The 72089-nt window shown below is 36.5% G+C and overlaps 2 protein-coding genes across 3 annotated transcripts in view; one reads left to right on the top strand and one right to left on the bottom strand.

The window, feature by feature from the left end:
- Positions 1-36722: 36722 nt before the first annotated feature.
- LOC149803643 (uncharacterized) lies at positions 36723-53639 on the bottom strand. 2 transcript variants are annotated; one of them, XM_089953388.1, is made up of 2 exons: positions 53419-53639; positions 36723-43343 (listed from the first exon to the last, which is right to left on the bottom strand). In XM_089953388.1, exons 1-2 carry the CDS (start codon positions 53422-53424, stop codon positions 41925-41927), a joined length of 1425 nt encoding a protein of 474 aa, XP_089809514.1. In that variant the 5' UTR covers positions 53425-53639; the 3' UTR covers positions 36723-41924. The 2 variants fall into 2 exon arrangements, with proteins under 2 accessions (XP_089809514.1, XP_089809515.1); XM_089953389.1 differs by lacking the exon at positions 53419-53639 and adding an exon at positions 50457-50697.
- An 18239-nt stretch (positions 53640-71878) lies between these two features.
- The window catches only part of LOC149803642 (general transcription factor II-I repeat domain-containing protein 2-like), a 954-nt gene continuing 743 nt past the window's right edge, over positions 71879-72089 (top strand). The window contains exon 1 of the mRNA XM_089953970.1: positions 71879-72089. This exon is cut by the window's right edge and continues 743 nt beyond it. Within this exon, the coding sequence (XP_089810096.1) occupies positions 71879-72089 (211 nt within the window).

Raw genomic sequence — 72089 nt, 5'->3', positions numbered from 1 at the left:
ATGTCGATCATTCGCAACCTCAAAGTGTTGAACAATGTCTGACCACTGAAACAATTTCTTACGAATCAGTTCTCTTTTAACATTCAGGTACCAGTGGTTCAAACATCGATGACGTAACGGATGCAATTGTTCTTTATGTTTCACTTGAATTTTGACCAGTTCTCGGTAAATGCGTTCTCTCAACTCCACAGGTAAGCCACCAATGTTCTCTTGTAAGGTATCCATGAATAGGTCATATTAAAAAAAAGAAACTTTCTTTTTGTCGGAGACAATAAGTGTACTGTCTGGTCAAAGATGGTTTTACTCCTGTAGCAAATCTAAATCGTTCAGTCACTAACTTACACTTTTTAGTTCGTTTAGAAGTTTCCTCTTTCACTAAGGTGACATTCTGTAAAAGATATTTGTATTCCTTTAACTCTTCTTCCTCTGAAATGTGATGTAGTAAGTCTACCTGGTAGCAAATAGAATCATCGGTAACAAAACAATCCTTTGAACGACGGGATAGTTGATGAAGGTCTACCCAATGAAACACTTTCAACTGAATCAGTCCTCTTATAGCCTTCAGGTAGCAGTGGTTTAAAAATCGGTGACGTATTTACGTTTCACTTGTATTTTGACCAGTTTTCGGGAAATGCGTTCTCTCAACTCCACAGGTAAGCCATGAATGTTCTCTTGTAAAGTGTCCATTCAGGGATTACTGATATTGTCCTACTAAAGGTAAATAGTGATAACTGGGAGACCATCGAGCATGTTCCAGGTAGGCTGAATCTTGTGGTTCCCAATGGTGAAGTGACACACCACAACTGAAGCACTTGGCTTTATCCCCTTAGCCCAAGTAGAAAAATCCGGCTCTGGCTAATTATTCGGGGGTTGGTCCTCCCAGATACTTAGGTCATTTTCCTTTGAACGATTGAAAACGATTTTCAAAGTTACAGTATTCAGGCAAACGCACAGGGAACGAATATTCGTCTTTCACAGGATCTCGATGAGGATAAGGTGACATCGACAGGAGTTTGCTAAGGCTGTATGACATTCGTAGGGTGGTAGACGTGAAGGTTGACATCCACGTTGACCATGAAACCCAGTAAAGTGTCCACGATGACCAGTGACATCTCTTTCGCATCCCTCAGGTTTGACACGCACATCATCACTTTCCATGATAGGGTAGTGATACTAAAGTTCCCATGATGCTTTACTGCATCACTGAGGTCACAGCGTACAGCATCGCACAAATCGCAAGGCTCAGCATCGCATTCCCCTTTAGAGGCTCCAAACTTGAATTGTACCTGTCTGAACTTGTTTTGTGTTTCTCTCAAAGGATTCATCTTGTTCGCTTGGTCTTGGTAGTCACAATGAACAATCGATCTTGCCCATGGGCCTTTTTTATACTAGTAGTAATGAAGTCTCAAGCTTGTACATCGTTCCTTTTATGGGTAAGTGGCTATCCTCTTACAGCAAATGTTTTATACTGACATGTCCATACGGCAAAGTAAAGTGATTGGAAAGTCGCACTCACTTCTGGTACACGATTTGATAGACTTTTTCCAAGGGCCGACTGACGATGTGGTGAGTGGGTAAACGTACAATCTTGTTTGGCTGATAGGTGGTCACTTTAAAGTTTTCATCTTCTCCAGACTGCAAGGTTTCTTTCAATACGCCAAAGTTCACCACTCGACTGGTACGATAATTCAGAGTCAGTCCTTTCACTTTACACTCCGTGTGCACTTCTCCTTGTTTGTCCCGGTATTCGTAGCCCTAATTTTCAGGACCGCCACTCGCGAAACTTAGAATCTTGTCGTCGGGGTGCTCGTCTGTCCAGGCTCCTAAACGGTCTCCTTCGATGTCAGGGTGATGTTGACCCGGGCACTCAATGTTGATGCAACTGTCCGTGTCAAAGTACAGGACGCGTTCGTGTAACAGTTCTAAAGCTTCGTATAATTTTAAGCGAGCATGAGCTGTCACGTAAGCCGCAATGATGACATTTCCAAATTCGTCGGCTTCTACAAAGTCCAGACCTTCTTCGTAATTGACTAAGATCAAATCCTCGCGAACGACGTCCATGTGTTTCATGTATTTAGTTTTGTCGTGAATCATCTGGAAGTAGCGAGAAGGTTCTGTCAAATATTCCGTCTTGGGTAAACACGGTCGTTGTGCCATTTGGCCCCACAAGCAATTTAACATCACTTTGGCAAACGATCGCCTGCCTTCGTTTTTCTCGACATGGTCTAAAGTGATGCCTTCTTGTTCCCAGTATTTCTCTTTGAATGTCTTTTGGTCTTCGGGAGTGTGACACCAGGAAAGATAGCCACTGGCTTCTTGCTTCAGTTTCAAAAAGGCATCCACGTAGTCTGCGAAAATGCCTTTCTGCGTGGGGTCACCCTTGTGGTATTCTTGTGTCTTGGGAAAGTGGCAAATTTCGTACACTTCTAACAGTTGATATCCCATGTCCAGAGCTTTGAACAATTCCACGCTAACCCACGTCCCTGTCAAGGCACGTTTTTCCTGGGTGTGCAAACAAGGCTGATCTTGGTTACACGTTTCGGCACAAGTACAGCACAAGGGAAACATCAGCTCGCCTTGACAATGGTGAAGTAACACGGGATGGTACAAGTCCGTGGGAGGCAAGACTTTACATTTAATCAAACCTTCGTATTGTCGAATGTTGTCCAGGTCTATGTGTTCCGTCAGCAATTGCGGGTGCCCTGCAGGAAAGCGACAATATTTGCACACGTAGGGATACAGGGAGCACACGTCCAAGTATTTGATTTTTTCTCCTTTCTCTTCGTTAGCGTGATACAGCAAACAGGTAGCATTGGTCCTTCCTCCGTACAAACTATCCCTCGGGTTCAGGGGGTCCATCAGCTTGTAACTTTCCACGATGCGTTTAAACTCGGGATCGGTTTTCAAACGGTGATCGTACTCGTGTTCCCACATTTCCACCACTTGGTATCCTTCCTGTTCTAACTTCAAACGTCGCTGCCAAGTGGCCTGGTACAAGTCTTCCATGGTTCGTTGTAAGAACGGATTTTTAGTGTTACGATCAGGGTAACAGACGGGACATCCATGAAATAAGCAACCGTTAAACTCGTACACGATCTTGGGGCTTTCTAAGTCCCAGCCATCTACTGAATGCGTTCCGATTGTCTTTTCGCCCCCTCCGTTGCGGGCATGCTGGATCCATTTGTTTTCCTTGTCGCACAAGTAATGTAGCCAGCGTATGGCTTTGACAGAGTATTGACGTTTGACATAGTTGGTCGTTTGAGGGCTGATGACCGCCAGGGTGTTTTCAGGCATGAATCGTTGGCCGTACACTAAGGAACACGCTTTGGAAATGGTGCAAGCTTCTTTCAAAGGATCGACCCCTCCGTGTTCCATGAACAGTTCTCGAAATTTTCCACAGCAACGCCGTAAAATGTCCACGTCGGAACGACAATACTTTAACATTTCTTCCTGAAAGTCGAAAGGGTCTAGACATGGGTCTGGTACCAAGCGTAGAAAGCTTCTCGTTGTTCGGTACGCATGTTGTCGGGGTCGTAGTCTTGAGCCTCAGGCAAATGGGGTATAACGGCATGTTGATTGGCTTCGGTATTGAAAAAGTGTGGAAAGTAGCCTTTGGCCATTTCTGTCATTCCAAACGTTTTAGGCATTCGTCTCAAAGGCATGGCCAAGTAGCTCATCGAATATTTAAACTGTACTTGTCCCTCTTGCATGGAAATGATTTTGGCTCCGTTCAAAGTCACTTTAGGATGTTCGGTGCCTTGTTCCGTATAGTATCTGAGAAGAAACTGTCCATCCTATCCTGAGAAATTGTGGGCCATCACCGTGGCATGGCGATGACAATCTCCGAAACTTTTGATGTCCTCTTGACTCCATGTCTCGTCGATGGGGTCTAAGGCCCATTGGGCGATTTCGGCTAACGTGTTCGGTCACCGAAAGATTTTTTCACGTCTCCCAGGAATCTTACTGCATTGAGGGCAATGACTGAAGATAGGTTCTTGAATGCACTTTTCGCACGCTCGATGAGCACGCATAAATTAGGAATGTGAATGCCGGACTCTTGCATACATTCAAAATCGAAAAAGATAAAATTCCCTTTCTTCTTGTGGTCATCATTTCCCTCTTGTTGGGGTTGGTATTTTTGCATGTAGCATTGATGTTCCAAGTCCACGATTTGGTGACAAATGTGACATCGTTTCTTCCCTGAACATACGTGTGCCTTGGTATTATTGTTACGTATGCCTTGTCCACACGTAGGACACAATCTCAGGAGTTGACAAGCAAATTTCTGCTGTGAACCTTGCGTTGTTAGATGTTGTTGGTAACAGGCAGGGCTGACAAACGTGCGCTGACAAGTAGGACAATGTACTCGTTCTTGTCCTTCGTCCAGACAGGGTTGAGAGGCCAAAGATTCTGAGCATTTCGATCCACAATGCTTGTGTTGCTCTCGATTATTATAGCCATAGTCACATTTCTCACAGTAATAACTGTATCTGAGGAATCCAGGGGCACTGATAATGGTATCGAAATGCTCATCGTGATGATAGACGTGAATGTATTTTCCATCCTTCAAGTCTTGCCCTCGAAACAACAGAGGTCCGCGCACTTCTTGAGGGTGCACTTTCAAGGTGTAGCGTGGAGCTAGGACATCTTGCAATTTTTGCATTTCAGGAATGCCACAGGGTGTGTCTTTGGACAGGCCGGCTTCTTGTAACAGGAGTTCTGCTTCACTTCGTTGTTTGCCTCGGTCCGGATTTTGAATAGTTTTCCAGGCTCTTTTCCATTCTGCCGTGTCGTTCTTGTTGGCATAGGTTCGTCCCACCACGATAGCCCTGGCTAAACACATCTGGTCTTGAGGGTTGTTAATTCGGACTAGGCTGCGCTTAATGCTGCGAAGGTCATTCACCAATAACACCATTTTGCTTTGTCCGGTCCCTTTGGGAGGAGAGACGTGGGTCACAAGCAGTGTCGCTTTTCCATCGGTGATGTGAAACTGGTCATTAGATTCTTGTACGTGTTGAATCTTGTCCATGACTTTGGAAGGTGTCAATTCTGCAGGGCTACTAAACTCGATCCAAACAGGGGATTTGAAGCCGTCGTGTTGTATGTAGTCTCAAGCGATCGTCTTCTTTGGCTTGACATTGGTGTTTCAGTGTGGTGAGCGAAGAATCCCACACCTCGGTAATGAAGCCCTCTGCTTTCTCTAACGGTACGTCGGAAATCTTTAAACTTCACTCTGTACGTGTAAGGCGTGGTTCTAAATTTTCTAGAGGAGCGCTTTTCTGTCTCTCGAATGTGATAGTACTTTTCAGGGTTGACTAAGGGTGGTGAACTTTGTTTAGATGAAGACTCTCTGGGCTTGGATTCTGGTTCACTCATGTCCTCTTCAAAATCACTGGCATGAATTTGGGCCAAGACTTCAGCAATGGTACGAGGCGATAGATTACGTTTCTGCCTCTTACTTTCTTCTTTATTCTCGATAGGATTCGATCGTTTCATCTTGACTACAAAAGGTCAAATGACTACATGTGAAACATCATGGGTTACTTTATATCCATGACAGAGCAGTGTATATATAAAGGGTGTGTGACTTGCCTTCCACTATTCATTTCACTCTCAAACTGAGCAGAACAATGGAAGAGACTACACAGATCGAACTTTTCATCAGAGCTTTGCGAGGGGTCATCAGAAAATTTTCTTTAGACAAGCCGACGGACTACTCACCATTCTTTCGAGATAAAAGTCAAGATACTTGCTATATCTGTTAGAATAAAGGACATTGGTCTTCAGAGTGTCCAGACCGTCAAAAAAGCAAAACAGGGGTTAGAAGAGACAAAAGTCAAGATACCTGTTATCACTGTCAAAAAAAAGACATTGGTCTCCAGATTGCCCTAAGAAACAACAGGAGCAAGAAGAAGATGAAGGGGGGAGTTATGGAGAGGAAGAAGAGGAAGAAAGCAGATAGGTGAAGAAAAAGAAACAGGAGAAAAAAAGAAGAAGGGAAGAAGGTGAGGATGAAGAGGAGGAAAAAGCTGTGAAAGTGAAGAAATTTAAAAAAGAGACTGAAGACAGAAAAAGAAGAAGCCTATGAACTTTTTAAAGTGCTTTGTTGTGTTGTGAATTGGATTGTAAAATTTGTACCAGAATAGACAGTCTATAAAAAGTAAGTGTCTCTTGGTTCTGATTTTTAGAGTAAGAATCTACACTCTATCTCACACACACACACACACACACACACAACCATTCACACGTGCTATAAGGGTAAAAAGGGGTTTTTGAGTTTTAATTGATGTTGGCAATTGAAAATACTATCTCTTTTCGAGAGAAATGGGTAGCCCTGAAAAGGGTCTTTGGGTATTTGTTGGTTTTAAACAACAAACTTAGGAAGCAATCAACTTTAACTGCCTTAAGCCTTTGCCACGGCTAAGGCCTACTTCTGGACTGCGTACTGTCGATGATGATGATTTGGTAGAAATCACTAAGGATGGTATGGCAGATGTTGTCACAGGGTTGGATTGTTTAGCTCGGGAAGGTCTTTTTCTCTTCGGTCATAATAAAGAAGTCTGATACATTTGTTTCAGACTTCTTAACTCCGCTAAAATGTCTAACAGTATCGTGACCGTTTGACTTTCACCCTCTTGTTTCTTTGCTGCTTCTTCTTCTTGTTTCTTTGTTACCTCTTCTTCTTGCTGTTGTAGGAGAAAAGCTTGTTCAGCTTCCTTTTGCTGTTGTATACATTTCTCCGGTTCTTCTTTCTGTCTCTGTTTAAAATTCTCCACGTGTGGCAAAGAAGGAGAAGGTGGCGAAGGTACTGATACCGGAACAATTCTTGCGAAAGAAAATCCACAAAATCCCAATTTACCTGTTCTGAAAGTAAGTCCGGGTTCACTTGGGTAGTCTCCACGGTCGGTGCACCCCAATTCATCGTCTTCTGAGTTTGCGTCATGTTTATGCTAACTGTGTCGCATGGATTGACTGCGCACAAACGCTAGTGCCTCTATATAGGGAATGTGACGTCACGGACTGCTCTCTTCCGATTGGACGAATGGTGACTGAATTTTGTAATGCGTGATTGGATTGGTCAACCAACTCAATCCGTTTCGATCCTCCCTTTCCCTATAAATAACCGCATTCCTTCACCTGTTCTCGTCACCAACATGTGGACCGACGTGGAATCCTCTACTCTCGTCTCTTCAGTGCTGTTTAGAACGGACTTACCGATGTATGTCCGATCCTCGTGGACTATTGTCAAGATGACAGATACATGTGTGTGGAAAAGAAGAATCTACGTAGAAAGGCAGGGTTGTTTAAAGAGGGTTTTCATTTACGGCCCAGAAGTGAGACAGTTTGAGGAAAAGAAGAAGACCGATGCCATTCCCTCTATGTTAACATGGAATAATGTTAACATAAACCAAAGGCCCTTTTCAGGGCCAATCATATTCCTCGAAAATACATTAACTTTCATGTCTAATTTCTTTTTTATTATAAAATGTCTGTTGTCTGTTGTCTGTGTTATCTCCATCTCCCATGTTCAATTCCCATTGTCTCTATACAGACCCATCCATATAAATTTCCCCATGTTAAATTCCCCTTGTCGCCAAAGGGCCGTGCCTGTGTTCCCCATGTTAAATTCCCCTTGTCGCCAAAGGGCCGGGCCTGTGCTCCCCATGTTAAATTCCCATTGTCGCCAAAGGGCCGGGACCCTATTTTAACATTAAAGTCCCATTGTCGCCCTATCACCCCACTATACTACTGAGCAGCCACTTTTAAAAGGGTTCTATCAGCATTGGTAGAAATCCCCGAGGCGAACCAGCATTTGTTTTTCTTTTAGTTTCTTTTCTTTCTTTTGACTGGTGAGTATTTTCTATTTTACCAGATAGCGAGGAAGGAGACTCTTTCTTTTCTTTTTTTTTTTTTTTTTTTTTTTGGGGGGGAAGATGGTTGTGTCTTGGGAGGACATCGAAAAAGGTGGTGTGCAGGTTTTTTATGTGACATCTGTGACATATTTTGTTTCAATACCAAATTTGTTGAAGTGAATCATATCACACACTTCGTTTTAATACCGGAATTCCTTATCAACTGACTGTCGTATCAACTCATCATCTACACCGCTCAAATATGAAGTGTTTTAAAAGACTAAATCGTGACAATTCATGTTTGGATAATTCCAATAAACTTTATAACACTCCTGTTTTATCTTGGACTTCGCTCTTGAGTGAGACCACATTTGTAGCTTCTGCAGCTAAAGTAGAAGAAGATGCTGTCTCTACCGCTGGAGAAGTTTATATATAAAAAAATTCGTTTCTATTTTATTCATTAAATTAGGACATATGGATGTCCATTCAGGTTTGGCAGTCATTCTGGTGAATGACGAAGTAAAAACGGTTGGAGAAGGCAACACCGTTACCGAGCAGCGTGGTTTTCTGGACTACGTCGAGTAATAGCAACAGCACCTTTCTCTTTCTAGCAGTCATTTTTCCTGACTTTGCTTTTTCTTTGGGCTTTTCCTTATCTTGTGTGAACTTGCACTGGCACCACTCTTCTTCTTTGGACGTCTTTTGGTGAAGTGGAAGTCTGCCAGTGTACAAGTCCAAAACGATCTATCATGTTCACTCTTGAGTATTATGATGACATCTAAGCTGCAAATTACCCAACAAGTAGGAATGAAAAGACTTTCGTAACAATACTCTTGCATAAAATTTAAAAACATGAATTAATACAATATTTAGATTTGTAGAGGTGCCTACAACACTGCATTGACTTATACTTTAGCTCAGTGCCATTGCCACAGCGTTTAGAGTGAACACCCAATTTTAGAAAGCGAAACTATATTAGTCAGAGATGAAGTTCGGAATGTTTTACTGGTCAGATATTCTTCAAATGTTATGCCGAAAAGGACAAATTATGGAAAATTCCTTTTTACTCGAGTGCAGGTATAGGAAATTTTGCTTGTAAAATACTGACATGATACATAGAACGAATTTCTGCTACTTTTTGTATGTTTACACGCTAGATTTAAACCGATGCAGTGAATGATAAAATACGATACAATCAACAGCTACACTGATAGAGAATTTTATTTTGGATCCTATCAGATTAAACAATATTTCGACATTTACCTGATATTACAGTAAATGTTAAACCTTGAGCAGATGACATATGTGCCAGACAGTGAAATGTTGTCAAAACTTTACAGCACAACCGACACATCGTTGTATCCTTGTTTCGGAACTTTAGCAACTTTTCAAAAAGCAAAACACGCAGGCATATTTTCTCAGGCACGTTATCTTTCAAAGAAGTCTGTGTATGTACTTTGTGTGGGCGTATTTTACCCAACGTTAAAGCAACATCAAATTTTTGGAAAACAGCAATCTGGTGGAAAAGAAATATACACATCAACGGTGATATTGGTCAGGTGTCTGCTACAAAAAGTGGAGTTATGGAAATAAATGCAACCCAGAAATGCAAAACATAACAGGTTTTGTTTCCTCCTTTCCAGTGCCAGTAGACAGTTAGAAAAAGTCTTGGACCTTTACAATATCTCGAACATCGAAGAGGAGACAAGAATCGATGGTTGATTCACTCTTCAACGCTATCTTGAGATTAAGGGTCACAAATCTTGGGCACTTGCTAGCCATAGTTACAGCTGATCTGATTGCCTAATTAATATACAGAGTCCTTTCGTCGATACCTGGTCGTGAGAACATTTCCTTTGAATAAGTCAACATATAACAGTTTAAATCTACATAAACACACGATTGATTTCCTTTACAGTCTGCATATTTCTCATATTTATTTATATCTTTCACTCTTAATGATCTCTATCAAAATCAATGGAACATAACTTGTCACATCAGAGAATGGATATATCGGTCTATCTGATACAAAGTCAGATTCACAGCTGATATCAGATAGGTATCCACACACATTATTGTCTCTATATTTCAATACATAGTTACATTATTATCTCTATCGTACATACAATTTCCAAAGGATGAAAGGAGTAAATGTCAAAATCTTTCCAATAATAGTCATCCCGAACCTTTTAAACTTTCCTGGGATCAATCTATTTCAGCCAAAGCCAGTGACACGATAGTGTCTTTGATTATAGCGTCAAATTCGCATCGACTGTAATTAGTGTGAGTAACATTCATAGTTCTTATATGCATAGGGAAAGTGAAACGAATTTTGATGAAAACTCCGAGGAGTTATATTAGTCATATCTATAATTTTATTTTCACTTCGCATCCATTTTAATCATTTGTACGTCTTTGATAAGCTTTATTATGAGTACATGAAGTGGAACGATATTTGAAATAAAGTCCGAACATATGAATCAACAGTAGGTCTTGCTGAATACTTACCACTACCATTACAGTGTGTGTGTGTGTGTGTGTGTGTGTGTGTAGAGATGCTTATTTGGTATACGGTATTACATTTAAAATAGGAATGTATATTCAAAACTGATAGACATATACTCACATATATACTGGTAATGGTTCAATTAATGCTAATATTATTATATATGTATAAATTATTCTGATCGCTAATCACATAGTTTAGCGACGTTCGTACGATATTCATACAAGGAAAACCTAGGGTCGTCGATTTATATTATTATACATCTACTTTCAATATAGCTAACGATGATACTTGATGAAATTTGTTAAGGTAACAGGGGATTGGTTCGAAAATTGGCTCCTATCAAATTTTGTATTTAGGTATATCGTGTGATTTTTTCAGGTAGTATTTTTACTATTGAATGATACTGATATATTTGTGGATTAGGTGCTTTGGAGTTTGTTTTGGTCATGATACAAATATAAAGCATGCATACACGATTCTTAGTTATCTAAAATTATTTAGATACATTAATTACTAAGCGTCAGCGAGGATGTAAAGCTAAAGACTTGTATCAGCAGACACATTTGGTCCAAGGCATGCACAATATGTCAAAACAGACCTGGATGACAATTAGTTTAAAATGCATCGATGTATTTAGGAAACAATGAATTTAAAAATTATAAAATTAAGATGGCCTAGTCATAATAAGCAGATTGAAAAAAGGGAAAGTAACTTAACACAAAGAAAATATATCACCAAATCGGTAAATATCATTTTCAAAGGAGTGTTACGATTGACAAAATCTACTTTATATGTGTTTCCTATTAAACGAAGTTTATGAATATATATTTGTTTTAAATTATCATTGGAATGAAAAGCCTTTTAAGGTTAATATTTTTTTAATTCTAAAATGTGCACAGTCTCGTTCACTTTATGAATAATTGTGAATTTTAGTAGCCACAAACAAATTTGATAATGTTTCAAAAAAATATAGACTAACAGTATCAGCAGTCTTCTAGTGTCAGGATACCTTGTTTTCTTGAAATTCCGTTTGTTTATTTCTTGTTGACCATATGGTCTTGCATTATGTTTTCAATCGTCACAAATCACATTGACTGTGCCAAAGTTCATTTTCCCACTACCTATGCAGCTTGAATCTGACATTCTAAGATATTCTAAACACAAACTGCCTGTAGAGTATAAAGTAATAAAATATGGTGGAAGAAGGCAGGTAAATCAACCACAAGTGCCAGAGTTAAGTTGTGTCACATCTCACATGTTCTATTAGTGAACTATTTATATCTTTGAAGTTTCAATCAGCGTGTTTTAATTGATTTTTTTTTGATAATCAGATACTTAAGTTTCACAGTACACTTTTTTTTCCATTAATATAATTGAATGATGAGTAATTTAATTTCATGTCTATCTACACTGGCTGTAACATTTATAACAATGGATTTGATCCTTTTTACAGAAATTTAAGTTATAATGACCTATATATAATTTAGAGTTACACATGGCCGACTTAAATTCAGTAGCGATGCTGCTAAAAAGCATGCAGAATCATAGCGTTTCAAACGAGAATAGATTCAACTTGGGTACGTGTACAAACTGACATTGATCAAAACTTCAGTAGGGTATGAAATATTTCTTAAACCTTTCAGAGGGAAGCGAATAAAACGTATAGATTATTGTTCATTTTGTTTCTTGTGAGATCCTAACATGTCTCACTCGATAAGTTAACAAGTTTTCCATATTTGCTATAATAAAATGTAGAGTCACGTTTATTTCAAAATAATGCTAATGAATATTTACTCTATGTTCTTGACCATTGTCCGTGATTGAGAGTAGAGGAAATATGGCGTAGCTGACTTTTACCATTTCTTGAAAAGTTGTTTACTGATATTAAAGTTTAAGGTCAAGCATTATTTACAACTTATAATGTTCTCGAAGTGAACGTTTGACCCACATCTTTGCCATTTTATTGGGTTATTTTGTATAAAGGTTGGGGGAACCAAATCATTTTAATTCCTGTCTTAAGTTCAGTCAATGAAATTATTTGTTGTTGTGTCCAGGTATAATTTTTGATAGGAATGATTTATATAAAGTATTTATTGGAATTACAAACTTCTTGTTGACTTTTTGGTCAGAATCACTATTTTTGGATTCTTCTGAAGTCATTCAGTATATTCCGGATAATATAAGCGTGACATATCAATACAGCTGGCATATCAACATATTAAAAACGAATACGTTTATGACTCCATCATCACATTCACGAGATTATTGGAAGTCATTTGGATATTCTTTACATTTAGACTTATGATAGAACTTTTAGGATTATTTGTCATTTTATTCACAATATTGTATGTTACCTCAAAATTTCGCATTGTAACTTTAGAGAAATAATGTTTGTGTTGATTTTCATAAACTTGCTCCTTTCACTTGTTTCCTTTACTTAATTTAAGATATATCAGTCGTAACAGAAATTGAGGGTCGTTCCGGGATCCGAATTTCTTTAAAACATTTAAAATTTAAATTGACTTTGCTTCTGAATTTTAATTGTCCACGGAAATGATTTTAATTTCACATATTTGATATTTTTTAATGAAATCTCAAATTTTCACAATGTCATATAAAGTGGAGAACTTTATATTAAATCTTACGTAATAAGTTTAGAGTCTTTGCCTGAGCTTGCTAGATATCATGATCTTCTGAAGCGAAAGCATCTTTAATAAACAGGAGAAAAATATTTTGGTTAAGTATTTGGTAGGAAATGAAATTTTGGATTATCGTGCTTTGGGTATGTTTAGTAAAATCTGTGTTTGGTTTTGATTGGAAATTAGAGGAATTACAATAAACAAAACAACAGATAGAATGGGAATAATCAAGCTTCACCTGCACAAACAACGATGGTATTGCAAATCCACTAAAAAGATAAAGAGAATTACATAATTTTCAGAGATAGAGAGTAAGAGAAAAAGAAGAGAGATATACACATGCAAAGAGAGAGAGACAGAGAGAAACAAATGAAGATGCGACGGGAGGAGAGAGAAATACAAATTCGGAGTTAAAAAGAATTGAAGCAGTTACAAAGAGAGGAAAGAGAAATGCAGAGAGAGAGAGAGAGAGAGAGAGAGAGAGAGAGAGAGAGAAGAGAAGAGAGAGAGAGAGAGAGAGAATGCAATGTAAATTAAGATAATTAGAACTGGCAGGCGGAAACCACCACACCCTTTGTTCACAAGTTACCAGAAATATTAGAATAAAAGTAGACACATTTTTCTGACTTCGAGAAAGTTGCTGAAATCTTGAAATGGCCAAGAGAGGATTGGCCTTTGTTATTACAAAGTGAACTCTAATCTTCACTGCCGCTACAAGAACGTGTTATGTATATTTATGTTATTTTGCGTGCTTGACCTTTCAGTGACTGACAATTGAGTGGTTTTTAAGTACCTGACTTTTATCATTTTCTGTAAAGTTGTTTACTGATATTTGAGTTCAATTTCTAGCCTGATTTACAAACTTAGGATGTCTTGGAAGCGAACATTTGACCACATATTGGTCACTATATTGTGTCTTTTTATATTAGGTTAAGATAAACCAAATTATTTCATTCGCGTTTCGGTTCATTCTATGGAATTATTTACTGTTGTGTTCATAATGCATTCGATAGCAATCGTTTATTTAAATTACTATTTGAAATTATAAAGTTCTTTTTGACATTGTGGACAAAATCACCATTTAGGGATTATTGTGAATTCATTCAAGACATAATTGATTATATCATTCTGATACATTAACAACCCATTCAAGACTATTCGTCCTTCAGTGCATTCCAGATTATTGGAATTCATTCGGAACAGTCTTTACTTTTGGACTTGTCATGTAACTTTTAGGATTATTTTCGAAATATTTCCCAATGTTTCAAGCCTATTTTAAGTTGTTTAGTTGAAAAGACCACATAGTTTGCATTATTAGCGGTCTTCTAGTGTGATGTTGCGGTTTTCTTGAAATTCACTTTCTCTTTTTCTTGTTAAGCTCGTGAATGACACAGCCCATTGGCATGCATTAATAGCACAGTGCGACGATATGGCAAGAAGGGAAATTAATATTAATATTAATATTAAACTTAAATTTTGAAAGTATGTTCCTATAATCCTGTGGCAACAAGTGGAATTTAACATTTTACCATTGCTTGAAGCGATTTCTCTTGCTGCTATAAGCTGTCCTTATAAAAATGATGCTTAGGCGACAAGGGGAATATAGCATTGTCTTTTGCTATATGTTACTCAATCCATCTTCACGTATGCGAACTCATCATGGGCTATCACTAAGATCACATGCAATATTGTATGGAAGAGAAGAGTATACATTGGAAGACAAGGATGTCTCAAGAGAGTACCAGTGTCACCAGTGTTACCAATCTTTTGTTAATAAATGAAACACTTTTCATGGTGACCCAGATCTCTCACCAACCAAGATTCTATCCAAAATATTGTATGTGTTTGTTTTTCGGTATGACTTTTGTCTTTTCTTTTTCACATTTAAAATATTAACGTAATTCCACTCTTCTGTCTTGTGTGTGATAGTACATCATTATGTGCGTGTGTATGTGCTAATGTGTGAGCAGTCGTACCCTTTTCTCTTCTTACTCTTGACTTCGACTATGCAGGGCTGTTGAGGTAATAGGGGCATATTCTTAACGTTGTTTATAAAGTTTTGCAAGCAAAGTGTTGTGGAATATGAGTGGTAATCATTTAGTTTGGTTTATAATAAGTTTAGTTTCTATTTCTTCGAGTGAGTTGGTGTTCAGAGGGCTTGGGTGCTGGTCAGTAAATATGCGTGCTGGTCAGTCTCTCTGTGTGTTGGTCAGCAGGTATATGTTAATGAATGTAGTTAATTGAAAGAATAAAAGCACATGTATATGAATTAATTTTGAAGAAAAAACATTTCGTTTAAAGATTGTCAAAAGTATAAAGCGACAAAACAAAAACATTACGTGGAAACAAGCCAGACGTTAATGAAAAACAGGAAAGTTTATAAACTTGTATGCATGAAGAATGCCACTGGCATTGTGGGGAAAATACAAACAAATATACTAAAACATGTAACAAAAGCATTAAATAGCATAGCAGTAAAGAAATCCCTGATTATTGTTCAGGAGATTCGGAAGTCTTCTCACTTTGTCTGTGATAAAATCTTCACGATATTGTAAAATGTTGGCAAAAAAATCATGCTTTCTCTGTGTTATAAATCTGTTATGTATGGATGGATCTCATTGTATAGGTTAATATTTGTGATAGAGCCAGTTAAAGCTAATCAAATAAGTGCAACTGATTCAAATGGATGCGAATTTGGGAATACAACTACTGACATGTCTGTATGACTTTTGAGATGAACCACATTGGCCCGATCACAAATTTTAAACTTCACAATGAGATCCATCCATACATAAAATAATTAATAATAATAATAATAATAATAATAATAATAATATATTAATTTATAGTAATGTTATTTAATCTATGTAAATAAAGTGAAACTACCTTGGAAGTGGAGTCCGTACAGGTAAATTAAGATAAAATCAAACTAAATACATCCAACCACCGTTACAATCTGGAGAGAAGGCGAAAGACAGAGAAGGTTATTTGACATTCAGTATTAAATCTTAAATAGGACAGTAGTTCTGCAAACTAATGGAGTAACAAAGCTGGTTGGCACGATACTCTTTCGCGGAAGAACCAGTTTAGGTCGACCGTTTAGATGAGGTCGGTCGTTTAGTTTTATTGATTCCTTCACTTTCGATATTGTTAAAATATTGTGGATTTCGCTATGGTTCGCAAATTGGCTCCTTTCTAAATTCTTAATTTATGGCTATTTCAAAAGGTACTTGTTCATGTGCTCTCTAGTTTGAATCTGATATATTAACACATTCTAAACGTACACTGCCTATACATTTTATCGTAATGAAATATAGTAGAAGTGGGATATGACTCAACGTTGTCAGGGTTAAGTTGTATGACCTCTCACCGATTCTACTAATAAACTATTCAAACTTTTTATGTTTCATCAAAAACCTTTTAATATAAATATTTGATTTGGTTATTCAGTTTCTTAATATGTAAAGTATTATATTTCATCCTTTCATGAGATAGCGATGACTAATTTAATTTTATATCTATACATTTTGATTACACAGGTTGCAATTTTTAAATACATTGACTTCATCATTTGTGCAGAAACTTGGGTTATAATGGGATATATATATATATATATATATATATATATATATATATATATATATATATATATATATATATATATATATATATATATATATATATATATACAGAGACAGAGAGATGGGGAGGGAGACAGACACAGAGAGACAAAGAGAGAAAGCAACAATTTCATGTCATTTCAGGTAAGAATATGGTCAAAGTTGGCAGGTGTAGTGCTTGGCATGGATCCAAATCTTCATCAGAATGGATCATAAATACATAAATATGACAGAGGGGAAGCGAAAGAAAACCGTCCTATCTGCTTTTTTGCGCCATCCTAATATATCTATCTCAAAAGGTCAACATCTTTTCCATATTTGTACCAATAAAATGGGTACATTCCTAATCATTTGTAAAAAAAATACTGGCGTTGGAATATCACACATTTGAAAAGCCACAAACAAATGTAATATTTTTAAAAATAAATGAAAGCTGACATTATCAGCAGTCTTCTAATGTAGGGCTGTCTTTATGAAGTTCACTTTATCATTTTCTTGCAGACCTCAAGGACATGGATAATAAACCTACCACAATGGTTTTCAGTCCTTATATAAACGTAACTTAATTAATGTATAATAAAAAGTAAAATCTCGAATTTTTTTCACCTGCCAACATGCTATACTGTTCAGATTTAGTTTCAAATCTGCCTTTTACTTTGGTACAACTAGTAATTGCATATTTTGATCAAAATTTAACAGGGTATTAAAAATGCTAAAAGCTGAATAAAAGGTGGGTAGCGAAATACTGAACGAACCGTTAAGTTTTCCCTACCTTTTGCACAAATTTGAAGCAATATTATATTTCATGCCCAAGAAGATTTCTGTCTACCCTAATTTTCTTCAGCGACCACGGTCACGGGTTGTCCTTTACTGCCCGGACCGTCTTCTTCTTCAACATGCTCAGCGCTTATCAGGATACCTTGCGAGAGAAACAGTTCAAAACTTCAATTAAGGAGACAATCTCGAGCGGAAGAAGGCCCTCCACTCTGAAGATTTACGAGGGAAAAGGGGCGTTTTATTATCCCAACAAGACCGTTCGTCTGGGTGCCTCAATAGCTCAACTGGCCCACTTTTTTCTCTTCCTCTTTGAGGAGAAACATTTGGCCCCAATTGATATCAAAGGTTACCGCCCCAAGATAGTGGACACATTCTGGCATCTGGTAGATGTGAATTTGGGTAAGATATAGAATTATCGGATCCTTTAAATCTTTTTGTTCTCAATCGTCCAAAATCCATCACTCTGTTTCCAAATGAAACAAATACATGGTTTCAATATGGCTCGAATCGATCCAGTTAGAACCTCCTGCTCAGACTTCGCTAAAGCCACTATCATACAAGTCATGTTTCCTGATATCTTTGGCTTCTTCATACATGGTAAGCGAGCTGCATGCCCTTCATGTCGACCGTAATTCTATTCAGTTCAGATAGGAGGATTTAGTGGTTCTCTTGACACAACCAGGGTTTGTAGCCCAAAATAGGTTACCGTCTATAGATTACCAAAGAGTCATAACTCACTCGTTCTCCTCCATACAGAGGTCGAGAACAACAGCCATGCAAAATCCTGTTCGCGCTCTGAAGCACTACTTTAAACGCACACATCGTGGCTCGCGCCGTTGACACATTACACCAACTAGATTTGACAGATAAAGACGGCTTGAGTTTTAGGCACACGTTCTCAGCACCACATGTCGCATGCACTGCTTTTTTAGTTCTTGAAGAGAGGAACTCTGAGAACGAAACATAGCTACTGTGATTAACGGCATGAGGGTTGCTCTTCCATTTATAATCGACGACTTGCAAAGCGACAATCCAGGAATCAAAACTAGATGTATATCCTTTCCAACGCACTTCACTTCTTCGAATCGTCGTTTGCCTATTTTATTATTTTTCGATAGTGAATGCTTTCCATATCGTACACGTCGTATTCTCTTTTCTTGGTCACTCGTTGTAACTCGGGTAAATAAAAGTTTCCTCTTAACACTTCGCCGCTGATGTCTACCAATTTATAGACAGGAGAATCGAGTCAACGTGCTCGTCCAGTAACACAAATCAATGCAGATGCCCATTTAGATAAATAACCTTTGTCAAAGATGCGTTTATTAATTCCAATAGAAACCAAATGTCTCTTCTTTAACATTTCTTTTTTCTTGCTTTTCTCTATTAGTAGGTAGAGCTCCAAACAATCGATCAGACTCTTCGTTTTCGCGGGTCACTGCTTCGGGTGCAGATGTAATGCTACGATGGTACCATCGATAACTTTGACGAGACATGGTAACACGGCAATGTATTTGAGAGTGAACTCTTGTGTGAAATATGTCCACGTACGTCATCATCAAATTCTTTTTAAGCGTTCCACGACACTGGCTTTTGTATCGGAATTCTCGGTGGTGAAAATTTAGATGTCTTTTTTAATCCTTTTTTAAAAGTTTGTTTGAGTAATTCTGTGCATTTGTCTGTTTATGATCTTAGTGGATTACGACCGTTCTTACTAACTCTGAACATGCTTTAGAAGTCAAGGGAACTACTCGGTGACACAAAACAAATATTTGTAACCACGATTTACGATGCCAAATGAGAGACATCTGCTATATTGTCTTACCACTGATGGTCGAGGCCAGTAACTTTGGCTTGTCTTCTGGGAACTTTTCGTTGAATGAGCTTGTGTAACATGTACGTCAATTATTCTTTTAATCATCGTCTCGCCTCTGGTAAATATATACCTTCAAGTTTGGTTTGGCTAGCATGATACTGTTATGGAAATTCTTCATAACCCACAGCAAGGGTAGGATTGTAGTCAATGCAATCTAAAGGGTCTCGTTATTGCACCGCATTATGTTCCCCACTGTTCACCGATACTACTTTTAGATTCGTGTGCTTTGGAGGAGGTGTGGCGTGTCTGACGAGCCACATGAGTAGGAATAGGATGCTATAACGTGGTCTCTTTTTCTTGATGTGTTTTCACTTCTGTTTCCCTTATTCTTTTTTTTCTTCTGCTGGAGAAGGTGCTTACATCCCTTTTTTGACCCAAAAATTTATTTCGTTTCGTCTGGAAGTGGGGAAGGTGTCGAAAAGGAAGATGCATTCTGGCTGGGTATTGAGCAGACCGAATTTGAAACAGTTTTCTTGTGTCTTCTTTCATCGTTGTGGCTGCGTCTGTCTTTGTGATTTGGGGTTCACGTTTGATGTTCATCTTTCAGAGTAGGTTTATCTGTCTAGTCTAAAGACTTCTGGTGAAAAAACTGAAGACGTTGCAATACGTGAATCAAATCACACATTTCTTTTTAATACTGGAGTTCGTCTCTGATGATTGTATGCGCGTGGTATCAACTTCATGATAGACACCACGGACTAAACGGTGACAGTTCTTGTTTGGATAAATTCGCTATACTTTGTAACACTCGTGTTCTGTCTTGGACTTTGGTCTTTGGTGAGCCCCCATTTTTGCTGCAGCAGCAGCTAAACAACAAGAAGAAGAAAACACTGTCCCTACCGACGAGTCACTTTAGAAATTGGTTTCCAATTTTTATTAATTTAGGGAACGCAAGTGTCAAATCGGGTTTGGCAGTCAATTTGGTGTACTGGTTCCATAGGTTAACACTGTCACAGTGCTACGTGGTTTTCTGGAGTAGGTACGCGTCGTAACACCAGTACTTCAACTCATTCTGACAGGAGATGTTTGTCAGAGGCTATACTTCTTATTGGGGCTTTTCCTTATTTTATGTGAACTTGCAAGGGCACCACTCATCTTTTTGGAAGTATGACTGGAAGATTTTAGTTTTTTCTTTCATTTAGCTTCGGCATGATGATCGCATTTTAAAGAGGAAAGAAAAAATCACACCGCCTAGAGAACCACTACCACGAGTTTTATAAAAGATTTGTGTTTTCGTTTGAATATCAATTCTTGTATCTGCCAGCTGTGACAAGGCCACATCATGTGTTTCAGAAAAGCGTAGGATTGATCAGGAATTCTCTGATACCTTAAAGTATTTGATGTGCTGTAAAATTAAAACATCTAAATACATCTTTGAGACTGGCTTCTTATAAATGGGCACGGATTTGTGCATCTTGTTTGCGACAGAAGCCATAGAGTGCAGGAAACGATTTGACTGGATATAGTTTTTTAAGAAGCCGTGCAGAACACTTTTTGAAATAAAAAGTTGTACTGTATTTTTAATAGGTTTTGTGGGGTTCTTTAAATAGAGGTCAAAGTGTAAATTACAAGATAGACTTCTTCACACATGTGGTTCTCGCACCATTGTTATTTTTTTCTAACACTTTCTGGCACTAGTTCTGTGTGAACTTTTTGTTTTGATAAACTACACAGATCTTTGAATTATTAGCCAGTACTTGGATCCAAGTATTAAACCTGAAGTTTTTCCAGTCATGTTAATATTTCCAGTCGTGAATTGCTCGTGTAACCAAATAGCTATACATACTTGCTATAGATACGACGTCGTAAATATTGAGCATGAATAATGCTAGACAAATGTCTACTACAAACAGGGTACACAGCTTATTTTCAACGCTATTCGAACACGTTTAACACAATTTGTCTTTTATGCACAGAAGCAGTATGATTAGTCATTATGCCTTTGCAATAACTCGTCATGCATAGTCAATAATGATTCGGCTGGGGAACGAAAAATAGTCACTAACTCGCATATCGATTGGCAACGCAGCAAGTGAAAACAATGGTTGTAAAAGGTTTCTGTAATCATCTATGTTCTGGACAATGTCATCAACTTCCTTTCACGGAATTTGTTGTAACACTAAAAGCACAGGTCGTGGCATGGTGGTGAGCCTTTATATCCGTGTCCTTTATAATAGATTTTCTAAAACAATTAGTCTTATTACACTCTAGAAATAACAATAGTTCAAAATGTACAAATTATTTTGAGTTTGCAATACACTTGTATGTTGATAAACTCTTTGCAAATACGTTCCCACAGCTCCAAATTCAGATTTCGAATGTGCTCTTCTAAACTAGTCATTAGCAGAAATGTCTTTCTTTTGGAAGACATAGTCATACGTTTGCAAAACGGTGTCTGGTGGTAACTTAAATTGAACAAGATCAGTCCCCATTACACATTCCACACATCTTAAAGTAGTTTGTAATCCTCTGGTGTGTCCTTTAGAATTATGTGTACCACTGCCACAGTGTAAGTACAATTTGTAGCATCCAAAGCCTTCTGCTACTTGGGTAGTTGATCAATGTCTGACTATTTGAGTATTTTCAAAAGATTCAAAACTCTTATAGCATTCATGTACCACTGGTTATAACGTCTGTGCCTTAAAGGATATAATTGCTTTTTGCGCTTTCATTGCAACTGTCCAGTTCATGATGTGACACAGCACAACTAAATCACAGTACTATATTCCTTTCTAAAACGTAGACAAATCCAATCAAACTCTTGCTAAATAATTTGGAGTAGGTCCTTCCACTTCCAGATATTTAGATTATTTAGACTCCCTTTTTGAAGTCTGGAATCGACTTTCAAACGTTCAATATACAGGCGAAGTCAAAGGAAACGTGAAATCCTCTTTGATTAAAACATCTCGACGAGCCACTGGAGGTGCTATCCAGAGTGGTTAGCAAGCCTACGGATGCGATCCGTAGGTAGGTACACGTACAATAACACTTTTATCAGCAAAGCCGAAAAGTTGATCGGCATCGCATTCGCTAGCAGATCAGTAAGATAAACAATAGGCATCAATTTCGACAATTGTAGAAGACCGGTAAGGTCGTGCTACGTTGCTAAAGTCGCAGGGTACGGCAACTCTCTGATCGTAAGTCATAACATCGTAATCTTGTTCATGATCGAACACGAAGTTTGTGGTGAGCCACTTTCTCGCTTGCTGTGTCAAGTTCGTCGATATAGGTGATAATGTTAGGACTCAAAATTGCCCATGGAGCTCATAATTGGTCCCTCACATGGTTATTGCTGTGTTGAATTATTCATCATCTTTCTTGGTCGGCGTTTGTATTCGCAATGAGGTGTTGGTCCTGGACTTTTCCCTTTTATACTGAAGATGAACGTGTCCGTCCAGTAACATGTTGTGATCCAGAAAACCTACTCGTTGCTACTACACAATTTTATAAACTTTTTCTAAAAGACAACGGATATTTCGTGTTTTTATAAACTTAAGACTGTTCTGTTTTCTCACGCGAAAGTCTTAGTCTTGTCCGGACTGTAGAGCTTCTTTCAATACGTCAAAGTTCACTGGACTCCATCGATACTTCAGTGTCAGTCACTTGACTTTGAATTTGGTACGAATTGCTCTCTGTCAATCTTATTATTGGTGTCCTTATGTACAACTGTCGGTGTCAAAGTAAAGACATCGATCTCTTAAAAGTTCTACGGCTTTGTATAATTCTGAACGAACACTGGCTGTCACGTACGCTGCAATGATGACACATTCAAACGCATCTGGAGGTGCAAGCTCTGTCGCTTCTTCTCAATTTAACATGATCAAATTTTCACATGATTTCCACATGTTTCACGAGGGTCTCTTTGTCGTCTACCATTTCAAATTAGCGACTTGGATCTGCCAAATATTCCGTCTTGGGTAATATCGGACGTTGTGCCGATTTTCCCGATATAACATTTAACATGGCTGGCAAACGACCGTCTTCATTCGTTCATTTTCACTTATCCAAAATGATGCATTTAGGGAACGGTACTGTTCTTTGAAGTTTTCTCTGTATTAAGGAGTCTGACAAGACGAGATATAGTTAATAGCTTCTTGTTGCTGTTTTAGAAATTTGGTGACGCACCCTGAGAAATCCCCTTGTTTTGAGTCTTCGTCCTTTTGGCATTGTTCAGTGGTAGCAAAATGCCAAATTTCGTAGACTTTTAATAGTCGTTTTCCAAGATCCTGAGCACAAAACGCGTTCTTCCCCTATGTGCAACAAGGCTGGTATTGTTACGTTTCAGTACACCTACAGCATAATGTAAACATCAGTTTTCCTTGGCAATGATTTGTTAAGGCAGGATGATGCAACTGAGCTGGAGGAAAGACTTTGGTGTGTTCTGTAATCAGTCCAAGGAGCCCTGCGGGAAACAGAACGTATTTGCACACGCAATGATACAGGGAACATACAGCGATATATATGATTTCGTCTCCTTGAAATTCATCTACGTCGTATAGCAAGCGTGTCGCATCGGTTTGTCCTCCAAACAAATTGTCAAGTTGGTTCAAAGGCTCGATGTCCACCACGTCGTAACTACTGACATTGCTTCTAAATTCGGGATCAGTTTTGAAACGTTGATCTTATTCGTACTACAAAATTCTGCCACTTGATATCGTTGTTTTTCTAACCCCAAGAATAGGCTTTTCTGGTTTCGTTGAAGGAAAAATACCTGACGCATCCGTAAAATAAACAACTATGGAATTCGTAGACGATCTTGAAGTTTTCTAAATCCCACCCATTCACCGAAAGACTTCCAGGTTTCTTTTCTGTCCCCTTTCTATCATGTTGTATCCATTTGTCTTCATTTTCAAACAAGTAATGTAACGAACGTAACTCTTTGGTGGATTATCGACGGCTGACCTAGAGGTAAAGACTGAGGACTTCTGATGCCTAATTTGTTATCGGGCATGAACTTCTTTTCGGTACACTAATCCACACTCTTTAGCGCTGATAGAAGCTTCCTTCAATGGACTGATACCTCCGTGATCCAGAAATAATTGTCGAAGTTTGTGGCAGCAATGGCATAAAATGTCCACATCACCTCGACGACACTTCAAAATTTCTTTCTGAAAGTCCAACGGGTTTGAAGAGTGAGTTTGGTACCACGGGTAGAATTCATCTCGTTGTTCTATGTACATGCCGTCTTGGTCGTAAAAGTGAATGTCCGGCAAATGCGAGAGAACAATTTGATTAACTTTATTATTGAAATAGTGTGGAAAATATACTTTGACTATTTCTGTCATTCCAAACGTTTTAGGCATTGTACTAAAAGGCATGGTCAAATAACTCATGGAAACTTTACATTGTACATTTGCCCCACTTTTATATAGATGGATCTGGCTTCGTTCATGGTAATTGTGGGAAATTTGGTATCTTGTTCGGAATATTTCAGAATAAATTGACCGTTATATCCTGAGAAATTGTGATCTAGAACTCTAACATATCGATGGCAGAACCCGCAACACTGGATGTACCTCTGTATCACCGGATTTGAGACACTCTTATTACTTCGAGAAATGTGACCAGGGATTTGCCAATCGGTAGTAATATATTTATGACGTAGAGAGAGGCCGATGTTGTTTAGGGTCCAAACTATGCATTCCCTAAGGAAAATAGCAAATTCATTGCTCTTCTTACAAGTTAACCTTTCTCATTTATACGTGATACTAGATAGAAGAGGTCTGTATAAACACATGAAGAATCCATCCACGGCAGTCAGAATTGCCATAGATTCAAAATACATTGAAAAAATATCTTAAGACAAATTCGGATCATCAGCGTGTTCAGAGACCTCGCTGATACAGATAATCTTGTTGTGTTGACTCCAACACAAACTCGCCGCAGAGACGAGATAAGTAAACGCACGGACATACAAGTTTTTTTGTTTAGGTGGAGTAGAGACTTAAACAAGGATAGTGTTAGGATGGGCTAGAAATACATACCTCGGGTTATAATATGGGATGAAATATGCATGACTGCAGTGGAGACATTAAACATTTTGTAACATGGTTGTCCGCGCGACATTGTTGTGTAATCGCGTGTGGGGTTCAAGGTCAGCCCCACTTATCACAGGTAAATCCGCCCATGACAGGCTCAAAACAACTATTATTATTAACAAATCACTGATGATAACAGGGAAATGGTAACGAACTCAAACAGCTAAAAGTCGGAATACGTTTGCAATCAGATAAAATACAATGTGAGGAAATGCGTAAGATAATCAGAGGAATGTGAATTGGGAACGCCCAAAGATCTAGTTGTATTCTCCAAAACATGTTCGTGATAGTCTTCGTTTCCAGCGAGGATTGTTTAAAATATTCAGTTGATCCAGTTCCGTTGGTATACAGGCTACCAGATAATCGGAATCTAAACGTCACTGTGGCAATACCTGGCAGCTTTGAAAGGATCAAACTTTTACTCAGTGTTAAATTTACTGTACCACTCGATACTGTTGATCAGGCACTTTGCTTGGACAAGTCTCCATAGGACCTTGATACGTAATCACCGTTTGTTCCTCACAAGGACTGTAAAAAATCCTCAGCGGGTATGGATAATCGACGATCATATCGAATGGTCAAATCTTGCATATCTCACCGTATCGAGAGTTGAATATATCACGGTTGATGAGGGTTGTTCTTATTGACTTTAGTTACGCGGACAACTGTGAGCAAACGAAAATTGCCACCAGCAGCCTAGTTGTCAGCGTAGTCTTTTCTAATATGCCTCAGCCAATTTCAGAGGTTACATTGATTGTTGAATATCGGCGAGGATCGTACGATCAGGATTGAGGAGAAGCTATGATTTATCCGAAATTTAGGTTTAAACCAATAGATGCAAATTTAGTGGAATCAAGCTACGTCTATGCTAATGAACTCATACATCCGTTATTATGGACGTTCCGCCAGGGTATTGGCGTGATAAAGTCATCGAGGCTAAACATACGAAAACGGATACTTGCCAAATACAAACGTGCAAGTGGAATCGTTGACGCCGCATGTGGAACTGGAATAACAACTACACTGAAAGTAGGTGGCGACATAATCGTTAGTAGCTATCAATGTTATATCGTTATAGCCGGTTTGGTTAACACCAATATTCAAAGACGTCGCAATAACAGACCGCTTCGGAATGGAGCATGCTCATGATTACAAAATTATATTCGGGAACGATTAATACCTCTGCGATAACTATCGAAGAATGTAATGCGTATTTGGCTAAAATTGAAACTTTTTACATGTAAAAAAATAAAAGATCCCAGCGAGCGGGTAATAAAAATACTACTTGGCAATTAATCGGGTAATTTTTGCACTAACTATAGTGCCAATTTTAGTCTCAATGACAGGTTTCTTCAGAGACTTTAGTGGTCTTTGATTTATAACTCGTCATTCCAAGTGCTGCCCCTATTTAGCTAGTACATTATCCACGACACAAGGAAACGGAACTAATTCCTCCACGGGGATATATGTCTCCAACATAGCCCGTTCAATTTCCTTGACTGATCTACGTTCTTTAAACAATGTACAACATCTGTTACTAGCTAACTGGAATATCTTGTTAAACTTCTTATCTAATTCGGATATACTTAGCAGTGGATGAATCAACGTGTACTTGTCCTCGACTTAAGTAATTTCATCAAACAGCTAACCTAGATCTTCGGCGTCCATTATTTGCTAGAGTATGTCCTCAATTAAACTTTTATACCTCAAACATCCATATTTTTTTTATTTTGTGAAAGGATATGGTACTGCTCATATGCCTATTAAATGATATACCTTGAGATTACAGACATACATGCCATAAAAAATGTTTTTTGTATATATTGTTGTTATGCCCAACCAACGTGTAACCAATCGATGTTAATTATGCTTAGTGTAGTCATCCCCAAATGAGCACCTAGGGTGTCAAACGACAGCCTATAAAGATCAGAAGGCGTCTCAAACACCACTAATTCTCAAGGAAAGTATGTGCGTCTAATAGTATAATTAGCAACAATCCGTGCATTCGTAAATAGTGTCTTTTAGTTCTGTAGATACAACTATCCAAGCTCTAATGTCTCCATAGATATTATCCGCCTGCGTGACTCGAACCCGCAATGACTTTTCCCCTGTCAGCTATTTAACTAATTGCGACACTGACACCGTTGCAAAAAAATTAAAGAGAAATAATATATCAAGTTATTAGATCAATTAGTCATACACTCCCCTCGCATTATCCTATATAAAGAAAACTTCATTTTATTCCTAGGTTTTTCCACCCTGTTTTAAATGAATTTTCTCTTATATCGAATATCAAGCAGCTCGCCGGATCATGGTTGAGGTATGTGCTGTTTTCAGCATATTTCCTCCTTGAGATTACGACACAGAAACCGATACTGAACAATAGGGCTGTATGGGACCTTATCGTTTCTTGATTAAAGCAAACTTGAGCGCTCACATGCTTAGATCACAGGAAGATCAAAATGTTACGATCATCTGAGTTAGTGGACAAATCACGACAGGTTTCTGGCCATAGTATGTTCTGATTCACGCATCGAAGCCTCGCTGTTTCCTTTTTTCAACTCCCCAGATTCAGTCCCGAAGTAACGATCCTACAGAGTATGTGGTCTCAGAATGAATCTTCTCTTCCATCAGCATTCTAGAAATCCAGTCCCACATTCCGGGCAAGGGTAATAGTTGGGCGAATATCATGTTCAGACAGGGGTGAGTAGTCCTCGGGAAATGGTCTTTGCAACAGCAGGTAGAAGAGACATTTGTTATATCTGCGCTGAAAGTCAACGCAGACTTGCTTGAAAGGAGGCTCACCATTCCCAGACCAGATCTCATGGTCGTTGGACGACTTCATTTCTGAAGTGTGATCGATTGTACGTCCATGTCTTCCCGCTTTTCAGAATAATTCCTCAGGCTCTGCACAAAGTCAGGACTTCCAAGTCACGGGTCATCCTAATAGCTTACCTGTCGCATGAGCGATTGTGGTTAAATGATATCACTACCTGTTGAACAATAGTTCCTTATGATTAATGCTAAGATGGTACCTGCTAGACAGCACAGAGGGACCCTCTTGCGTTGTCGGGAAATGATAAACTTTCACCTCTGGCTCATATTAAACGATGTATCAGCCAGAATCGGTGCTCCATCAAGGTTGCCAAATGCATCGCTCAGGTTAGAAGGCAATTTATTTACCAAAGGTTAATGAAGCGAAGTAAAGAATTTAATGCAGGAAATGTGTTGATGATGTGAGCTCTACCTTAACTACTGTTGCAAATTGTATTCTATTATTTTTCGAGGAGATAGATCCTTTAGTTTCAACAGGGCTTTAGGGCGGCTGTCTACAATACTCTTAAGTTCTCTGTGGTCTACACTATAGGGTTGGAACCATATCTTTCATCAGGTATTTTAGCTCTAGACACCACGCTCTCATTCTTTAATGCTGAGATGGAAGGGGAAACCTCTCGTATACTTGGTTGAAATTTACACGTGCTTAGGTGACATGGGACACCTCTCGTATACTTCGTTGCTATTTACACATGCTTATGAACGTTTTATTGAAATTCCCCTTGAGTACCTTGAGCTCCAAAAATGTTCCTCTTTCCCATAGCGTCGACGAGAAGGAGGGAAATTCGCCTTTCTCGGTTGAAAAGAGCCATTTATGGTGCAATTGTAATTATGATTCGGCGTTCTGTCTTTGTCAGCCTTGGTTTCTAGCTGTAGGAAAGCCTACATTGTGTAGCTCCTGTTCCAAATGAAATCCCCACACTCAGATGAATCTGTATTGGGATGATAAAGATGAACTCCTTTGCCATATTAGAGATTTATTTTTGTATCCAGATCAAAAGAGGAAAGAAAAATGGTAGCAACCGTCTTTTTCTTCTCTTAGAGTTATCTCTGATATTTCAGCAGCACAGTCTAAAGGTAGATTGTACGCAGTATTGAGTTTTAGTCTCACTTAGAAACATCTCTATGCTATGAGAATCTAAGTCCGTGATGTTCGGCTATTCTTGCATGTTAAGCCATTCTGCTTCATTCTTGTATGATGTTATGAAAGTCACCTTATGGCAATAGCATTTCACTTTATTGTCCTTGTACCTTCGATCAGTGTCACACTAGAGTGAAAACTTTTATACTTTGGGCACAATTGTATCAGCCCAACAAGTTGCCAAGCTATCTTCCAGTCTGCAGCAGAGCATCCTACTGACAGCATGGACTAGTTTACTCTGACATCTTATCTTATGTCATCAGTCTTCCTTCGGCTGGCAAATGCACCAACACAATAATAACGACTGATGTATTACTGTTATTAAAATGTGAATATGTAGCTATGGTGGGGATAAAATTAAATGTAACAATGTAATTAATGCTTACCTGCCATTAGTACCCAAATTGACCTTCCCTCCACGCTCTGATGTCATTCAGTATTGGTCCAGTTCAATAAAGGATAATATTCCAGTTGGCGGAATTTGCCCAGTCAAAAACTATCATCATGTTGTTCTTTTTTCGAGATCTTCAATTACTAATTGGAGGACGGGAACAATCTCCTTGGGCGCGACAACAACAAAGAATGCATAGTAGTCCAATAATAACAGATAAATATTTCATAATTAAAATGAGTGCTCCGAAAATGAATACAAAGTAAAACAAGCAAGCAAACAAATACATAATAATAACTAAATAAAACAAAAAATAATACATAGATACATAAAAGAAACAACTAACAAGAAATAAAAACACAAACAAAGATTATAGGATCAACAGCCACAAACAACAAAAAATATAGAAAACTCAGCATGTCATACTAGCACGGTTACTCTTATGTGCCCTGGGGCAATGTCCTTTAAGTACCGTTTACACTTTTAAAAAAAAAAAACATTTCTGCGTTCCTGTGCCTTAAGATACCAAGCCAGATTACCGAACTGCAGAGAGTATTTTAACATTACAGCACCCGAGCCCTACATACAACCAAAAGTAATGTTAAATTTCTACTGGTAGTATTTTTATAAGCAGATGTTCTCATTTTGTTAGCATTTATATGGAATTCAAATTGTAGAATCCTTGCGAGCAATTTGTTATTATCTCCTGTCCCAACGTACTTTTCGAAAAGTAGTTTAACTTAAACTTGAGCAGCATTTGAACCTCCTCTTTATTTACGAATCATAATAATAATACAGCTTATTAGAAAGGTTCGGTATGATTTGATACAGAAGTGTAGGTCAGGAAGAAGTTACACACACACACACGCGCGCGCGGGCGCGCGCTTTAAAAGACTTGCATCTTTTAATTGTTGAGACAATACAATTAATGTAATCTTGAATGTAGTGAAAATAAATATAACGATTAATAATATCAGGTTATCTAATTTTTATGATCAAACCTCTAATTTTATCTACATGCGTCATAGACCAAAAACACACGTGATGCCATTCAAGATTTTCGTTTGATGGCTAACATGTGCCAAAGGAAAATTGTGTCAGCGTGGTATCCAAATCAGACCGCTATCTGAATAATATTGTTCACAGTATCGTCTTCATCAAAGACTTCACGTGATGTGCTTCTGGTCCTAAATTAAAAATGTAACTGCGGTGGCTCAGAGTTTAATCGTGCCTGAATAACGACCGAAAACGTGCTTGTTTCAATGCGAGTATCATACCAGTAATGTCGCCAATCTTGATGTGTCCTTGGACAAGAACCGTCACTTTCCTTTTTTGTGAAATCCATTTCGTAACAGCTAATGAAAAGCACTTATATATATATATATATATATATATATATATATATATATATATATATATATATATATATATATATATATATATATATATATATATATATAAAGAGAGAGAGAGACATATATATGTTGTCAGCGCTTCCAGAAGAATATGCTTAATATTTTCTGTCAGATTTAGATGAGATTTGTTGAGGGCCCATAAATACTGAATCGTATTTACAAATTGTAAGTATTTCCTTCCTCACAGACCTTAAAATAACACCTACATGTGCTGCAATCCGCTAAATAACATCACTGAGTAACCTCAAGTACATGCTGACGTTGAAATATTATAGCTCTTTCATCACGACCTGTTTCCTCCATCATTTGCAAATCGAACTGCATTGGACTTGAACATATGAATGGAGAATATTCTGTTTCGATTGTTTTCCTTTTCTTGTTTCCTTTCCCGTAAACGTATTGTCCCAGTAAGAGATCTTGAAGCGAGAACAACCCTAATGAGTGGGGTCAGACAATCTTTCTATTTCCCCTATTGGATATAGAAAGGTGTACGCATCCTACAAAGGAGCATCGATGTGAACATTTCCATATATTGGTATATCTCCAATAAGACACTTTCCCAGCAAACACTTTCCTATTTCTTTAGCCAACCCATACCCTGAATACGTACGATTCGCGACAGATTTGCTGTGCAGTAACCATGGTCTTCCAGACATGACAGATCAGAACTTTGCCTTTTCAAACATGCTCCAGTCCAGTATAAATTGTTTTCTACTGTAACCACTACACTATCTTTATTCTTTAACAGTTTCACAGACAAATCTACCAGAGTGATACGAACTTCTTTTCGTGTACAAAGTGAATGGCATTGTATATTAACATAAATGCAACAATTATTTACACACGATCCTCAACATCAACCATCTCGTTAATTTGTCTTACTAGTTTCATCTTGCCTGCCATATCACATTTACTGAGATCCTCAGAAACTGTTCTTATGATGTTAAAATCCTATTGCAACGATGTTCTGCTAGGTGGTGGAATTAGGCGGAAACTTGGTATCTAGCTCTGGTGTTTCTTTTTGATGCATCCTCCATTCCAGCTTGAAACATTTGGACTTGGCCAATGTTGATAAGGCTTTATCTCTTCATACTACCTATAGTCTAGTTCTTGCACTGCATTGTATGCTTCAAAGGAAGTCTCCATTTTTAACCAACAATTTGGAAATTAAATCTGCTACATCTGTTGTCCTGATTGATGTGTCAATGAATAAGGTTGTTCCATATGTCAACATTTTTATTAATACAGATCATATTATTCACTTCTGTCAATTTCAGGCTCACGTTTGGTTTGGATGATCGTCGTAGAATTATAGCAGACCCGGATGTGACATTACGGTCTGTTGATACAACTGACTTTAGACCTTTCTCCACCTCTCGGGTTCCTCTCTGCTATTGGAACCTCTATGCATCGATTCTTCTGGTCACTGGAGGAGATGTATCAATGGAACTTGGTTTAGTATCATCAGTCTAAAATCCGACCCTTTGTTTGCAATAGTTCAAACTTCTTAGTACAGCTTTTCACATTTTCAGCAAAATAACAGTAAGCATACTGAAATAAAGTAAGTGCCATCTCTCCCATATATACTTAGCAAAGCTGGGATACGATGGTATCAAAACTCCACCAAATCTCCAATGCTTTTGGAGGATTGAATTAGAAGAGTTTCTACCATTCATATTTGAAAATTCCATCGTAACTTCCCAAATGTCGACTGTTATCGTTTAATGACGGGATTTTCTAACTAAATTTATAGCTGATTAGAAATAGAAATTATGATTATAATAATGGGATAGAGAAACATTGTTAAGTACAAACTTTATCAGCTTCAGATTTTAAATTTTTAGTAAAAATCAATTTTGAAATTAAACTTTTAGCAAAACAAAATTTATCATTTTAAATTGCGTCTGCGAGAGGTTAACAAGCAAGTTTAATTTCTGTATTTGTGTCTCTACTAAAACATAACTACGGTTTACTGGAGTGTTTGTCTCAAATAATACATTAAAAATTAAAATTAAACATTTTCTTTATTTTGTATTGCCATCCAGTTTGATCTTCGTTATCTTTCCTCTCACATAATGGTGTCAGATAAATGCCTGTAACAATAATACAAATAGATCAAATTCATGTGAACATTGTAACATGATTAGTATAGTATATGAAAATCCTGGCTTATTTATTCATTTTGGCTTTGTTTTTGTTATTTTGTTATTTGTTTAGTTTACTTGTTTTTCATTTTGTTTCTTTTAAATGGCTTAAGACTGGAGCCGTTATAAGATTTTTACAAAATTATTCTGTTTTCCGTTTTCCAGGATTTTATCCATTATTCCTACTTTTCACGATTCTTTGTATAAATGGCCCAAAATTCCATTTGTTCTTACTTTTCAACTAAATATTTAGCTTATCATATTTATTTATTTATTTATTTTTTTTTGGGGGGGGGGGCGGATTGCTGGATTTGTCTTTTTGATTGATCTTTTTCAATACAATATTTATATCTTAAAAATTTGTTTTTTTAGTTTAAAAAGCGAAAGCCCGATATTTTGCACATTCGTTCCTAAACTGCAACTAATAAATATTTTACGGACAAAACCGGTATTAAATACCAAACTTATCAGTCTCTAAACGTATTAAAATCCAAGCAAAGCTGTGATCTTTAAAATGTTTTAAAAAGTGAATGAATTTATCACAAATAAATGCTGCGGAAACAAGTGTTGCAAGAGTTATAAAATAAAACCTAGAAACACGAGGATACGAGAAACGAACTAACTAGACCAGGTTTCAACAATATGAAAAACAAAAACGTCTTGGTACAATTAATACATTGGCTCTAGTTTAGGTATTAAAACTTGTAGATGTTGTTCACGTTTTATACTACCTGGAGTGTGTGTAATACAGTATTGAATTGGATTAAGATTTTTAACGCATTGTGGTGTTCTTTCCTGTTCTTGATAAGTTACATATTTTCTGTTTGTTTCAATCCTAAAATATTTAGTCAAATTGTTATAACGTCTACACTTACTTATTTATAAAGAACTAAAGTACTAGCGCCTATTACAAAAGAATTTGATGGTTATGGACGGATGTTACTGAAGTGGCATATAGTTACGCTTGGAAGGGGTTTTATTTCAAAAAGATGTTCTCTACACAAGCAGTTGTTTCACATTCGTTGTAACAAGATTAAAGTGGATTGGGATGTGAAGAACAACAACCTTTTTACGGTATCTTTGACAACGATCGAGCAAATGCCTGCTTACTGTGCAACAGCATCCTCATCCTGTCTACCTTTATCCTATCCTTTTGCATGACATCAAAATACTTGGTTCGATCCACTGGGAACGCTTACTCGGACAGGTTAGGTCAAACGAAATACCAATTACCCTGATTGAAAAATATGTAACAAATTCAACCCAGTGAATTTGTTTTGTCTTGTTCGCTGCAGAAAACTATATGCATGTTAACCTGTAAAGCATATCATTCACAAGTAGTATGCAAGACTTCAAACAACTTGCAGACTCAGTAAACAAGCTAACCGAAATGAATTGTGAAACGGCCAATTAATGATGACCAATTACGCATAGAGCGAAAATAATTACCTAGATAGATAATTTGTTATTTATTTGGATAGATAATTTGTTATTTATTTGTTACTGGGTTTCAGTTCTGGATTTGATACAGGTTTAAAACGTTTGCCTTCATTTTCGTTTGTTACTGCAAAACCTTCGTCTCGTTACGTAAACAATCGGTTTAGAAAGTTTATCTTATTTCGAAGTACTTTCTTGGTATATACTTTGCTGTCTGTTGTAACGTATCCACTTATGTAGCTAAGTTAAGTCCGTTTTCAATTCTATTTTCTGGGATTTTATATTATCCTACATAACCCCATCTGCCTGGGTGTAGGGACTATGACAGTCATAACACAATTTATAAAATCATGCATAAGTTTCATACGTATCTTCGGAAAGAATCTTTGTATTTAAGAAAGAAAGAAAATAAGAGCATAAATACATAAATGTACAAATCTAAATAACGTCAAATAAGGAAAATTTACTACATAGGAATATAATAAACTCATCTGAATAGTCGTATTTGTTGATACTATATGACTTTAAAAATTCCCATATTTAGAATGCATGCTTTCACAGAAAAGTATTTCTTCATAAGTATACTTAAATTGATACAGGAAAAAATTTGAAATGAGATGGGGACAGAGACAGAGATGAAGGAGAGAGTTTCTCCTGTAATATGTTTTTATTAGAAATCAAAGAAAGTCGGTATTATTCGTCTACAAAGCGTTCATTTTCATTCCAATTTCCAATATTTTCATAAACAGATTTTTAATCAAGTTAATACAAAAGCTACGAAAATTAGGCAAAGTTGCATCAAACCTATTTATATATATGAAATATATTAGGCACAGTAGCAATATATTAACGAAAGATACAAGATCTAGGTTGGCACTTTTTTGTTGTCTTTGACTAGATGAAATGTGTGAGTGGCATGTAAAGGCGAGAGCTTTTGGCCCCACTGACAACCCACCCACCCCCCAATCCTCAGGTCCAGCAATGAGAGATTAAGACTACCATATCGAACAGAAAGAATTTTGTGACAGTTTTCTAATGATGAACAACCGATGCATCAGTATTTCAAAGACTGAAGTATAGTAGTCAAGTCCGGACTATTTTTGCTTTCACTTGTTTTATGTTTATTTAATGTAATTATTTGTCTGTCAGTTTTTTTTTATTAAAAAAATGTATTCCGTTACATGCTATTGTAATGTAATATTGTTGACTTGATTTGATATTGTCCAGAATAGAGTTCGATTCTGTTTGACCTGACTGATCTTCTTCTTAATTTTTTATTTTCGACGTAAACAACTAATAATAGAAACAATGTATTAAGTTGCTGACCTTGTTTTTAAATCAGTGGCAGCTTCAGTAAACAACTGTATTATTTTGTATTATCCTTCTCAGAGTAAGAATTATTCAGTTGAGTCAAGGTCGTACTTGACATAAGGGCCAATTTCTAAAGTAAAATCGAATCCCATCATTTGAACAATAGGACTATGTTATTTAAAGCAGAATCCAGCAATACTCATATTATTATAAGATATTCCACCAGTTATTGGATCAATTTCCACCAATTCCTAGGATAAATTTCCACCAATTCCTAGGATCAATTTCCACAATTCCTAGGATAAATTTCCACCAATTCCTAGGATAAATTTCCACCAATTCCTAGGATCAATTTCCACCAATTCCTAGGATAAATTTCAACCAATTCCTAGGATAAATTTCCACCAATTCCTAGGATAAATTTTCCACCAGTTCCTATGATACGAATTCTTCAACTACCATTTATGATAAATGTTTGTTGGCCATTACTTGTTATGGTAGTTTTCCTTCTCACCATCCCAATTTATCGGTAGAAAACTCGCAAATCGAAAGAGTAACTTCATAAAATTCTGGAATTTCTTTGTTTAAGAATATGAGGTAAATAATTAAATATCGAATAAGCTAAAGATAGCCAAAATTTATTTAAAATTCAGTAAGAATTGAATATTTCAAACTATTACCAAACTCGTTTTATAGTAAAGAAAACTTAGGGGAATGCGTGACCATAAATAACGGAGTATCATTTTTTTATTGCTTTTAAAAGCATTTTATTTCAAAATTAATTATTATGGAGCAGGAAGTTGGCAGCGAAATTGTTTTAAACAATAATCCAATATTATCATTGCAAATACAAATAAATTCGGGGCCCCGAGTTGCCGAGTGGTCTAAAGCGCTCATCGTTACGGATCACTGCCATCTCACCTCTGTCTGCGTGGGTTTGAGTCTCGGGTTCCGCCTATGTGGGTATGTGAGAAAAATTGCCAGTAGTTTCTCGTGGGTCGGTGGCTCTTTCCGGGGTTTTCCCAGGTTCTTCCTCTACCATTAATACTGGCCGCCATGTATAGCCCATATTGTGCTGAAAATGGCATTAAACCCCATAATTACAACAACAACAACAACAAATAAATTCCTAGTAACAGTTAAAACAATCCATAAAATATTATATTTCATAATTAATATCATAGAATAAGTCAAGAATACAGCAGGTCTTAAGAGAAAAGTTAGATACTTCCAGGAATGTCATTAAAAATCAAACTTATTCATCGAAGTACTAGAAAGAAGTTTTTAAAATGTAATAAAATGTATTTTCTTTTTCTCTTACATTTAAGGAAAGGCATAACTTTGGAGATGCACAGTTGTAACGGTTTTTCCCAAGCGTTTGGGGGCCTGAAATTCGTACCCTTCACCTACAAACTATAAAATACTACATGTTAAAATGAAAGGACTTAACCTTGTGCTCTGAAGTTGCAAGAAATTACGAGATTGGTAACGTATTCCTGTCTACAAAATGGTTCGCCTATCGGGCAAAGCTCGCGCTACCGGACTTCATAGTTCATCACCTTCCAAATACTAATATATACCTTTAACTTACAGACGTAAGCGTGGAAGAATTTGCGATTATCTGCGTCTGTACTGTGTAATGTTACTTAACTCACTAGAGTAGAATATAATAGGGTTGACTAATATATTTACGCAATGCAAAAGGTGTCATGGCGCTCAACATCCACTAACTGAGACAGTGGGGAGACAGTTCATCGGGAAAATGGGAATCGGTCTGTATGATACCAGTGTCACAGAACTGTGTAAGCATGATGTTTATGTTTTATATCTGAACTAAAATGTGCTTTGGTTTTGTTTCCGCATACGGCATTAGCCAAGAGTGGTTTATTTACGTCTTAGAACACCGAGGCTGGTTCACCGCATGCTGCAAGAGCCATGAGAAAACCGATAAACTTAAGCTCTCTGGCCGTTCATTACAACATAGCCGAGGTACTTTTAAAGTTATATAGTAACGTCACAACACAAAAGGTTTTGTCAGGAAGCTGTCCACTTTGCAGGAAATGTAGGTGAAATATAAAATTGAATTCTATTATATTTTCGCTGTCCGTATTATGTGGTAGAATTGTTTGATATTTTGGCTGTTCCACTACGTATTCTAAGTTTTACAAAATACTCAGACCCGTGTCATATATTGGCTACACTTGAATCTTTTTTCAAGTTAGCCATTTTATAACTGAACAAACGAATTGAATTGATTTAAATGTTGCATGTATTAAAGGATGGGAAAATCATCGAGTTCTGTAAGATTATTCTTGTCTGATACAGATTCATATACGAACCTGGTTATTAGAATAATAATCTTGACAGTAGTTCCGAGGAAATGATTTAATATGTAACAAGCAACTCCACGTAAAGTATATCCGTACATGAGCGTGTCTCGTGAACTGCCCGGCTTTAGTCATTATATTTGCAGCTGTCTGATTTTGGAGGGAGGTGTGACTAAGGGTCTGGAATTGGATGTGTGATTTTGGAGGTAGATCTACATGATGCAGAGTCGTAATACTCTCGGGATTTGTATAACCTGTCTGCCGCTCTAGGTGATGACGTTTGCTCGAAGATGGTTTTTCATCGTGGTGGGGGACCAAAGTTTCGGGACCCGCAAAAAAGCTGGGCTTATGAAAGAATCTTTGGCAGACTTGGAGGGGAGTGCTATGCGTGTTTGTTCCTTGATCATCCGATAGAGCGGTGGAACTGAAGATACTTTGAGGCTGTCGAATAGACACCAGAAATTATATGTTCCGTTTTATTTTATTTATTGTATCATTATTTGAGCTAAAATCCTAAATATATTCCGTATTACTATTTGAGTGAAAACATGTATATACATCCTACTTGTGGATGAAATAATACTAGCATTTGAAAAAAGTCCATACTCTATTCATCCTAGGTGAAAAAAGACTCATAGTTGTGTAAATTCATATTTGATACCCTTCGTGGTAAATGCAAGATTTGTATTGTTTATGTTAATTTCTAAGCATTTGATCATCCATGGTGATATATGCATTAGGTAAATCATATTTGTTTAATTTTTATTCATCAATTCTTGTTGATTACTCGTTTAAGTGCCATGTTATGATTCGTTCCACTTGGGAACGATACCATTTTCCTTATATCGGTTGTTTAACTCAGTGCGCATCATTTTGGTAAATTCATTGTTGAAATTTATGCGCTCGAGGTTGGTGTAAGATTGAATTTTTCAATCACATTATAAATAAACATCTCATTCACAAAATTTGAGTGTATTCGTTATATTCTAATCCCAATGCCGCTCTTCCTGTCACAACCAGAGTCAATGCACGGACTTTAATTGCTGCCTCTACCGTCCTTCTCCTAATTGAAAAATCAAGCTAATTGAATCTCTCTTTTTGGGACAGTTTCCTAACCTCCAGGAGTATAGAAATTTGAAAGGTGGCAAACTGATCATTCTTGAATATTTCAATATTCAATTTGACTGTCCTGAAAACCGATACACCTCAAAACTCGTAGATTTTATTCACATTTTCAGCTTCAAATAGTTAGCCGACCCACCAATAATCAGTCACATTTTAGACCAGATTCTTCATAAATCTGATGATAATATTCTAGTCTTCATTGGTGTTCCTCGAACTTGCATCAGATCACCTCTGTGTCATATGCCATCCCACCGTATCAATCCCCAAGCCCCATCTGTTTGCTACTAGAGAAACCTCCGCATATTAAATAAAACCAAACTAATGCATGACATGCAAGCAAACCTGACATCGTTTTGTTTTGCAATTTCATGGTGGATTTTTTATATAATATTGTCATAGTATGTTTTATCGTGTTATCTAATAATGTAAAGCACATAGAGCTTCCAACGATAAAGCGCTGTACTAAACCACATTATTAGTCTTATTATTATTAGTCTTATGATTATTAGTCATATGATTATTATTAGTCATGTTTTTATGATTATTATTAGTATTATTATTATGATTGGTATTAGTCTGATTATTATGATTATTATTAGTCTTTTTATTATAACTATTATGATTATTATGGTTGTTTTTGTTATTGTTGTTCACTCAGGCCACAATTATTACTTCCGGTTCAGTACCCATGAATATAATCTCAATATATTTTTAGAACAGTTTTTCTTCTCTCATTTTGGTGAGGATACAAGAGTTGGATTTAGGCATTCGTGGGATTAATTTAAGCTTCCCGTAGTTGATAGTTCGGGATTTTACAGCGCACTTCGGCCACCAGTTATAATGGCCGCCATGTATATCCCATCCTATGCTGAAAAAAGTCCCATCTTTACAACATTAACAACAACAATAAATAATTGTTTATTAATTAGAATATGAACATTATGTTGTGGTTGTGAGTATTTCGGCAACAGTGCACAGTGAGTGATGAGGCATTGATAGTGATCCTTGATCATCGTCAACATTAGTGCGGTGCAGTAAATCAGAAAATCTCGTTGTTTGAACGTTGATCCAGGCTCATGTTTTGAAAGTTGGAAAATAAACCCCATTCCTAAGAGACATGACTTACAAAATTTATTTAAAGGCCACTCTTTCCAATTTTAACATAATGATGTTATATTTTCTCAAGTATTTATTTTTTGTTGATTGTCGAACACAAAAATGTAATTTATTGGTACAGCTATATTGAAATATTCATAGTATAATATGTTACGGAATATGGCAACACTGGTAATATTGTTTACCTAGATACACTAATAAAATGGCGAAAACCTTTTAAGTCAGTTTTGCTGATAATTCGACTCTTCCCTCAACTGTTATAATAATTCGTTTGAAAATGCCTTGTATGTATAGGATATTTCTGAATTATCTTTCGAACTTAAGAGTGAATTTTATTAACATAAACTGGTGCAAGAAGTGGGCTACTGTAAGAACTTGCATACAATCATTGATTATTTTTTATATTTTGTGTTCTTTTTCTTTGGTCTATTTTATTGCTAAAGGCAACTTTAATACATCATTAGATATATCTTTGTGAACCAGTTCCCTTTCAAATGACATAACGAGTTAGTGAACAATTGCTAGACTGGGCGGGTATCGAATCCCCAACCTTTGTACCCTTGTTTGCTGGCCTGCGTGGGTATCGAGCCACCTACCCTTGGACACGTGTGTGTGTGATTGAAAAAACCGTTTGCAGAACAGAAAGATAGTTACCTTTGACACCGGATACTTTTATATTCGGGTTCGTTAAAAGTAAATAGGTGTGTGTTCCTACCCTGAATAACGATATACTTATCTCAAAACTTATATACACACATGTAACCTAAAGGATAAAATGCCTTATCTTATTCGCTATAATTTTTACCTGCCTCACCGGAACCGATAAGAATCATACACAAGTTTGAAGTAACGAGACGTAATGATTCTTGATATTTATAAAAACGGTATATTACCTCTGTCACAAAACTACATTTTATTTAAACATTTTTCAAAATGTATCGGTAAAGTTTAAGTTTAATATGACCAAACACTTTCGGAATTGCACGCACATATGTGTGAGTGTTTGTGTTCTGTGCGCTGTGCGATGTTGCAAATGTTACTGCTTTATGTATGAGAATTTTCAAAATGCAGGGTCTGATGCTCATTTGAGAAGGAGTTGTAATTATCTATATTGCACATGTAGAATTTTTGTTGTTTGTTACCTACAACTGGAGTATGTCAACTATTCTCTGATGTTTCAAAGTACATGTAGCCTGCAGCTATCAAAATTCAACAATGTTGTTTATATGCTATCTGAATCTTGACAAATGTTACTATCTGTACAAGAAACGTGACACTTTGAAATAAAATCATATTTTGTACGAGAATTCTGAATATGGTCGCATCTTTAAAAATTATTAGAAGAAACATTACAAATCCCCATAACCACGTAATCATGCACTGTCAAATACAAGGCCTGATACGGCAGAAGAAGCAACACTGGTGAAAACTGAACCAATAACACCTCCGACTAAACCACCAACAAAGGGCACCGGAATTAATACTTGGCCAATAATTGTCCCAGCAGTACCTCCGGCAACAGAACCAATTGCTCCAGATGTCCTTGTAATTATTCCTCTTTCAAAGTCTCTTTTACCGATTTTTCCAGCATTACGGGATTCGTTTAGTTTATATATATCCCATCCGAGAACTGCTGTTTCAATGACAGCATTAGCAGCTGCAACTTTTCCAGCTGCTTTTAATACTGATGTAGCTGAACTTGGTCTTAAAATAATGTTTTTAGCTACTTTCTCAAGTACTTCTTCCCCTACGGCTTTTCCGGCTGTTTCAACTGCATTTGCCCCCAAGGCTTGAATGACTTTTGTTTCTGCTGCCTGTACTGCTGCTTTTCCGGCCGCTTCAACTGCATTTTCCCCCAAGGCTAGGATGCCTTTTGTTTCTGCTGCCTCTACTGCTGCTTTTCCGGCTGCTTCAACTGCATTTTCCCCCAAGGCTAGAATGCCTTTTGTTTCTGCTGCCTCTACTACTGCTTTTCCGGCTGCTTCAACTGCATTTTCCCCCAAGGCTAGGATGCCTTTTGTTTCTGCTGACTCTACTGCTGCTTTTCCTACTGCTTCCACTGCATTTTCCCCCAAGGCTAGGATGCCTTTTGTTTCTGCTGACTCTACTGCTGCTTTTCCTACTGCTTCCACTGCATTTTCCCCCAAGGCTAGAATGCCTTTTGTTTCTGCTCCCTCTACTGCTGCTTTTCCTATTGTTTCAATTGAATGTTCCCCCAATTCTTGAATGCCTTTTGCTTCCGCTTTCTTTACTGATGCTTTCCCTACTTTTTTAACGACTATTGTCGTTATGACAGCACTGCCAGTTGCACTGATCTTGGTTTTCTTATTGCAACATGCATCAACGGTATCTGCCACCAACATTTTTGCACGCGTTGCATCATTTATCTGGCGACTCGAAGGCGTTCCTGTTAAGGCCCAGGTCACAAAATGTTCACAGTTATTAATTGCTACCATATAGTTGTCTTCTTCAAGACGTGAGCGGGCACGACTGATAGCTTCGTCCTTCTGCTCTCTTGATGCTGGATACCCATTACACCATATGAGATAGACTCCTAGTTCGAAATTCATATCTTCAAATTTCAAGAATGATTCATGTACCTTTCCAGAGCAGCGGACTGATCCATAATGAATAATCTGAGCACCTCTGTGCTGTACTTCTACGACGAAAGCATGGTGGTAATAACCCAATGTTCTCTTCTGTGCTAAATGAGAAGCTGGACCGACTTCATTTATAAACTGAGCTCTGTTCATCATGCGTCGTCCATCGCGAGGATGTTGATCTGCATTATTCTGCAACCACATTGTCAGAAATTTAAAAAGAATACAGACATACATAACAGGTAATATATGACAGTTTTGAACCACTGGAGAAACTAAAAATAGTGTGATCTTTAAGAAAAGGAAGACATACGTAAAAATAGGCATACATACACACATACATACACACACATACACACACACATACACACACACATACACACATACACACACATATACACACACATACATACATACATACACACAAACATAGACACACATAAATATATACATACATACATAAACACACACACAAACATAGACACACACATACATGCACACACAAACATAGGACACACACACATACACGCATACAAACATAGACACACATACATACACACACACAAAGATAGACACATATACAAACATACATACATACAGACAGACAGACATACATGCATGCATACATTTTTTAATTTGATAGCAAAGTAGCGAGAAATATTGAGAGCAAATGTAATATAGATTTTGAGCTGAGTAAAGTAAATCACGTTTTGTATGTTAATTCAAATTCTAGCTATCCGCATATGCTTATATATTATGTAGACCTGTCTATATGTGTGCATGACGTTCCCGCTAGGTGGCCACACCTGTACAGTGGGTGTAATGAGAGCACTGGGGGGTCACAGACAGTTCTAGAATGTCTTAGGTAAGTCAAAAAGACAGAAATTTATACATAACAAGGACTAATCACAATCAGATTATACTGGCAATGCCATTATCCGTATATAAGCAAGTATTGATGGCTGATAGAATTAATTAAAATGCAAAGAGATACTGAAACGGGACAAACAGGCCGTATCTTACCAAGATTACAAACATTCATAGCTGATACAATTACCTCATTTGCAAAGAGATTCTGCAAAACACAGAGTCATAGCTAATACAATTACCTCATTTGCAAAGAGATTCTGCAAAACACAGAGTCAGATACTTGCTAGTCGAAACATCACAAAATGTAATGAGAAAAATAATCTGCAAGGAAGTACTAAAACAGAAACAGAAAAGTTTTACTTAAACTAGAACTTACAGTAGAAAGAACCGAGTAAATAAGTTCAATGGTATAATCGATGGAATTCACAAGCAAAGATTTCTTGCTAGAGACTAGCGTTGGTCAAAATATTGCATGTTTAATTAAAACTAAACAATATATAAAATATAAGTTGCTACATAAGTGCTATATTAAACAACTAATAAGACACAATAACTCTTGAGAAAGAACTGGTCTTGCACAAGGTACTTGCAGTGGGAGCCTAAACGCTATCATTAACAATGGCAAAATGAACCACCGTGTGTGCAAATGAAGCCTCACAAAAAGGCCCTGAGGATGACGTTGTATGTGGAGAACAGTTGACGAGAATTTTTCTTGATTAACTTTGTTAACAGCTTCTTTATCTGTGACAGTTTGCACACGACCAGAAGCTTAATTAGCTGTTATCCGTCAGTTTATTTTTTGACGTGAAAGTTGCACCAGGTACTAAAGAATTTTTTGATACGTTTTCAATTGGCTTTGAGGCGTTAACAATAAAACTGTTTCCCTGATAGATATATTGATCTATCCTATATAGCAGAAATAATGGAAACTATTATGCATTTCTTGAGACTAATATTGACTTGTCACATTTCTTGAACTAATTTGAGTCTTGGGTTTCCTCAATAGTTGAATTAGATTTTAATCTTGGACTTGACGTTTTGCAAATCCAGGTTGTAAACGAGGGCTAGCCATCGCTTTGAAAAAGTTGTTCCAGCTTCTAAACATGCATCACCAGCTGAAATGTAACGCACGTCCGTAGTTTTAGACCACCCTTTTATCCAACAACTCATTACACTGGACGAAACTGGAGTGAATTCATGGAACAAAGACTCGATGCTGCCCTGAACAAATTCGGTATAATCTCTCATGAATGCAAATTTCATTTTAATATATTCGTGTTTTGGATTTGGAGCATAGATTTTGATTATTATTGATCAAGGGTATTGCAAGTTCCAAATATTTATTTCACAGAAATTAAAGTCGACTTAATATTGTTCACAGTTATATGTCTTTTGTTTATTTCATGTTGGTTTTTTACCTGATTCTTAATTTCAGTCAATTGTAAATGCAACTGGAGCTGTAGCTTCATTTTAATAAAACAAATTCAAAAGCAATATAAACGCAGTTTTCCTTATTCCTTTTAGACGACTTTACCGCATATTGTGATTTTCATGAAGAGGATAGCAGTTACAAAACTTGAGGTAATATATGAAAATATACTAAATTCGTCATATTTTCTACTCAGTCTCATTGATTAGTTAATGTGTCTGTCTGTCTGTATTTTTCCCCCATACCCTCTATGGAGGTATTCGTTTTAATCAGTTGATTAAAAGGTAATGTTAGGATTAGTGTCATTAGCTTTACATTATTAAAATGTGTTTTGATATGTCATGTGCATGAATTACTGATTTAGTGTTCATATCGATTCTTCAGTGTGTTAACAATATAAACGATTTAATCAACATTAAAAATACTATGACGGATGTTTCTTGTTTTAAAGTTGTGTCCATTTTCTATTTCACATATAATGATCACATAGACCATCAGTTTCATTTGATACAAGCACCGTTTTGCCAGCTTACATTACAGTGAATCAAAAAATTGAACGAAAATAAACATCTCTGTGAATGATGCAAATAATTTCAACTGATCCCCTGCACCGTTACTGAATATACACGGCGTCCAATTGTTTTGACTCAAATTAGATGAAGTCGCATTGTAAAAGTAAACAATGATCGATAATATTCATCCGAGAGTTTTGTGATGACAGCTAAGGTGCAGATTACTCAAAAAGCAGGAATGAACAAACGTTTGCAAAACTACTTTAGCAAGAAACTGTAGAATAGGAACTATTTTATTTAAAATGTTAGAAGTGCATGACAGCAGTGATGTATACTTTACCTCAGTGTCAATGCCACAGCGTTTCAAAGCTTAGATTGAATACACAATTTAAGAAAGCGAAACTATATACCAAAATTGTTTGAGAAGAAATTCAGAACGTTTTGCCGGTCAGATTTACTTTAAAGTTTATACAGGAAAAGGTATATTACGGTACTTCAATTTCCATGCAAGCGCAGGTACAGGAAATAATGCTTGTTAAAAAGGAGACGTGGCACTTGTAACGAATAATCTTCTATTCTGTAAAGCACTTTTGTACGTTTACAAGCTAGGTTTAGCCCGGTGCAGTGATTTATAAATACAAAAAATCACAAGCTACACTGATAAAGAATTTTGTTTTGAATCGTTTACGTGCCAGACAGTGAAATGTTGTGAAAATTGTACAACACCCCATCTCCCCTCCACATCGCTCTGTACTTCTTTAAGAACTTTAGCAAGCTTTCAAAAATCAAAATACGCAGGCATATTTTCTCAGGCAGGTCATCTTTCAACGACGTCCCTGTGTGTGCGTGCGTGCACGCACGCACCAAAAAGTTAGACATCAAATCTTTGGAGAACTGCAAGATGGTTGGGTGGAAATAGACATATCAAGGATGATTTTGGTCAGGGGTTTAACTGTCAAAATTGGAGGGATGGTAGTAAATGCAACCCAGATACACAACATATAAAAGTTTGATTTTCATCAATGCTATTGCCAGTAGATAGTTCGAAAAAGTCTTGGACCTTTTCTACGTACCTAACACCGCAAAAGACACCCAAATCAAAATTGCTTGATTTATAACATGCGTACATAAAGTGAAACGAATTCGGACAAGGAGGCTGAGGAGTTAAATTAGTCCTATCAATAATTGTATCGTTAATTTGCATCTATTGTAATCATTTGTAAGGATTTGATTAGCTTTAGTACATGAAATCAAAGGATTGGAAGTGGAGTCAGAACATAGAAGTTAACAGTACATCTAACCGAATGCTTATTACCACCGTTACACTCTGTGTGTGCGTGCGTGCGTGTGTGTGTGTGTCTTGAGTGAGAGGGGGAGATTATTTAGAATTTGGTATTCCTCTGAAATAGGAATGTATATTCAAAGGTGGTATACAGATATCCATACTGGAAATGGCTAGTCTTCTAAGAGGTAACTGGTACTGATGTTCTTAAGATCTACCTATAAATTATTCTGATTGCTGATCACATGGTTTAGCGACGTTCGTTGGCACGACACTCTTATAAGAAAGAACCTATCACGGTTGTCGATTTAGCTTCTTTCAATATCGCTAAAGATGATACTGGATGAAATTTGCTAAGGTAACAGCACTGATTCAAAATGTGGCTCGAACAATCGAAATTATTAATTTAGGTCTTTCTTGTGATTTTTTCAGGTAGTATTTTTTGCCAGTGAATGATACAGATATTTTTGTGGATTAGTATTTTAGGCTTGTGTTGGTATTCAAACTGGTATGAAGCATCCGTACACCATTCTTAGTTACCTACAAGTATGTAGAAAGTCAGCGATGTAGAGCGTGGCACTTCTTGCAGTAGACATGTTTGGTCCAAGACACGTATAATATGTCCAATAACGATCTGGATGGCAATTAGTCTGAACTTCATCAATCTAATTAGTACACATGTACGTTGTTAAACTTAATTATTTTTCCCCACATGTATTAGTTGGATTTACTTGAATCATTCATTTGTAAGTATTTTTTGAAAGGTATTATTAACAGACGCGAATTGCTGCGATTTTTTCTAAATACATATTCCGCAGATTGTCGAGCCGGTTTACATGGGTCTTTAGATGAATGTTAAACGGATTTATCATTTAATAACAAAAGTAGATTAGTCGACAGAGCAGGCTGCCTCAAGTTCTATTATCATCACTTTGTCGAATATATTAAACAGTTCCGACGATCTACTATGGAGTTCGTTTGACGAGAATAATGGGGGCCCCGAGTGGCCGAGTGGTCTAAAGCGCTCTTCATTACGGATCACTGCCATCTCACCTCTGTCTGCGGCGGTTCGAGTCTAAGATTCAGCCAATGTGGGCATGTGAGAAAGCTTGCCAGTAGCTTCTCGTGGGTCGGTGGTTCTTTCCGGGGTTTTCCGGGTTCTTCCTCCACCATTAATACTGGCCGCCATGTATAGCCTATCGTGCTGAAAAATGGCGTTAAACCCCACAACAACAACAACAACGAGAATAATGGTAACATGTGTGCGAATATTTGCGTAAAAACCCCGAATTATGTCTTTTTAAAGCTACCCTGTGATAGCAAGAACCGTAACTAAACTAGTGAATGTCAGTGTAGTGATGTAGGCGCACTTAAATATTGATGCTGTTCTAAAAGGTTAATACTAATGCAGTTTAACCAAAGTCCATTATAGGTTTAACTATATTTTATTCCCATAAAAGGATACAATGGGATTGGGAACAAGGTCTAACAACTTAAATGAGCCCTCTCCCTACCTAATACAAATATTGCAACATATTCAACATGACAACATAAAAATGACTAATTATGAGAGAGAGAGAGAGAGAGAGAGACAGAGTGAGTAAACAACATTAATCACGATTTGAGTAAATTATTGAAATCGTCCACTAGCGGTTATATAATTGCCTACATGCTTTCAGATGTATTTATGTTGATTTTCATGGTTTTACGTCAAAAATGGAACGATTGCTGAATACCACGATCGAGATTCTATAATGCATTATGGAGTTATTCATTATTAGTAGTGACTTTTTTATGTGGTACCTGTTCTTCATGGAGGTATTCACTGTGAAGACAAGATATGGTAAAATCATATATAAGAGTTGGATTGTGCAACACTGTGTTATTGACAGTGTGCAGAGAAGGAGTAATAGTTTGAAAACGATAAAGAAAACAATAAATGAGATCATGCTTACAAGATTCTCGAGATTGAGATAATTTGCTGGTTAATTTGGCGTACAGCTGGGGTAGAGATGTGATGATTTTAAAAGTGGAACAAATACTTGTCCTATATACTAAATAAATTCAATATAGATAAACTAAAATTAGATGAGGTCAAAAAATGTTACCACATTAAGACAGGACATCACATTACATTACAACGGCCACAATGGTAATCTAAAATTAGCGAGACATGTATACACAATTGCCTATACACATTTGCATTCATACACATACACTTATATGCTTAAATACATATGTATAGACTTATTTACTTATATTTATATTCACTTGTACATACATACATTTACACATACACATATACTTGTTGGTCTTAAATGTACATATTCCAGTAACTGAGTTGGATGACATTTTTGTGAGTTAAAAATATAGCATTATTCAGTTATAGCACGAGTCACAGATTTAATAAATTGTTGAACAATGCTAAGAGCTTATCAAAATCAGTGATACAGGTTAAACATAATCAGCCGCACGTTCAGATGCAGCAAAACAATGGCTGAAGTTGTCTAAGGAGTTCACAAAGATTGCAAATTGTACATAATTATTGAAAATATTTAACTTGTGTGCACAATTTGTAAATTGGATATTAAAGATTTTAATTAATTAATATGAATTAGGAAGATACTGGGATATCTGTTTCTGACTTTACATGAAATATCTCACCTCTCTCCGCTTACCTGAATGAGATATTCTCATCCCTTGTCCAGAAAGAATAGATTTTGTTCTGTTTCTTAAGTTCTTTGTTTTCTTATATGGTTATAACTAGTCTTGGTTAAATCGTCAATAAAGTCCTTTCAATCCTGATTATGAATGCTTTGCACCTTAACTGTCATGAATAAACAGTTATTTCCAAAATTATTGATAACTATGGTCTTTTTCAGGCGGCGATGCAATGCTGTTTAATGGTGTTCCGCCATTTAACTTGTGTGCACAAGTGCAATGGTGTCCCGACATATGTATTGTAACACAAAAGCCTACTTGTTTGTTCTACATCAAACCGCCGAGTCTGTGACATATACATAGGAGATCTATTTGTAGCGCTTACTATTATCAATTGAGCTCTGCTATATGCGTACGTGAATTAAAATGACTTATAAATTAGCAATAATTGAGAGAGAGAGAGGGAGGGAGGGAGAGAGCATGAAGAATCATTTGATATTTGCTATTCTATTTTAAATATACAAAATTATATTCAAAACTATTGTACTCACCGCCATGCTGTTAATGGTTATGTTACTGAGGCTGATATTAATATCTTCCTTCAAAATGGCTTGTCCACTAATAATCTAGTTTAGCAGCGTTCGTTGGCGAGCTAGATCATCGAGTTCGATGAACGACTATATTGTATACCAGCACTAGGCTGAGCGACTAGAGAGTGGTGGCGATCAAACTTAACATTTTCTAGAAATGGCAACCTCATCACACCTTGTACTTTTTCTGCTTTCACATGTAAAAACCCAACATTATGAAATCCGAATGTATTCATAGTTGAAAGGTTAACTGTCTATATTTGGCGTGTATGGCAAAGGATTTTGGGGGAATTTCCATAACGTATCTGGCAGAAATAAACGAAAATAGAATTTGTGAAAACGCAGAATGATTCATAAAACGAACATATACGCTCACCTACATCAGATTTTTAAAATACTTTGGAGTTTGTTTTACGAGAATAGTGGTGAAATGTGTGCGGATATTTGCGTAAAACCCCTGAATTAGGTTTTTTGTAAAGGTCACCCAAGACAGCAAGAACCGTAACCATAGTGATTGTCGATGTCGTTATGTATACGCATTTACTCATCTTAAATTAAATATTAACTGTTCTTGAACGTTTCAGGCGCAGATGCAGTCTCCAAAACATGTTCCTCCTCGTGTGTTGTAGTAAGAAAACCGATTTGTTTGTATTAGATCACGCAGCCGAGCCTTGCGAGATATAAATAGGACTGCTGTGTATAGTTGAAAGGTTAACTCGCTGTATTTTGGCGTAATTGACATCGAGGATTTTCCACATTGTATTCGATGGAAATAAATTGATCGTATACGCTCACCTACGCCTAATTTTTAAATACTTTGGAGTTCGTTTAACGAGAATAATGGTAACATGTGTGCGAATATTTTCGTAAAACCCCTGAATTATGTTTTTTAGAGGTATCCCATGATAGCAAGAACCGTAACTAAACGAGTGAATGTCAATGTAGTGATGTAAGTGCACTTAAAATAAATATTAATGCTGTTCTAAAAATTTGATACTAATACAGTTTAACCAAAGTCCATTGTCTTTTTAAACATATTTTATTCCCTTAAAAGGATACTATTGGTACTGGGAACAGTTCTAACAACTTAAATTAGCCCTCTTCTTATATGATACAAGTATTGCAACATATTCAACATGACAATATCAAAATGAATAATTATGAGAGAGAGAGAGAGAAACAATGACATTAAGCACGATGTGAGTGAGTTAGTGAAATCGTCCAGTAGCGGTTATATAATTGCATACATGCTTTCAGACCGCTCTGGTGGCCTAGTGGTTAGAGCGTCCGCCTGGCAAGCAGGAGGTCGTGGATTCGAACCCCGGCCGAGTCATACCAAAGACTTACAAAAATGGTTCTTAACAGCTGCCTCGCTAGGCGCTCAGCATTAAGAGGTTAGTGTTAGGACTGGTCGGCCTGGTGTCAGGATAATGTGACTGGGTGGGACATCATGCTACATGTCTGCGGCATGATGCCCCACTGCTAGACATCAGTATAAACTGTCACACTGCAGACATCGTAGCGATATGACTGCAACAATTTTAAAGCTACGTTAAAAATCCTAAACACACACACACACACACATGCTTTCCGATGTATTTATGTTGATTTTCATGGTTTTACCGCAAAATATCGAACGTTTGTTGAATACCACGATCGAGATACTATAATGCATTATGGAGTTATCCATTATTAGTAGTGATTTTTTTATGTGGTAACTGTTCTTCATGGAGGTATTCACTGTGAAGACAAGATATGGTAAAATGATATATAAGAGTCGGTATGTGCAACACTGTGTTATTGACAGTGTGCAGAGAAGGAGATAGAGAACAGAGTAATAGTCTGAAAACGATAAAGAAAACAATAAATGAGATCATGCTGACAAGATTCTGGAGATTGAGATAATTTGCTGTTTAATCTGGCGTACAGCTGGGGTAGAGATGTAATGATTTTAAAATTGGAACAAATACTTGAGCTAGATACTAAATAAATTCAATACAGATAAAATAAAATTAGATGAAGTCAAAAAATGTTACCACCATAAGAAAGGACATCATGTTACATTACAACGGCCACAATGGTAATCTAAAATTAGCGAGACATGTATACACAATTGCCTATACACACTTGCATTCATACACATACACTTTTATGCTTAAATACATATGTATAGACTTATTTACTTATATTTATATTCACTTGTACATACATACATTTACACATACACATATACTTGTTGGTCTTAAATGTACATATTCCAGTAACTGAGTTGGATGACATTTTTATGAGTTAAAAATATAGCATTATTCAGTTATAGCACGAGTCACAGGTTTAATAAATTGTTGAACAATTCTAAGGGATTATCAAAATCGGTGATACAAGTTAAACATAATCAGCCGCACGTGCAGATACAGCAAAGCGATGGCTGAAGTTGTCTAAGGAGTTCACAAAGATTGCAAATTGTACATAATTATTGAAAATATTTAACTTGTGTGCACAATTTGTAAATTGGATATTAAAGATTTTAATTAATTAATATGAATTAGGAAGATACTGGGATATCTGATTCTGACTTTAAATGAAATATCTCACCTCTCTCCACTTACCTGAATGAGATATTCTCATCCCTTGTCCAGAAAGAATAGATTTTGTTCTGTTTCTTAAAATCTTTCAGTTTTCTTATTTTGTTTGTTCTACATCAAGCCGCCTCGTCTGTGACATATACATAGGAGAGCTATTTGTAGCGCTTACTATTATCAATTGAGCTCTGCTATATGCGTACGTGAATTAAAATGACTTATAAATTAGCAATAATTGAGAGAGAGAGAGAGAGAGAGAGGGAGGGAGAGAGCATGAAGAATCATTTGATATTTGCTATTCTATTTTAAATATACAAAATTATATTCAAAACTATTGTACTCACCGCCATGCTGTTAATGGTTATGTTATTGATGCTGATATTTATATCTTTCTACAAAATGGCTTGTCCACTAATAATCTAGTTTAGCAGCGTTCGTTGGCGAGCTAGATCATCGAGTTCGATGAACGACTATATTGTATACCAGCACTAGGCTGAGCGACTAGAGAGTGGTGGCGATCAAACTTAACATTTTCTAGAAATGGCAACCTCATCACACCTCGTACTTTTTCTGCTTTCACGTGTAAAAACCCGACATTATGAAATCCGAATGTATTCATAGTTGAAAGGTTAACTGTCTATATTTTGGCGTGTATGACAAAGGATTTTGGGGGAATTTCCATAACGTATCTGGCAGAAATAAACGAAAATAGAATTTGTGAAAACGCAGAATGATTCATAAAACGAACATATACGCTCACTACATCAGATTTTTAAAATACTTTGGAGTTTGTTTTACGAGAATAGTGGTGAAATGTGTGCGGATATTTGCGTAAAACCTCTTAATTAGGTTTTTTGTAAAGGTCACCCAAGACAGCAAGAACCGTAACCATAGTGATTGTCGATGTCGTTATGTATACGCATTTACTCATCTTAAATTAAATATTAACTGTTCTTGAACTTTTCAGGCGCAGATGCAGTCTCCAAAACATGTTCCTCCTCGTATGTTTTAGTAAGAAAACCGATTTGTTTGTATTAGATCACGCAGCCGAGCCTTGCGAGATATAAATAGGACTGCTATGTATAGTTGAAAGGTTAACTGTCTGTATTTTGGCGTAATTGACATCGAGGATTTTCCACATTGTATTCGATGGAAATAAAACGATCGTATACGCTCACCTACGCCTAATTTTTAAATACTTTGGAGTTCGTTTAACGAGAATAATGGTAACATGTGTGCGAATATTTTCGTAAAACCCCTGAATTATGTTTTTTTAGAGGTATCCCATGATGGCAAGAACCGTAACTAAACGAGTGAATGTCAATGTAGTGATGTAAGTGCACTTAAAATAAATATTAATGCTGTTCTAAAAATTTGATACTAATACAGTTTAACCAAAGTCCATTGTCTTTTTAAACATATTTTATTCCTTTAAAAGGATACTATTGGTACTGGGAACAGTTCTAACAACTTAAATTAGCCCTCTTCTTATATGATACAAGTATTGCAACATATTCAACATGACAATATCAAAATGAATAATTATGAGAGAGAGAGAGAGAGAGAGAGAGAGAGAAACAATGACATTAAGCACGATGTGAGTGAGTTAGTGAAATCGTCCAGTAGCGGTTATATAATTGCATACATGCTTTCAGACCGCTCTGGTGGCCTAGTGGTTAGAGCGTCCGCCTGGCAAGCAGGAGGTCGTGGATTAGAACCCCGGCCGAGTCATACCAAAGACTTACAAAAATGGTACTGACAGCTGCCTCGCTAGGCGCTCAGCATTAAGAGGTTCGTGTTAGGACTGGTCGGCCTGGTGTCAGGATAATGTGACTGGGTGGGACATCATGCTACATGTCTGCGGCATGATGCCCCACTGCTAGACATCAGTATAAACTGCCACACTGCAGACATCGTAGCGATATGACTGCAACGATTTTAAAGCTACGTTAAAAATCCTAAACACACACACACACACACATGCTTTCCGATGTATTTATGTTGATTTTCATGGTTTTACCGCAAAATATCGAACGTTTGTTGAATACCACGATCGAGATACTATAATGCATTATGGAGTTATCCATTATTAGTAGTGATTTTTTATGTGGTAACTGTTCTTCATGGAGGTATTCACTGTGAAGACAAGATATGGTAAATTCATATATAAGAGTCGGATTGTGCAACACTGTGTTATTGACAGTGTGCAGAGAAGGAGATAGAGAACAGAGTAATAGTCTGAAAACGATAAAGAAAACAATAAATGAGATCATGCTGACAAGATTCTGGAGATTGAGATAATTTGCTGTTTAATCTGGCGTACAGCTGGGGTAGAGATGTAATGATTTTAAAATTGGAACAAATACTTGAGCTAGATACTAAATAAATTCAATACAGATAAAATAAAATTAGATGAAGTCAAAAAATGTTACCACCATAAGAAAGGACATCATGTTACATTACAACGGCCACAATGGTAATCTAAAATTAGCGAGACATGTATACACAATTGCCTATACACACTTGCATTCATACACATACACTTTTATGCTTAAATACATATGTATAGACTTATTTACTTATATTTATATTCACTTGTACATACATACATTTACACATACACATATACTTGTTGGTCTTAAATGTCCATATTCCAGTAACTGAGTTGGATGACATTTTTATGAGTTAAAAATATAGCATTATTCAGTTATAGCACGAGTCACAGGTTTAATAAATTGTTGAACAATTCTAAGGGATTATCAAAATCGGTGATACAAGTTAAACATAATCAGCCGCACGTGCAGATACAGCAAAGCGATGGCTGAAGTTGTCTAAGGAGTTCACAAAGATTGCAAATTGTACATAATTATTGAAAATATTTAACTTGTGTGCACAATTTGTAAATTGGATATTAAAGATTTTAATTAATTAATATGAATTAGGAAGATACTGGGATATCTGATTCTGACTTTAAATGAAATATCTCACCTCTCTCCACTTACCTGAATGAGATATTCTCATCCCTTGTCCAGAAAGAATAGATTTTGTTCTGTTTCTTAAAATCTTTCAGTTTTCTTATTTTGTTTGTTCTACATCAAGCCGCCTCGTCTGTGACATATACATAGGAGAGCTATTTGTAGCGCTTACTATTATCAATTGAGCTCTGCTATATGCGTACGTGAATTAAAATGACTTATAAATTAGCAATAATTGAGAGAGAGAGAGAGAGAGAGAGGGAGGGAGAGAGCATGAAGAATCATTTGATATTTGCTATTCTATTTTAAATATACAAAATTATATTCAAAACTATTGTACTCACCGCCATGCTGTTAATGGTTATGTTATTGATGCTGATATTTATATCTTTCTACAAAATGGCTTGTCCACTAATAATCTAGTTTAGCAGCGTTCGTTGGCGAGCTAGATCATCGAGTTCGATGAACGACTATATTGTATACCAGCACTAGGCTGAGCGACTAGAGAGTGGTGGCGATCAAACTTAACATTTTCTAGAAATGGCAACCTCATCACACCTCGTACTTTTTCTGCTTTCACGTGTAAAAACCCGACATTATGAAATCCGAATGTATTCATAGTTGAAAGGTTAACTGTCTATATTTTGGCGTGTATGACAAAGGATTTTGGGGGAATTTCCATAACGTATCTGGCAGAAATAAACGAAAATAGAATTTGTGAAAACGCAGAATGATTCATAAAACGAACATATACGCTCACTACATCAGATTTTTAAAATACTTTGGAGTTTGTTTTACGAGAATAGTGGTGAAATGTGTGCGGATATTTGCGTAAAACCTCTTAATTAGGTTTTTTGTAAAGGTCACCCAAGACAGCAAGAACCGTAACCATAGTGATTGTCGATGTCGTTATGTATACGCATTTACTCATCTTAAATTAAATATTAACTGTTCTTGAACTTTTCAGGCACAGATGCAGTCTCCAAAACATGTTCCTCCTCGTATGTTTTAGTAAGAAAACCGATTTGTTTGTATTAGATCACGCAGCCGAGCCTTGCGAGATATAAATAGGACTGCTATGTATAGTTGAAAGGTTAACTGTCTGTATTTTGGCGTAATTGACATCGAGGATTTTCCACATTGTATTCGATGGAAATAAAACGATCGTATACGCTCACCTACGCCTAATTTTTAAATACTTTGGAGTTCGTTTAACGAGAATAATGGTAACATGTGTGCGAATATTTTCGTAAAACCCCTGAATTATGTTTTTTTAGAGGTATCCCATGATGGCAAGAACCGTAACTAAACGAGTGAATGTCAATGTAGTGATGTAAGTGCACTTAAAATAAATATTAATGCTGTTCTAAAAATTTGATACTAATACAGTTTAACCAAAGTCCATTGTCTTTTTAAACATATTTTATTCCTTTAAAAGGATACTATTGGTACTGGGAACAGTTCTAACAACTTAAATTAGCCCTCTTCTTATATGATACAAGTATTGCAACATATTCAACATGACAATATCAAAATGAATAATTATGAGAGAGAGAGAGAGAGAGAGAGAAACAATGACATTAAGCACGATGTGAGTGAGTTAGTGAAATCGTCCAGTAGCGGTTATATAATTGCATACATGCTTTCAGACCGCTCTGGTGGCCTAGTGGTTAGAGCGTCCGCCTGGCAAGCAGGAGGTCGTGGATTAGAACCCCGGCCGAGTCATACCAAAGACTTACAAAAATGGTACTGACAGCTGCCTCGCTAGGCGCTCAGCATTAAGAGGTTCGTGTTAGGACTGGTCGGCCTGGTGTCAGGATAATGTGACTGGGTGGGACATCATGCTACATGTCTGCGGCATGATGCCCCACTGCTAGACATCAGTATAAACTGCCACACTGCAGACATCGTAGCGATATGACTGCAACGATTTTAAAGCTACGTTAAAAATCCTAAACACACACACACACACACATGCTTTCCGATGTATTTATGTTGATTTTCATGGTTTTACCGCAAAATATCGAACGTTTGTTGAATACCACGATCGAGATACTATAATGCATTATGGAGTTATCCATTATTAGTAGTGATTTTTTATGTGGTAACTGTTCTTCATGGAGGTATTCACTGTGAAGACAAGATATGGTAAATTCATATATAAGAGTCGGATTGTGCAACACTGTGTTATTGACAGTGTGCAGAGAAGGAGATAGAGAACAGAGTAATAGTCTGAAAACGATAAAGAAAACAATAAATGAGATCATGCTGACAAGATTCTCGAGATTGAGATAATTTGCTGTTTAATCTAGCGTACAGCTGGGATAGAGATGTAATGATTTTAAAATTGGAACAAATACTTGAGCTAGATACTAAATAAATTCAATACAGATAAAATAAAATTAGATGAAGTCAAAAAATGTTACCACCATAAGAAAGGACATCATGTTACATTACAACGGCCACAATGGTAATCTAAAATTAGCGAGACATGTATACACAATTGCCTATACACACTTGCATTCATACACATACACTTATATGCTTAAATACATATGTATAGACTTATTTACTTATATTTATATTCACTTGTACATACATACATTTACACATACACATATACTTGTTGGTCTTAAATGTACATATTCCAGTAACTGAGTTGGATGACATTTTTATGAGTTAAAAATATAGCATTATTCAGTTATAGCACGAGTCACAGGTTTAATAAATTGTTGAACAGTTCTAAGGGATTATCAAAATCGGTGATACAAGTTAAACATAATCAGCCGCACGTGCAGATACAGTAAAGCGATGGCTGAAGTTGTCTAAGGAGTTCACAAAGATTGCAAATTGTACATAATTATTGAAAATATTTAACTTGTGTGCACAATTTGTAAATTGGATATTAAAGATTTTAATTAATTAATATGAATTAGGAAGATACTGGGATATCTGTTTCTGACTTTACATGAAATATCTCACCTCTCTCCGCTTACCTGAATGAGATATTCTCATCCCTTGTCCAGAAAGAATAGATTATGTTCTTTTTCTTAAAATCTTTCAGTTTTCTTATTTTGTTTGTTCTACATCAAGCCGCCTCGTCTGAGACATATAAATAGGAGAGCTATTTGTAGCGCTTACTATTATCAATTGAGCTCTGCTATATGCGTACGTGAATTAAAATGACTTATAAATTAGCAATAATTGAGAGAGAGAGGGAGGGAGAGAGCATGAAGAATCATTTGATATTTGCTATTCTATTTTAAATATACAAAATTATATTCAAAACTATTGTACTCACCGCCATGCTGTTAATGGTTATGTTATTGATGCTGATATTTATATCTTTCTACAAAATGGCTTGTCCACTAATAATCTAGTTTAGCAGCGTTCGTTGGCGAGCTAGATCATCGAGTTCGATGAACGACTATATTGTATAGTAGCAATAGGCTCCGCGACTAGAGAGTGGTGGCGATCAAACTTAACATTTTCTAGAAATGGCAACCTCATCACACCTTGTACTTTTTCCGCTTTCACATGTAAAAACCCGACATTATGAAATCCGAATGTATTCATAGTTGAAAGGTTAACTGTCTATATTTGGCGTGTATGGCAAAGGATTTTGGGGGAATTTCCATAACGTATCTGGCAGAAATAAACGAAAATAGAATTTGTGAAAACGCAGAATGATTCATAAAACGAACATATACGCTCACTACATCAGATTTTTAAAATACTTTGGAGTTTGTTTTACGAGAATGGTGGTGAAATGTGTGCGGATATTTGCGTAAAACCCCTGAATTAGGTTTTTTGTAAAGGTCACCCAAGACAGCAAGAACCGTAACCATAGTGATTGTCGATATCGTTATGTATACTTATTTACTCATCTTAAAAATTAAATATTAACTGTTCTGGGACTTTTCAGGCGCAGATGCAGTCTCCAAAACATGTTCCTCCTCGTGTGTTGTAGTAAGAAAACCGATTTGTTTGTATTAGATCACGCAGCCGAGCCTTGAGAGATATAAATAGGACTGCTATGTATAGTTGAAAGGTTAACTGTCTGTATTTTGGCGTAATTGACATCGAGGATTTTCCACATTGTATTCGACGGAAATAAAACGATCGTATACGCTCACCTACGCCCAATTTTTAAATACTTTGGAGTTCATTTAACGAGAATAATGGTAACATGTGTGCGAATATTTTCGTAAAACCCCTGAATTATGTTTTTTTAGAGGTATCCCATGATGGCAAGAACCGTAACTAAACGAGTGAATGTCAATGTAGTTATGTAAGTGCACTTAAAATAAATATTAATGCTGTTCTAAAAATTTGATACTAATACAGTTTATTCGCATGGTCTTTCGAGACCGAGTCGCCAATGATGATGATGATGATGACAGTTTAACCAAAGTCCATTGTCTTTTTAAACATTTTATTCCTTTAAAAAGATACTATTGGTACTGGGAACAAGTTCTAACAATTTAAATTAGCCCTCTTCCTATATGATACAAGTATTGCAACATATTCAACATAACAATATAAAACTGAATAATTATGAGAGAGAGAGAGAGAGAGAGAGAGAGAGAGAAACAATGACATTAAGCACGATGTGAGTGAGTTAGTGAAATCGTCCAGTAGCGGTTATATAATTGCATACATGCTTTCAGACCGCTCTGGTGGCCTAGTGGTTAGAGCGTCCGCCTGGCAAGCAGGAGGTCGTGGATTCGAACCCCGGCCGAGTCATACCAAAGACTTACAAAAATGGTTCTTAACAGCTGCCTCGCTAGGCGCTCAGCATTAAGAGGTTAGTGTTAGGACTGGTCGGCCTGGTGTCAGGATAATGTGATTGGGTGGGACATCAAGCTACATGTCTGCGGCATGATAATAATAATAATAACAATAATAATAATGAGGACTTTGTACAGCGCCTAATCTTTAGAAGCTCTTAGCGCTTTACAACATTAGACAAAACCTATAAGATAAAAAACATTTTGAAATATTATTACAAAAACAAACACCATGAAATTGGAAAAACATTAAAAAGTTTTTAAAAAAATTTAAAAACAACAAAACAAACAACAACAAAAAAAACATGCTGAGAATATTTCAGGTAGGAAACATTATTAGGTCTTTAAGTTTGTTCTTGCAGTCGAAATCAGTGAGTTTTGAGAGCCTTCTTGATCCCCCACTGCTAGACATCAGTATAAACTGGCACACTGCAGACATCGTAGCGATATGACTGCAAAATTTTTAAAGCTACGTTAAAAATCCTAAACACACACACACACACACACACACACACACACGTTTGCTTTCAGATTTATTTATGTTGATTTTCATGGTTTTACCGCAAGACATCGAACGTTTGTTGAATACCACGATCGAGATTCTATGATGCATTATGGAGTTATCCATTATTATTAGTGATTTTTTTTATGTGGTAACTGTTCTCCATGGAGGTATTCACTGTGAAGACAAGATATGGTAAAATGATATATAAGAGTCGGTATGTGCAACACTGTGTTATTGACAGTGTGCAGAGAAGGAGATAGAGAGTTCGATGAACGACTATATTGTATAGTAGCAATAGGCACCGGGGCTAGGGAGCGCTGGCGATCAAACTTAATATTAGTATGGTTCCCAGACCTCTGTCTGTCCTCTCCGTTACTCTTCGTCAGAACGACGAGTAACAGAGTGGAGAGTGGTCAGGGAACCAGACTAACTTAACATTTTCTCAAAATGGTAACCTCATTACACCTCGTACTTTTTCCGCTTTCACATGTAAAAACCCGACATTATGAAATCCGAATGTATTCACAGCTGAAAGGTTAACTGTCTATATTTGGCGTGTATGACATAAAGGACTTTCTGGGATTTTCCTTAACGTATCCGGCAGAAATAAAAGAAAACAGAATTTTTAAAAGCGCAGAAAGATTAATAAAACGAACATATACTCTCACCTACGTCAGATTTTTAAAATACATTGGAGATTTTTTTACGAGAATAGTGGTGAAATGTGTGCGGTTATTTGCGTAAAACCCACAAACTATTTCTGTTTTCAAGGCCATCCGTGGCAGCAAGAAGTGTAATATAGTGAATGCCAATGTGGTCATGTAGGCGCATTTATTCATCTTAAATTGAATATTATTTGTTGTTCTTAAATTTAATACTAGTACAGTTTAACCAAAATCCATTCAATCCTAATTACCAGACAAAACCGTATTGGTCACTATGGACTTTGAAAATAGTGGCCTTGAACTAAACTAGGTCATGAATGATCACATTGGGTCTAAACATCAGAATGTAGAAAAGTACGATTTTTCTTCAACATGCGAAGCTTTCTTTATGATATCACAGTGCGCGACATTCAATCCGTTTTGTACTAGATCATATCTTTATGTTGATATCGTCCAAAACAGTCCACGTACTTTTTAAACATCAATTTTGCCGTAGGTATTTTTCAGGGCTTGTTACTGAAATAGTCGGTACTGAATGCATGTAAGACCTGTATTACTTTTACTAGAGCAGAAAATGATTTTTCAGAATTATAGAATTTATGAAAATTTGATTCCTACAACATAGTGTTCAGTAGTTTCCTATAGTGCTAGTCAGCCACTGAAATAAAGAATTTAAAATATAACTGTCATAGACCCACATGGCTTAAATAAAAAGTATATTATAATTAAAATATATTATAATGCAGATATCTGTAACAGTAGTATTCGATCTAATTTCATTCTGTGTGTACAAAATGTTTTGTATTTGTGTTAAATTTTATATTTTGGATGAGAATTTTATTTTCTGAAAGGTATTGGTAAGAGGGTGGTAATAAAGTTTACAAGTTGCTTGCCGATCGTCGGTGGTTCTCTCCAGGCATGAGAGAACAAAATTTTTGTATCAAGAAACCTAGTTCATGGTGAGCCAGGATATCATTGAAATTCACTAAAAGTGGCATCAATGGAAAAATTATCCCAGATATTTATCCTGCAAATTTGGCAACAGATAGAAGTCTAGATGGAGTAAACTAATTTATGTAAGGCATTTTATATTTAATCATTTGATCACTGGACTAATTGATGGGGGATGGTAATATTATATGTAAGTTATCTAGATGCTTCCATACTCTTTCTTACAAATGTACATGGGGTGGGGATCTAGAAAAATAACATCTTGATACCTGTCCCTTTGCCAGTGGTGACCCATTTATTAGCGAAAAATGAACCCCTTGCTGCTCTGTTGACTTAGGTGGACTGAGTTGCAAACAATTAGTCATGAAAGCCTTCATACATTCATTCTTTGATATATGACTAGTATTACCATTATTGTCATGTTTGACTTTCTGAAGTAATGTATTTTTTTCAGGTTATTCGTTGGCCGAGTCTGGACAGACAAAGATAGCCAGAAATGTTGAGCATTAGTCTTGTAGGCTTTGTTGATTGAACACAAAGAAGGAAAAATAAATATACCATTTTAATGGGAGGATGGTTGATTCTTTTTCATGTGCAAGTAAGAACAAATTTGATGAAGATATATACAATACAAATCAAGACCATGCTTAGGATGGGAAATCTAGATTTTTAAAAATGCATAAACATGGACATAGAAATTTGATATTGCTCTTTTTTGCCTTGTTATGGATTTGAAGACAGGTGTCCGCATATATCTAATCAGAATGAGAACAAAAATTGAGAAGCAGTAGTGCTAATCTTTCCTCAGCTGTTTCACCGAGTTTGAAATAGGTGAAGTTTTATTCAATTTATGAGGTATTAAAATAATCAGAAAACATAAAAATAGCATTTTTCCAACAATAACGGAAATTTATCTTTTCATTAATTGAATATCATGGATACTGATTCTTGTGGATGGAAGAAAATATATTTATTCATTGTCACTTTTATTCTTGGCTTTGAAATAATTTTGTTGTAATTTCTGTGCATATAAAAGTTTACTTGCTTGACCTATTTTCAAATAAAATACAAGTTTCATGTGTTATGAGTCTATGCTCTTCAAATAAATAACAGAAAAGAGTAAAAGGTAATAAGCTTCGTAAAGTTTTACGAATAATTTATTTCCCTAGAATAAAAATTTACATGAAAAAATAGAAAATAATCTAAGAATTACAGATACAATTCCTAATAATTTAAAGTCCTGAATACAATTTAGTAGAAGTCCACATTAACTCCAAAGCTGAAGGCGTTGATGTTTATGTTATAGCTCCTAGTGTTGATGTGCCAACAGTCATTTATTGAATAACAGTAAATAATCCAGGTTTGAATTCACTATAAATTCCAGTGAATATCTCTGTCCAAGAATTTTACCAGATCCCTTTGTATTTCCAGAGGAAAAATTCACTTGAATTCAATAATTTGAAGAAATTAAATGTCCAGCCAAAAAGGAAATACTGGACACAACATATAATACAACTTAAAAGTATTAGATCTTAAAAGGACGACTGAAACATTCTCACAGTTACAAGATTATATAGTTCTCTACCTTACTTTAGGTCACAATTAGCATTTTCTAAAAAGAAAAACTATTACCTAGTAGAAAATAACCTTCTAGAATGATCCTGATGTTTACAAAATAAAAAACCAGAACCGGGACTGTAAAATTCACTAAGGAAATTCCAAGACCTAGACCTAGACCCAAATAAACATATTTACTTCTATTAATAATAATACTGATTTTAAACCCATACACATGGAGAATACTTTAGCTATGTATTAGTTGTTTATAAAGAATACAATTTTAAAAAATCAATTTAGGTCAACCAGAAATGAACTAAATGTTGGACAAGGTCAAGTCCAACATGCAATGTTACACTGCAATAGCATGTAATGAAAATAAAAAAAAATGAAAAACCAAACAAACAATGCAAAATGAAGATACATAACATATGGCATGCATATTTGAATAATGTATTAGATACTACAGGGACAGAAAAATGTAAACAAAAAGAAAACACTGCACTGTAACATGAAATCTTTCATTAAACATAAATACTTTTGGTTGGATATAAAAAGAAAATGCATGCTAATTCTTATTCATTTTTAGCTTATTCATTTTAATTTTGTACATTGTAGTTGATTACAAAATGACGACAAACGTATAAAGAGGCTGGCCAGGAGATACGAAATTCAAGCCATTATCAAATAACCCGAGGCAGGAAAATTAATCCTACAAAAACCTTCATATTTTTTGGGAATGATGCATTCCCTCTTAGAAAATAGCTTATTACACCATTTAGGAACTTTGGACATCTCACTCCTCAGCAAACAATAATAAATAAAAGGATGTCTAGTTTTAGGGTAACAGTAGAAAGAGCTTTTGGGTACCTGAAAGGAAGTTTTAGCAGGCTTCATGATGTGACCATGCACAATGCAGAAGAAATATGCAAACTCATTCATGCAGCATGCATCCTGTAGAACTCGTTTATAGTTCATGGAGAGGATGTGGAAGGGTATATTCAAGGTGACGAAAACATATACCCCAACCATGATCAAAATGTTTTCCAAAATAGAAATGATGGTGCTGTGCGATGTTTACAAATGATTAATTTACCTTGATATAATAATACATATTCTAACCTCCTGTAGTTATTCTTTAATACTGCACAAGCTGTTGTTTTTAACAGAATATTGAAGTAAAGGTGGTATCCCAAATTGGTGATTAGCGAATTCCCCAAAGCACCAAACAAATGTGAACACTGTTCTCAGTGTCACAGTAGTTGGCCCTTTGTTTCCAGAGAGCTAAATATGATAAAAAGAAAACAATGCAGATTATTGGTCAGGTGAGGCAAAGAGAATTGATTTAACCAGATCAACAGTCTGTAAAAAGTCTTTGTTCATCTGAAAAGTTCCTGTTGGGTAGCAGGCATTGACGTCAAGTTGGTCAAAGCCTTCGTCACTTTAATCCGTAAGTTGCAAGATCTTGTCACTAAGGTTACGAGTTCATGGCATCCTTCAGACACATGCATGCATTTTGTAAGAAAGTTAATAAGTTATCTGCTGAAGGTTCTTGGTTTTTCTTGTCCTCATCCACCCAAAACATTTAACGCGACAACTGAGCTGAAAAATCAATCTTTTTAAACAACCTTTTTTTTATCATTTGATGTGTTCTGTAGAATCCGTTCATTTATAGAACTTTGTAACTGTTATCTCTTCCATTTACAAAGTTGTACAATTTTTTTTTTATATATATATATTCTTAACATTCCTAAAAATTTGGTTGTTGTTTTGTGGGTTTAACGCCATTTTTCAGCGCGTGATAGGTTATACATGGCGGACATTTTAACTAGCGGAGAAAGAACCCACAGATCAATGGGAAGCTACTTGTGGACATACTGACATACCCAAATTGGTTGAGCCCGAGACACGAACCCATGCTAACAGATGTGAAATGCCAGTGATCAATAAAGGCGATACTTTAGAACACTTGGCCACCCGGGGCTCCGAGGAATTATTTTGGTAGATTGAAAATAAAGTACAGCACAAAAACCAATTATGAACAGACACATGACAACAGACAACAAAATGCATTCCTTTGTGTCTCTATAGAATATGAACTGTAGTTGAATTGTCTCTTGCCTTCTTCCAAGTTGCATTGCTATGCCTTCAGTTACCAAGAATTTCAAAGGCCATAACCCTATTATTGATTTTGATTAAAATGTCTGGTATTCAAAATCTTCCTATATCATATCAACCTGGCCTGACATGTAAAAATATAATAACCTTCAATTAAGTGAGTGGGGTTTTAAGATTACAGTTTGAGCTGTTTTTAATGAGCATAAGCCCATTCATCTGGATTGAAATCTCAAAGTTCAGCCTACTGCGTCAGCATCTGAATATGGATTTTAAAAAATACCTAGTTTAATTTAAATCCATTGATGCGTGACAAAGCATTCACTTAGTAAAATTCTTTTCAACTAAACGATTACAATGTTTAAGGGGTATAACACATCTTGACGGAAAATATTGATATTTAAACTTCTAGATCTTATCATGCAAAATTGTCGTTTTTTTAGAAAAAGGTTTGAAAACAATTATTAAAGATGTAGTTCTCCACTTGTTATAATGTCACTTGTACAAATTTAACAAGCATCCATTAAACCTGCCTCTTTGACAAAAGTTGGTCCAAAGTGTTATTATTTTTGTATAGCCTCTCTCATATAAATTATCATTATGTCCTCTCTCTTTATTTTGTCATCGTGAAAACACTCTGTAAATTCCACATTGTGCTTTTCAATATGTTCTATAATCGTACTCAATTTGTTTTCTTCGTTTTTTTTCGTTTTGCTTGATTTTAGGAGAGATTCGTCCTGTTCTTCAATTGTGAGTTCCTCATCATCAGAAATAGTGTGTATCCTCAATTGTTTTACTAGTTTCTACAGTAAAGTGAAGTTTTTGTTCCATAAAATTCATCAAATGCCTCTCCTTCTCTCGTTTTAAAAATACTTTGGGGCCACTTTGCCAGTTGTTGGTACTGAATCTATTATTTTTTTTCCCGTATTTTCTTAAAATTGTTATAATTGTGTTGTGCCTGGATTCCTGTAATGTTTAACATTGAAATGTTCGTTGATTTCAGAAGCTATTTCGGCCCACAGCTGTGAATGACTGCTTTTCATTGCAAAGTTTTTACGTTTATCATGTCTTAGGTGTTACCAACATATCTTCGTCATTGCCTGTGAAACATTCAGGTCATCAGGTTCAGCTGTTCTCTCATCATCAGTGCCTATTTTGCTTCCAGGATTTATCTTTAGTTCTCCTTTTGTTTTGAAAGGTCCATCATAGTCTTTCAATACTATTTCATGGTTACCGTCTATATCCGCTTATAAGAATAGTCCAACTGTAAAAAACACAGACCCAGATCTGACGTCGCATAATGCTCCGGCAGATCTGGGTCTGTGCAATTTGTTAGAAATAATCAGAAGAACAAACGACATAGACCTTGATCTGCAGACACATTATGCTACAGCCGATCAGAATCACTTTGGTAGTTTGACTCGAGTAATAAGCGAGTACATACGGTATAAATATTTTCATCACTATTAGACTCTGTAGCACAGTTGACTGGTTATTTGCATTTGGATATTGTGACTCCAAAAGCCCACTGATAGCAAGTTCTTTCACAGACGGATCTACAAGAAATTCTTAGATGAGAACTATGGAAGCGTCCATTTAACATGTTTAGCTTTAAAAAAAATACCTGCATGAAATGATCAACTGAATAAAGAAGGTATTGCAAAATGTTACACTATTTACTTCAAACAATCCAAAATTATTGTTCCTCTACATTTTTTTTTTGTTGAAGTTTCATTACAATATTTCAAATATAAAAGCAACTGAATTTATAAAATGCTACAGTTTGTTATCAAAGAGCCCAAGATCAGTGCAAGATGGCTTATAAAATACATCATCCATCATTGTCCAGTTAAGCTGTTTATTGAAGAACCAGGATAATAAATATTTCCAAGTGTAACCTTATGAAAATGCTTACAAAACAATAAGAAATGAAACCTTTTTCAAGGGATAAAACAAAAAAGAATGTGATGATGATGACCGCTCCGGTGGCCTAGTGGTTAGAACGTCCGCCTCGGATGCGGGATGTCGTGGGTTCGATCCCCGGCCGAGTCATATCAAAGACTTACAAAAATGGTACTATCAGCTCCCTCGCTTGGCGCTCAGCATTAAGAGGTTAGTGTTAGGACTGGTCGGCCCGGTGTCAGGATAATGTGATTGGGTGGGACATCGTGCTACATGTCTGCGGCTTGATGCCCCAGTGCTAGACATCACTATAAACTGCCACACTGCAGACATCGTAGCGATATGACTGAAAAATTGTTAAAGCTACGTTAAAAATCCAAATCACATCACACAGAATGTGATGATGTGTCTGTTTCATATGTGAGTGGATAGCAAGACTGCAAGACACATTTCCGTCAGCTTAAAAGTTGATCAGTCATTCAAGACAATAAGTAAAAAAAAAATATGTCTCTTGTGAATAATTGACTGTGGTGATCTTTTTACTTCTCATAACTACAGACACTAACAACACTGGATCACTTTAAATTTCCATTTGTGGATCGAAGTTAAAAATAAAATTGTCACAGGTTATAAGTTGACCTCAAACTACATTACCATTCACAGGTTGTATAGTCACCATCTTCTATGACAGGAAGGATCACCTAATAAAAGCTGAAAAAGGGCCGCTCAAAGACTATCTCAACTGCGCATGCATAAACCTGAACCTGAAGCCATAGGGTGATACAGCCTGCAGTGGAAAGCTACTCCATTAACGGTACAGAATGCATTTTCGCATACGGGGTCATGGTCACCTTAACATTTAGATGCCAAAATAAATAGATCTTTGTCTCCCTATGGTATTCTACCTATAGGGATGTATATGTATGTGGTGTGCTTAACTTTATTCCATGATTGAAGCTAACGTGATGGTCTCTTTCATTTTGGATTTGAGTGGGCCTCACAAATCTCAGCAGATGTTACGTATATCTGATTTAATTCATATTTATTTTAATTTAATTGTTTGTCAGTTTTAAAAATTTTATTATATTATATGCTATCATAATGTAAATGTATTCACTGGAGATGATATTTTTCCAGAAAATCGGTTGACCTGAATCATTCTTTTTGTAAACACCAGGTGTTGACCTAGATCCTGACCTTGATTCAAAATTAGTAGCAACATTCGTAAACAAGTTCTATTTTGTTTTAAAATTATTGGTTGTTTCATACGTCATGATGGGCTTACATTTAAGATGTAAACAATTTATTTTTTGTTTCTTGGAGTAAAAATGATTGGTTTTCATCAGGGTCATTTTTGGTGTACGTGACATAAACAGGATCACGTGACCCCCCTCCCTTTGATTTCGCAATTCCGGTTTTTCCATTGCTACGCATTTGTTAGTTTTAATAGAGATGCGTAGAGAGAGATTTCTCAGTTTTGGTTTTTTTTACACAGTTGTCAAGTTACTTTTTTGTTGTAGCCAGATTCTGAGTTATAATTTTCTTCATATCAGTTGGATTTCAAAAGGATTAATTTTGAGGAGTGTTCACACAGAAATTTTGGAAAGACATTGCTTACAAATTTAATATGGATTTCCAGCACCGGAGTGTCATTATTTTTATTTTTACAAGGAACCGTAAAAGACAACACATTACAGACTACAGCATACGTCATCGTCATCCATCTTGGATTTTCCATCAGGATTCGAACTTGAAATTATTAGAACATTTATTACTAGGACTTATGCAATTTAATTCGTGGATTATTCTTAGATTATTTTTGGATTATTTTTGGATTTGATTCTTGAAACCGTAAGTTCTTCTTTCTTTTTTTATTTTACAGATTTTTTCCAGGAAAATAAATTATTTGTTAAATTTTAGAAAGCTTGTTGCTTTCACTGTTTCTGTGTTACTGTTTATTCGAGCCTAAACACGTAACACCAGGACAAACATAACTGGTCGAGTGTCAATCCTTGCTGTGTACAGTATTATGGACAGAAATAAACTAATACCAGTAAATATATGATTTTTTTATAATAAAAAAAAACGTTTCTCCGGTTCAAAACATTATTGTTTTAGGAAAGGTCAACAAAACGTTTTAAATCATTCAGAAAAGGGATCGCTCCGGTGGCCTATGTGGTTGAAGCGTCCGCCGCGAATACGGGAGGTCGCGGGTTCAAAACCCCAGCCAAGTCATACCAAAGACTCATAAAAATGGCATAGCAGCTGCCTCGCTTAAGCTCAGCATTAAGAGGTTAGAGTTAGGACTGGTCGGCCTGGTGTCAGGATAATGTGACTGGGTGGGACATCATGCTACATGTCTGCAGCATGATGCCCAAGTGCTAGACATGACTATAAACTGCCACATTGCAGACGTTGTAGTAGCTATATGACTGAAAAATTGTTGAAGCTACATTAAAAATCCAAATCAAAAATTCACACATTCCGAAAAGTTTGAAATAGATATATTTTCATCATTGTGGAAGGATGAATTTTTTAAAAATATATTTCTGTGCTTTTCTGCTATTTATTCCATCAATGAAAATTTCTGGGGTATTTTCTTTTAATTTTTTTTGAGCTTCCAGAGAATTCAGTGAATAGGGTGGTGGTTGTTCATGACAGATATAACAGGTCAATTTTATTCTTCTAATGTAGGGGTCTCCAAACTACGGCCCACGGGCCGGATGCGGCCCGCGAGGCCCTCACATCCGGCCCGTGGAGACCTTTTTGTCTACGGAAAAAAATTACGGAAATGTACGTGTATCCTGCCAAGATCAGCCGCCGCTTACGTGGACGTTATGTTTTTACCGAATTAAAATAGAGACGCGCAGTAGTGCGTTATGTTTTCCAACCGATCACTACATTGCAAAACCTTATTCGCTGCTTAGTTTTTCTACTTCCGTTCACAGTCAATGAGATGATATAACGCCATCTAGTGGCGGAGTTTTTAAATGGTTTGCTGCTTGTTCAAGACTTGATTATTTTGATCACAGTTTGCCAGTTGCGGTTGACTGCTGCGATGAGGAGGTGTTGGTGTCAGTTAGCGTCTGATTGCGAATATTCTGAAGAGGAAACATTAAAAGCAACAATCTCTCTACCATAAGTGGATATATTTGCACACTGTTTTCAGGTAAGTTTAACTTAAGAAATCATATGAATTTTTAAAAATTGTTTCGGGTCATTTGCAGCTATAATTGCGACGAAATTAGTTCGCATAATCAGGTTTTTTGAGCGATATTGTGTGCAAGATACTTTCAGTTTCACTATTTATTCATGTTGAATTCACTTTATTTTAGTGCCCAGCGATGGCCGAGAAGAAGAAAAGAAAAATAGACGATGAGTGTCGGCAATTTCAAGAAGAATGGAGTTTGAAATACTTCTTCATCAAATCCGACGAGAAAGCATTGTGTGTGATTTGCAACGAAACCGTGGCTGTGATGAAAGAATACAACCTGCGCCGTCATCATCAAAGCAAACATCAGGAGAAATATGCACAGTTGGAGGGTAAAGTCCGTG

Source organism: Sinohyriopsis cumingii, chromosome 3 (assembly GCF_028554795.1).
Source record: "Sinohyriopsis cumingii isolate HCF-2022 chromosome 3, ASM2855479v2, whole genome shotgun sequence".
NCBI classification, from domain to species: Eukaryota; Metazoa; Mollusca; class Bivalvia; order Unionida; family Unionidae; genus Sinohyriopsis; species Sinohyriopsis cumingii.
The sequence above is the reverse complement of the archived record's forward strand: the minus strand, read 5'-3'. Positions and strand labels throughout refer to the sequence as shown.